At 39.3% G+C, this 72,089-nt stretch overlaps 1 pseudogene; it reads left to right on the forward strand.

The window, feature by feature from the left end:
* The first annotated feature begins 21,472 nt into the window (after positions 1 to 21,472).
* Positions 21,473 to 35,338, forward strand: LOC119055789 (deoxyuridine 5'-triphosphate nucleotidohydrolase-like; annotated as a pseudogene).
* The last annotated feature ends 36,751 nt before the right edge of the window (positions 35,339 to 72,089 follow it).

A 72,089-nucleotide genomic window follows, 5' to 3' on the forward strand; every position in this document is an offset into this window, starting at 1 on the left:
TCTGTAGTTTAGTTGTAACTCTGATGTGGTTATGGAGCATTTGAGTGTAGGGTTTACCTTTTCTGTAATCTTGATCACAACCCCTAGGTTTTCTTATTTTGAGACGTGTATATGATATCTGACAGCAATTACTATTTTTTCCTACCTCTGTTTTATTTCTCTTAGCAGAATGTTCTTATAGTTCATGTATGTTGGTACAAAAGGCAACATTTTTATTCTGGTATGGCTGAATAATAAATATTCTATTCTAATTATTTCATATAAAATACTATTTTTCTATTCATCTGTTCTTAAACATTTTGGTTGTTTTGTATATTAGCTTTTGTAAAGAATGCTCTGATGAACATTTGTATTCAGGTTTCTCTTTTAGGAAGTGATTCTGATTTTTGGATACATTTCCCGACTGGAATGTCTTGATCTAATGGTTTATGTGTCTAAAGTAATCTGTGGGATCTTTACACTGATTCGGTAGTGGATTCACCAATTTATGTCCCCACCAATGGTGTGCTAGGATTTCATTTTCCATCATCTCACTGACATTTGTCTCTGCTGTATTTTGAGGACACTAGTTGTAAGCATTGTAAGGTAGTATCTTAATGTTGCTTGGATCTGAATTTTCTTCAGTAGAAGAGCTGTGAATTCAGACTATATTAGGAAAAGCATTTTGTTTTGAAAGTATCTTCCTGACTTTTTCATGTACTCAATGCTATGTTTATTTTCATAGTTTTAAACTGCCCTTCCTTTAGGTTATTTTTTGGGGAATCCTGTTTTGGATTATACACCACAGTAATATATGGCCTATTGTTTAACATTTATTCATGTTTAGATTGCATGTAATAAATATGTGAATCATATTCTTTCTCAATGTTAAGATTTACAGAATGGCTACTGTAAATTGGTATGTAATTGTGGGTTATTGTGGAAAAACTCATTTCTGGAAAATGAAGGTAATTGTGTACAATATCAGTATATTTATTGTAGGGTGTTTGTATCTAGCTACTCTAAAATTCAATTGAACTACATAAGACCAGCATGACATTACTAAAGAATTTTACTTCTTTAGTATTTCTGGAAAATGGAAGACGATCATTTGGGAATTTCTCAACTGTTTTCAGCATACTTTTACTTTTGTTGTAATTTTATTTTTCAACATAAACAATTTATTTGGAAACTTAATTAATAGAAAACCTAGTGGTGTTTACATCTGGTCAATAAATCTGTTTTCCACATGTTATCACGACATGAAAAGCAATAAATGCCAGTAATACAATAGAAATCTATGAAACTGTGGAAATTTTGTGAAAATGTAAAAAACCACAAAGAAAGTACAAGTTAAACTATGTGAAAACTCAGCAAATATTGTATATCAGAGGAGCAAGAATGTATTCAAATTGTTCATTATCTTTAGGTTTTATACCAGTTGTCTGATATTTTACAATGACTATACTACTATTCGTGAATTGTAACAAAAAGATCAATATCTAGTTATGATAGGAATGCCTTAAAGGCCACCCATGATGCTCTCTGGGAAGCAGTCAATATGAATAAAGCTCTCACTTCATTAGGTAGGATTCCTTCCTATTCATTGCTACTGGAAGACACCAGCACTCAATATGAAATTCCTAATGTTGTATTGTGGAGGCGACTACTTTCACGAGGTCTCCCCGGTGCCACGGATGAGAATGAATATGACAAAGATACTATGTGATCTGCTTGGGGAGGAAGGAGGGCCGATTTCTCTGGGGAGAAAAAGGCCTCGAGAGCCTTTCTCCATAGCCTTTTATTGGGTTGTAATACACAGGAATACAGGGCGGCAAGGATCAAACAGTAGATAACATTACAAAGAAATCTGAGGGCTTACTATGGGTCAGTGTCTGCCAGGAAGAGAGTTGCAGAAACTTTGGGAGACATACTCATTTCCTCTCAGACCCTTATCATATGAATGAAAGTACTCTTAGAAGAGCAGATTTCACAGGTTTATCAGCAAGTCTTTGTGGTGCCAGATTTTTCCCCAGGGCATGCTCTGGCCAGGCAAGGAACTGCACCTCTCCTCATCAGGTATTCAGGCTTAAGGGGAGAGGCAGGAAGCACTTCTCCCAGAGTACATGAGGACTCAGGCTTTGACAAAGCTGGGGGGGGGGCGAGAGTCCATTGCTCTCTGTTGCAGCCCCCTGAGTCCTTCCATGAAGGCCTCCCAGGGGATCGAGTCTGGCTTAGGTTGCCCCCCCGCTGTGAGGGGTCTTACCCCTCATTGACTTCCGACCAAGCTCTGGGGGCAGGGAGAGAAACTGAGGCAGCCTTTGCTACCAGAGACAGGCTTTGTCTCCTGAGGCAGGCATTCCAAAGGACGTCTCTTGCCCTTAGCCACAAGGGGTAGAGATACAATTTCTAAAATCAGGCGGAGAGGTCTACTACATTGTATATAAGCATCAGAGAATGCAGGGAATTATATAAAACTGTAAGTTCGTACTTATTAGGTTTAGGATGCCCATCCCTAGAAACACCACTTCAGGTTTCCAGAAACCATGAGAGGAAGCACTGGGCTTTTTGTGGGTAGAGAGTGATGATTTCCTGTTGAGAGGTTATATGGTAGATACAACACAGAAGAAATGGTGCTTTTCTTAAGTAAATGGAAATAGCTTGTATTTTCAAGATTGGTCCGTAACCGTCTTATTCTTAGAACTTCTCAATATAGCAGTTGCCAGGCAGAATGATAGGAAAAGCTGAAATAGTATTTGTAAGTGTATGATTCACACTGAAGTTCTGTCCTAATTTTTCTACTTTTTATTGGAAATTTTACATTTTTCTGTTTTAATGTTAAAATTTAGCCATGACTTATAACCCTGCATAGATAATTTATTGATTGATTGATTTGTATGGATATAGAAAGGGACTGAGATAAAAAGGGAAACATTATTTGTTGTACCACTAATTCTTATTTTTACTAAGTATTTTATTCTATTACACTTTTTTAGTATTTCCCTCATTGCTGTATACCACTGGCCCCCTCACTTACTCCCACGTACAATCCCCACCCTATTTCCATGTCCTTGAATCTCTCATACATGTTCCTTCACTAACTAGTAAAGCAACTGCTTTCCCCTTCTTCTTACCCTCATCCCTCTCCGTCTCCTGAGGTTGCCCTCAGTCTTTTCCTTGTTCCCATGCCTCTGGTTCAATTTTGCTTGATGTTTTGTTCATTAGGTTCCTGTTATAGATGAGATAATATCATATTTGTTTTTCACTGTCTGGCTTATTTTCACTTAGCAAAATAGAAATAATAATATGTTTGTTTCAAGCTTGGAGCACTCAGGAAAATCATTCTGGTTACCAGTACACAATGGGAACCTATATTTTGTTTGATAAACTAGAAATTTCATACATTCACACCCCAAAATTTTAGTATTAATTTGCACTTGCAGTCACCATAGTGGAAGGAGTGGAAAATCATGCAGTGTTTTGTTTGTATATGGAAACTGATAAGTCATACACTAAAGTGTTAAAAGACTCCCTGTAACATAAAAAGCTTTCTAGGAAGAAAAGGATGGACATCGACAGGTGGTCAAATACAAGGCTTCAGAGAATAAGGAATGGTGAGAGTTTTGAGGTGTTGGAGTATGTCTAGGGTGGGCCTGGGCAGCAGTGACCTGCTGAAGGTATGAACTGTCAGCTGGTATCAAACTGAGAAGCTGCCGAACTGCATTTCCAGTTTTTCCATCTTACAGGAGGGGGAGAAGATGGAGCAAGAGTTTAAAGATATGAACGGTCAAGCATTTACAAATGGATTCAGACTTTTACATAACACTCTGAATGTTTACTCTTGAAACTGCTGATTTCTTGGTTAGGAAAAACCCTGATTTTCATCTTCCAGACACTTTATTAGAATGTCTGTTTTGTGGGGCATGCCCATATGGGGTCTATTGTAGACCATAGTTGTTGAAAATGCTTATAAACTTTCTTTGTAGACATTGCATAAGGTAATATTACATGTTTAAAAATTAATGATTTGTCATGTGTATTAGATAAGAATCATCATGGAACAACTTGACCGAATGAGAAAATTTTCATAGATTGTCAAAATGCTGATATCAAATAGATAGGCCCTGGCTAGTGTAGTCCAGTAGATTCAGTGCTGTCCTGAGAACCAAAGATTCCCCAGTTTGATTCTGAATCAGGGACGTGTGTGCATTCTGTTGATGGAAACACTGATATTTCTATCCCTCCTTTCTTCCTCACTGCCCATCTGATAATAAATAAATAAAATCTTTTAAAAAATTACATTAAACAAAATTTGGATACGAAGCAGTATGCATCATGGTTCACGTGGAACTCTGTTAATTTTTTATTTAATCCATTTTTCATAGCATTTTGTCTTTTGAAATGAAAATGTACATTTAAGAAAGAGACAAAGTAAGTGCTCTGTAAGTGTGAAGAAAAAGTGTTGCTTTTGGCCTTCATTGAATGAACCAGAGTGACACACGGGTCTTGAAGAGAAGTCTGTGGGTGTGTGACTTGATTGCAGGCAGGTACTTGAGAATCAAGTGTGTGGAGATCAAGCAGCTCACACTAAGCTAAAAGTAAATAGAGTGATGAAGAGAATAAATCCCGAGAGTGCAGGTGTGTTTCTAAACAAGGAGACTATCTCCATCACCCAATGTCTGAAGGCTATTAAGCCATTTCTTCTTGACTGGTATTAATATTCAGAGCCAGCTCATTTAACAGTGAAAGTGAGGTTTGCAATGATGTTACCATGGCAACTGACACCCAATGTCCTACACTCACAACTTGTTCCCATCACAAAAAACTAATGTTATTTTATAGTTAATTTTAATTTTTGCACTGATTAAAAACCATATTTTAATAATCCTGGCTTCAAAAATGAAAGAACTGATTTGCAGACAGGATTTCAAGAGTGTAATTGTGCCTCATCCCTGAGTCCTAAACTGAACATCAGGAATTAATTTGAGGGTCTATTTGAACTTAAAACTGAAAACACTAGCACACTCTAAGTGAAGGACATGGCTCTGAGTCCCTTTGAATTAAGAGTCCAGTAAACTTGAATGGCTCCGGTGAAATTCTGATCACTAAAACAATGTATCAGTGATCAGAAAGTAAATAATACTGAAACAATGTATTAGTGATCAGAAACTAGTTCTTCCAGGGATGAGTGAGAAGTTCAAGGACCCTGTAATAAACCTAAAAAGCCAGAGAGATATGGCTTAAAATTGTGGGTGTGGGTCATAAAAAACAGAGTGCTCTTGTTCCACACAAAATGCTATTTTGAAACATATGTACTGTGTGTTGTTTACAGCTGCACAAAGTTGTATCATAAAATTCACTGTTACTGCATAAACTTACAATGACCATTAAAACTATAAATATTTAGTAGAAGGCAGAAGCTGGGGAAAGCTGCTTTTCTTGGCAGGAAGGCAGAGTTTCTAGGAGAGGTGAGCAGGTACAATAAGGGACAAGGAAGCAGAAGGAGTAGGTATGTATTCTCAGGACAACTGGAGTCAAGAAAAGGATCATTCCTCCCTCTGGCTCCTAGAAATAGGTCCCTGAACTACATTCTACCCAGAAAAACTGCACATTTGTTGTGGACCAGAGTCCTATGGCTAGTAACTTTTTCTGTTGAGTGGGGAAAATATTGATGTGTTATTGTTGTGTTTTCCCCAGAATGTGTTATGTGACCAGGACCCTACAAAGTGTTTTGAACCAGAAGAGTCTCATCAGAGCTTCATATTCATTTGTGAGTTCAGTCATGCATAGGAAGGACTTTTTTTAAAAAAAAAGCTTTTTGTATTGCTGGAATTTGTATAAAATTTATTAAGAATTGCTTGGGCACCCAGAAAATGCTTTGTCTTTCTATAGTCCTGTGTGAATATTTAAAGAATGTGTGCTGTTCCTTTGATAGGCAGAATGTTCTTATGAAGAAAAACCCACTTTTCCTTCTGATATGTAGGGAAGCATTTCTAGTGTGTTTTCTCTCCTCTATGACCCATTTAGACACACAAATATTACCACACTCACCATCACAGTAAAATCTAACACTCCTGGTCACCAAATTGTGTTTTCCACTATGCTGATCAATCCTCTAAGACACCAGCTGGGTATTAATGGATTTGGTAATATTGAATTGAAAGTCATACAGTACTATACAAACAGTAATTATAAATATAAGAGAAAAACTACAAATAAAAAGCGTGAAAGGATCATCTAAAATTTCATTATAGGACCATCATAATCTTAAACTTTGATGAACATCTCACAAATTTTCTAATTGTGTTGAAGCTGTATAAAATGGTTCCTAAGTTCAATGGGGTGGTCAAGTAAAGGATATAACCAAGGAGAATTTTAGCCAAGATGGAGGTGTAAGTAGACACACTGGGCCACTTCTTACAACCTAAAGAAAGACAATAAAAATTAAAAAACAAAAAACCACCATAAATGACAGAAAATCAAACTGTATGCAAGTCTGACAACCAAGGAATTAGAGAAGAAACCTTCATCCAGACTGGTAGGAAGGTTGGAGATGGGCAGTTAAGCAAAGAGTGCTCTAGGCAAGGCGGTTGCTGGAGGATCCAGGGATGCAACAGCTGGTGGAGCAGGCAGATCCACATTCTAGTGCAGATAAACTGGGAAGAATAACTGGGGAGTGAGACAGACTGAGCAACCCAGGGTTCCAGTGCAGGGAAATAAAGCCTCAAACCTGTGATTGAAAACACTGGTGGGAATTTAGGTGACAGCAGGAGAAACTTTCAGCCTCACAGGAGAGTTCATTGGAGAGGCCCACAGCATCCTAGAATGTACACAAGGGAACCCATTCAGGAATCAGCACCAGAAGTTCCCAATTTGATTGTGGGTAATGGGGGAAGTGACTGAAAACAGGCAGAGGGTGGATCAAGTGCCATTCCTCCCTCTCAGACCCCTCCCCCACATAGAGCGTCACAATGCATTGATGTGGGTTGCCCTGTTCTGGTGAACAATTAAATAACTGCCATTTACTATGCAACAAGCACACTGAGACCAAATATTGGCCAAAACCAAAGAAAGACCAAAGCTTCAGAAAAAATACAACTAAGCAAAGAAGACATAGCCTACCTATCAGATGCACAGTTTAAAACACTGGCAATCAGGATACTCACAGAATTGGTTGAATATGGTCACAAACTAGTTGAAACAGTGAAGGCTATGCTACGTGAAATAAAGGAAAATGTACAGGGAACCAATAGTGAAAGGATGGAAACTTGAACTCAAATCAACAGTGTGGACCAGAAGGAAGAAATATTCAACCTGAAAAGAATGAAGAAACAAGAATTCAAAACAATGAGGAGAGGCTTAGGAATCTCTAGGACATCTGTAAACATTCCAACATCAGAATCATAGAGGTAGCAGGGGGATAAGAGGAAGAGCAAGTAACTGAAATCTTATTTGAAAAAATAATGAAGGAGAAAGTCTCCAATCTGCCGAGGAAATAGGCTTCCAGGAAGTCGAAGAAGCTCAGAGAGTCCCAAAGAACTTGGACCCAAGGAGGAACACAGCAAGGCACATCATAATTACATTAGGCAACATTAAAGATAAGAAGATAATCTTAAAAGCAGCAAGAGGAAAGGAGACAGTTACCTCAAAGGAGTTGCCATAAGACTGTCAGTTGATTTCTCAAAAGAGACCTTGCAGGCAAGAAGGGGTTGGAAATAAGTATTCCAAGTCATATAAGGGAAGAACCTACATCCAAGATTACTCCCTGAAGCAAAGCTGTCATTTAGAATGAAAGGACAAATCAACTGCTTCCCAAACAAGGTCAAGTTAACAAAGTTGGCCATCACCAAGCCCTTATTATGTGAAATGTTCAAGGGATTCAAGGGGTCTAAAAAAAAAGAAGATAAAAAATATGAACAGTAAAATGAAAACAAACTCATAGTCATAGTCCGCCTGCTTCTAGGAATTATATCCCGATTTTGTGTGGCTAAGGGCCAGCGATGACCTTTGGAATGGGAGCCACAGGAGACATAGCTTGTCTCTGGTAGCAAATGCTGCCTCAGTTTTTTTTTTTTTCCTTGCCCCCAAAGCTTGGTTAGAAGTCCATTATGAGTAAGACCCCTCACAGCATGGGGCAACCTAAGCCAGACTCAGTCACTTGGGAGGCCTTCATGGAAGGACTCAGGGGGCTGCAACAAAGAGCAATGGACTCTCGCCCCACCCCAGCTTTGACATAGCCCCAGTCCCCATGTTTTCTGGGAGAAGCGCTTCCTGGCTCTAATCCTCTTAAGGCTCAGTACCTGATGGGAAAGGGGGCAGCTTCTTGCCTGGCTAGAAAGTGTCCTGGGGAAAAATCTGGCATCACAAAGACTTCCTGATAAACCTGTGAAATCTGCTCTGCTAAGAGTGCTTTTATTTATATGTTAAGGTTCCAGGAGGAAAGCCTAAAACTGTTCCTGACAAACTCTGACTCGTAGTAATCTCTCAGATTTCTTTGAAATGTTATCTACTATTTGATCCTTGCTGCCCTGTATTCCTGCATATTACAACCCAATAAAAGCCTTTGGAGGAAGGGGCTCAACACCTTTTTCCCCTGAGAAACTGGCCATTGCTCACAGCCTTTATCCTCTGGAAAAATGGCCATCTCTCCTCCCCAAGCAGATTACATCATACCTCTGTCATGTTTATTCTCATCCATGGCACATGGGGAGACTTGCAAGGAAAGTCACCCCCACAGTAACTAAGAACCACAACTAAAACAAACACAAAACAAACCAAGCAAACTACTAGACAGGAACAGAATCACAAAAATGGAGATCACATGGAGGGTTATCAGCAGGGGATTGGAGGGTGGGAGAGGGAGAAAATGTCCATAGAATAAGTAGCATAAGTGGTAGGTAGAAAATACAGAGGGAGAGGGTAAGATTAGTATGTGAAATGTAGATGCCAAAGACCTTATATGTGTGACCCATGGACATGAACTAAAGGAGGGAGATGTGGGTGGGAGGGTGTGTGCAGGTGGAGGGGAGAAAAAAGGGGGGGGATAGGACAATTGTAATAGCATAATCGATAAAATATATTAAAAATAATAAAACTATATATGTTGCTACCAAAAAAAGTAATATAACCAAGGAGAAATATGTGGATAGGGATCTGGGCCTCAACTCGGGAACCTCTTAACAGCTGTAACAAAAATGTCTCTGCCATCACCAGGCCTGCATTCAGATGCCTCTTATCTGAAGTACTCTGTGGAGAGGCCCACCCCTGTATGTTTTGATAAAGTGCACATATGCCCTTATGAGACTTTGGGAAGTATTTATAGAAACCAGAACATCATACAAATCTTCACTGGTTTGGAGTTCCCAGTTCCACATAGATCCTTTGAGTTCATATCCCTATGCACATGAAGCCTAGGGGTCGCTCCCGTGGATGAAATATTTGCTGCCACACCTGCAACTGTGAGTCCAGAATACAGGTGAGATGCGCCCCACACCTGACCTATTAACTGTTGGGTAGAGGGGTCATTTTCCTAGAATGAGGCCATCTCAGCCAAGGTCTCTCCACCTTTCTTTTGTGGGTTTGCTGCTGAGAGACCTGGCCTGTGCAGCCGCCCACCATTCAACTTATAAAATCACAAGTCGGGTACAGCAAACAATCTGTGTGCCTCACTGTTCATGACCTATGGAGCCCAAATTGCTCCCGTGGGTGGAGATGTTCCCAAGCCCACTTTGATAGCCTCCCTGTTTAATAAGATACACTTTGGACAGAGAGAGTGGTTGGAATGAGACGAGTTGTGAAAGTGAGTGCAAGGGCAGCAAAGCAGATTATGGATACCAAGTGGGACCTTGATCCCAAAAAACTCTTCACACATTTTCCAGGTAAACTGTACCCCTTCATGTTGTTATTAGATCACCTGTGGAGATCCAAGAAGTGACATCACCTGTGTGCTCCCCCACAGAGTTAGAAACTTGTCCTGTGAGGGATCATTGTTCTTTTCTTTCAACTTTTTAAAAAAAATATTTTTCAACTACAGTAGTCTGTCTTTTACTCCCATCCCAGCCCACCCCGCCTTGCCCCCACTTCCCTCCCCTTCCCACCCCTTTTAGTTGTTGTTCATGTGTCCTTTATACTAGTTCCTGCAAATCCTTCCCCCTTTTCCCCTGAAATTTCCTCCCCTCTCCCCTCTTGTCGCTGTCCCCCTGTTCTTGATTGCAGAGTCATTGTTTTTATTTTGCTTGTTTGTTTGTTTTGTTGTTTAGCTTCCTGTTAACTGTGAGATCATATGGTATTTGTCTTTCACCGCCTGGCCTATTTCACTCAGCATCATGCTTTCCAGTTCCACCCATGTTGTTGCAAAGGGTAGTAGTTCCTTCTTTCTCTCTGCTGCATAGAATTCCAGTGTGTATATGTACCACAATTTTTTGATCAGTTCATTTACTGACAGGCACCTAGGTTGCTTCCAGTTCTTGGTTATTGTAAATTGTGTTGCTATGAACATTGGGGTGCATAGGTTCTTTGGGATTGGTGTTTTAGGGTTCTTTTATTTTTTCTCAGAAGAATTTATTTTATTTTATTTTTTATTAATTAATTTTATTTAGTTATTTTTCAAGTACAGTTTTTTGTCTATTTTTCCCATCCCAGCCTCCCCCGCCCCTTGCTCCCCACCTCCCTCCCATTTCCCCCCCCCTTAGTTCTCGTCCCTGTGTCCTTCCTATTTGTTCCTCAAAATCCCTCCCCCTCTTTCCCCTTAACTTCCCTTCCTTCTCCCCTCTGGTCACTATCCCCTTGTTCTCTATTTCAGTGTCTTTGTTTTTTTTTTTCTGCTTGCTCGTTTGTTTTGTTGTTTAGCTTCCTATTAAAGGTGAGATCATATGGTATTTGTCTTTCAGCACCTGGCCTATTTCACTCAGCATAATGCTTTCCAGTTCCATCCATGTTGTTACAAAAGGTAGTAGCTCCTTCTTTCTCTCTGCTGCATAGAATTCCATTGTGTATATGCACCACAATTTTTGGATCCATTATTTACTGATGGGCACTTAGGTTGCTTCCAACTCTTGGCTATTGTAAATTGTGCTGCTATGAACATTGTTGTGCATAGGTTCTTTGACATTGATATTTTAGGATTCTTAGGATATAATCCCAGCAGTGGAATTGCTGGGTCAAAAGGCAGGTCAATTTTTATTTTTCTGAGAAAATTCCATAATGTTTTCCATAATGGTTGTACCAGTCTGCAATCCCACCAACAGTGAACTAAGGACCCCTTTTCCCCACAACCTCTTCAACATTTGTTGTTTGTTGCTTTGTTTATTATAGCCATTTTGACTGCTGTAAAGTGGTATCTCATTATGGTTTTAATTTGCATCTCTCTGATAGCTAGCGATATTGAGCATTTCTTCATGTATCTCTGGATCTTCTGGATGTCCTCCTTGGGGAAGTGTCTGTTTAAGTCCTTTTCCCATTTTTTAAGTGGGTTAGTTGTCTTCTTAGAGTGGAGTCGTGTAAGTTCTTTGTCTATTTTGGAGATTAAACCTTTGTCTGAGGTATCATTGGCAAATATCATGCAGTGGATTGTCTTCTTAATTTAATACTGTTTTCTTTATCCACGCACAACCTTTTTATTTTGATGAGATCCCATTTCTTTATTCTTTCCTTTATATTCCTTGATCTAGGAGATATATCAGTAAAAATGTTGCTGCGTATCTGATAATTTTCCTGCCAATGTTCTCCTCTAGGACTTTAATTGTGTCAAGGCTTATATTTAAGTCTTTTATCCACCTTGAATTTATTTTGGTGTATGGTGTAAGTTGGTGCTCAAGTCTCATTTTTTTGCACGTAGCTGTCCAGTTCTCCCAACACCATTTGTTGAAGAGGCTATCTTTACTCCATTTTATGTTATTGCCCCCTTTGTTGAGTATTAATTGACTGTAGAGAGTTGGATTTATTTCTGGGCTCTTCGTTCTGTTCCATTAATCTATGGGCCTGTTTTTATGCTAGTACCGTGCTGGTTTGATTACAGTGGCCTTGTAATACAGTTTTATATCAGGTATTCTGATTCCTCCTACTTTGTTCTTCTTTCTCAAAATTGCAGCTGCTATTCAGGGTCATTTATGGTTCCATATAAATTTTGGAAGTGTTTGTTCTATGTCTGTGAAATATGCCATTGGTACTTTAATAGGTATTGCATTGAATCTGTAAATTGCTTTGGGTAGTATGGACATTTTGATGATGTTAATTCTTCCAATCCATGAACACGGTATATGTTTTCATTTGTTTGTGTCTTCCTTGATTTCTTTCTTCGGGGCTGTGTAGTTGTCTGCATACAGCTCTTTTCCCTCCTTAGTTAGGTTTATTCCCAGATATTTCATTTTTGTTTTTGCTATATCGAATGGGATTTTTTTCTTGATTTCTGCTTCTGCTGATTCATTGTTGGTATACAAAAATGCCTTTGATTTCTGGATATTGACTTTGTAACCCGCTGTTCTGCCAAATTCATTAATTAGTTTGAGCATTTTTTTGGTAGAGTCTATAGGATTTTCCATGTACACTGTATAGGATTTATCATGTTATCTGCAAACAGTGACAGTTTTGTTTCCTCCTTTTCTATTTGGATGCCTTTATTTCCTTTTCTTGCCTGATACCTGTGGCTAAAACTTCCAATACTATATTGAATAGAAGTGGTGAAAGTGGACATCCTTGTCTTGTTCTCAATCTTAGTGGCAAAACTTTTAGTTTTTGCCCATTGAGTAGGATGTTGGCTGTAGGTCTCTCATATATGGCCTTAATATATTGAGGAATGCTCCCTTTATTCCCACTTTGCTAAAGTGTTTTTATCATAAATGGGTGTTGTACCTTATCAAAAGTTTTTTCCATGTCTATTGATATTATCATGTGTTTTTGACAATAGAGAAGCTCTGGGAAAAAAGTCCAAAGAGTGTTAATATAACATAACAAGAATGGTCTGCACCTCATAGATGTATCCTGGCAGCCAAGGAGAGTGGGCTGGAATGTGCATGTGTGAACAATGATGACTTCACTGTACTACCAGTGGGGGCAGTAGACCCTAATGAGTCAGCATGTGTACTGTGGTGCTTTCACCCTCAAAATGACTGGGAGAGTAGAGCAATGAATCTGCATCAAATATTCTGTTAAGTCTCAACATTTCTCCATAGAATCTATTTACATGATTCAGAAGGCTGCCACTATGGGCAACTGGTGAATAGCAGCTTCAGTGCAAGAGTGCACTGTTCACACACCATATCTCATGCAGAGTGTTTTGGTGAAACCTTAAATCACCCAGGTCACTCAGCTCCCCTACAGCCCAGATTTGGTGCCATGAAACTTCTAGTTTTCTGAAAACTAAAATCACCTTTGAAAGGAAAGACATTGCACCCTGTTGATGACATTGAAGGGAACATATGATGGAGCAGGTGATGGCAACTGGGAAAACTGTGTGAGGTCCCAAGGTGCCTACTTTGAAAGGCACTGAGGTATCATTGTCCTGGGTACGGTGATTTGTATGTCCTTCAGTAAATGTGCTTACTTTTCATATTACACGTCTTGATAGTTTCTGAACAGGACTGGTTTAATGTTAAAAAACTATATCTCAACACATCTCCTTCAAGTCATGACTAATGATGTATTTATTGAAAAAATAAAAAAAGGATGGCAAATATATCTTCCATGTTATTGATCAATCAGAAAACTTTAATGTATACACTGTTTACTTTTTTAAAAATTGTATTTATATTTAAATAGGGGAAGAGATAGAGAGAGGGAAAGAAATATCAATGTGTGGTTTCCTGTTGCGAACCCAATAATGGAGTCCTGGTGAGCAACTTAGGTATGCGTCCTAGCCTGGGAATCAAACTGTCAAACCTTTGGTTCACAGGCTGGTGGTAAATGCACTGAGGTACACCCACTAGGGCCATTGCATATTTTTCAAGGCAAATTGTTAACTATCTTTGTCTCTCAACTCATAGTATTAACATTTAAACCCCATATATCAAATCAAAGCAGAAGCTAAAAGAGCAAAGTGAGAAGCAAGCATCCACATGAGGAAAAAGGAGAACCCATGAGCTGAGAAAAAATATTTGTAAGCCCTGACTGCTGTGGCTCAGTGGACTGAGCATCTGCGTTTGAACCAAAAGGTCAGACATTCTAATCTCAGTAACAACACATGCCTGGGTCGTGTGCCAGTTCCCCATTTGGTGGTGTGTGAGAGGCAATTGATCAATGTGCTTCTCATGCACTGATGTTTCTCTCCATTTTCCCCTACTCCTCTCTAAAGAAAGAGAAATAAACAAATTTAAAAATACATACATAAGAAGTTGGTGTCTAAAACACCCTTTACATCTCAAGTCTTTTAGGAAATGGACACTAGAATGAAAATTAAAGAAAATGCACATCCAAGCAACATGAAACCCCCATTGGAAAGGTCAGGATCCAGACATTGAGAAGAAATTCTGCTGTGCATGTGGAGCAAACAGAACTCTCATTCCTTGTTGGTGAAAATATAAAGTGCTATAGCCACTTGGGAAGAGTTTGGAAGTCCTCACACAACTAAACATGCACTTATTATATAACCCACAAAGTATGCTCCATAGTATTGAACCAAAGAGCTAAAACTTTTATCAGTACAAAAGCCTACAAGGGACTGTTTTTAGAAGCTACATTCATAAATTCTCAAAATTCAAAATGAAAAAGATATTTCTCAACAGCTGAATAGAAAAATAAACTGAAATATATACAATGATATTTTGCACTAAAGAAATAATATATCAATGCATGAAAGAAACCTAAATTCATTAAATTAAGAGAATTTAATCTGTCTGAACCTGTGCTCAGTTGGCTAGGGAGTCTTCTAGATACAAGAATTTAGTTCATGGGTTACATACTCCCCCCCCAAATATTCAATTGAGGATGTGCAAGAGACACTAATATACATGTGTCAATTGTAGCATTATTCACAAAAGCCTGGCAGGTGGAAACAACCCCCAGGTCTATGGATAAATATATTTTAAAATGTAGTATATAAAGTGCTGGCAGCTGAGGCTCAGTGGATCGAGCGCCGAACTGTGAACAAAAGAGTTCCTGGTTCAATTGCAAGTCAGGGGTCATGCCTGTGTTGTGGGCCAGGTACCCTGTAGCGGGCATGTGAGTGGCAAATACACATTGGTGTTTCCTTTTCTATCTTCCACCCTTCCCCTCTCTCTAAAAATAAATGAATAAAATTTTTTAAAAGTTAGAAAAATGTAGTACATAGATACAATGGAATACTGCTCTGCCAGGAAATAGAAAATATGTTCTCACCTGATACCACAAAGTCAAACTAGAACATGTACTAAGTGAAGCACATGAGTCGCTAAGACACATGCTATACAGGCTTCCACTTAGGTGAGTTCTAATGGAATCCAACTCAGAGAAAAAAAAAGGTAGTTACCTGGGCCTTGGTTTTACAGAAAATGAGGAACTGGTTGTTTAATGGATATTACCACATTTCTGCCAGATGGAAGTTTCCAAAATTCAGATGCAAAATTTAACAAGTATATTTAATATGACTTAACTGTACTGTTACAGATAGTTAAGAAGGTAGATTTTTATTTACATGGATTCTTATCAAAATTTAAAATAAAATATATCTAAAAGAGCTATAAATCTTTTCTAACTTTAACTTTTTATTATCTTTTAGATAACTTTATGTTAGAATCTGTAAAAAATTCAAACCTATTTAATAAAAGGCTTTACGTATCATTAATTTTTCCCATTTTTCAACTTACTTTATCTATTTATTGTTCAAGTACAGTTTTTTCTCTGCTATGCTCATCAGTCATAAAGCAAAGTGAAAAATAAGCTGCTCGAGAGGCAGCATTTAGTAAATTAAATAATAGACTTCTGGGGGGAATTGGTAAGTGATATACATTTGACTGAAAAAATAATCTGTGTTAGATTACCATGCAAATTAATACAACCATCAAATGTGGAAAAACACAAACATGTACCCCTTCCTTGGTCATGGGGAACTAAGTATTTTTGGAAGCTAAAGCTTGTTTAAGCACTAAATCACTAAACAAAAGCTTCTTATTTTTAAGACAAAAGTATGTTTTCTCATTTTCTGTTCTCAGCATACATTTCACTTCTTTCCAGTGAATCCAAAGCCTCCAGAATCCTGTTCCGTGTCTTCCAAACCATCAGTTTCTTCTATTTCTGAATAATAAATCCATTCACAAATGAAGTGTGCAAGGCAGTCAAGTTTTTCAATTTAAAACTTTTCTTTGCCAAAATTGAGCAGTACAACACCAATATTTCCTCCATAATCTTGATCTATGGCACCAGCTGCTACATCTATGAGGTGTTTTGCAGCCAAGCCAGAAAGAATGTGGAGCTACCCTTTCATAGCACCCAGCAGGCAGAGTGACCTGAATGTTAGCTTTCACAGGGGCTTTTGACATAGGTGGCAATGTGTAATCATTGGCACTTTACAGGTCATAGCCAGCCACCTGTGTAGACCCCTTGGTCACCTTGGTGGAGTGCCCCTGGAAAATGAGTAAGGAACGTTGTGCATCACCCTCCTCTGAAGGTGAGGACCATTTGCTGGAGAAGATGATGCGCATCTCTTCAGAGCACAGCATGAAAGAGGAGAATCCAGGCACAGCTTGCTATGAACAAGAAGGCATAAATCAGATCTTTTCAAAAATTATATTCAATTCATAAAAGCTGCTTTTTAAGATTTTATTTATTTTTAAAAAGGAGAGGAGGGTGAGAAATATCAATTTGTGGTTGCCTTACACATGCCCCCTGGTGAGAACATGGCTCATAACCCAGGCATGTGCCCCAGCTGGGAATCAATCCAGGAACCTTTGTTTCACAAGCTGGCACTCAAGCCAGTGACCCACACCATGTGGGGCCAATATAGAAAAGATTATATCCAAAATACAGAGAATATAAATCCAGCCATGGACAGATATAAAATGAAGACTATTTCTGTAACTCAAAGGACAAAACAGCCATCCACCATTTAAAAAGCACAGAAAGAAACAATGAACAGAGTAAGGAGGGCTCTGGAATGCATCTGTGACAGGGTGGAGCAGGCTTTGTTCAAGGGAGATAACAAAATGTTCTGTTGGGTTTGGGTTTCAGAAGAGCAGCACAGGTTCTTATTGCTGTAGCAGTTTGTGGACCTCTGTGGGAGGAGAGAGCACATGAAGACAGAAAAGCAAACTCAGTGTGGTCTCCCTGTTGCAGCTTATTGTCCTGCCTCCTGGTGACAAAGGAGATAAGAGGGTGGGCCTCTCAGCATTTCCAGGTCTTTCTGCCAGTGATTGTGGTGGGATTAGATAAAATGCTTGTGCCCTTCAAGACAATTCTCAAAATGCTAACTTGACTCCTCAGCATATGGTCTTCCGAGAACAGAACCAGAAGAGGAGGAGGAGCAGGACCAGGAAGAGATGGCAGCTTCTCAGGTAAAAAAAGATGTGTCCTTGGTCAAAGGCTGTGCTTCTTTTTCCTCCTAATATGATTGGATCAAGAATTAGCAACCTTTATTTCTTTTCTTGATGGTCTTTGATAGTGAGATTGTTTTTCTTTCTACTTCTTCATTTTCAATTTATGATTGTCAAGGGCAGTAGTCTCTGCTCAATACTTTTCTCCTTTGTCCCAGGTCCTTCTGTGCATTTTCTTTATCTAGTCTCCCCAGGTCAAGAATTCCTGCCTTTAATTAATAATCATCAAACATAGAACACATCTTCTCTTTGACAGATCAACCTGGGAAGGCAGCCATGTGCAATATATTTGCTGGGATGAGCTCAGAGGCTCAGCTATTGGTAGACCTGCGGATATATTTGTTTAAGTTCATGTGGCTGAAGAAAATGCAGCTTTTCCAGTGAGAACCACTGTTGTGAAAAAAAAAAAGGGTCAGTAGAATAAACTTTGTCACTGAATTGGTAAGAAACTCTTGCTATTTAAATACACAATTTGTGTACTGAACATTAGAGGTACATGTGGATTGACATTGGAAAAAATGAGTGTTTACTTTTGATTATTTTCACATAATTACTTTCTTATTTATGAACTTTGGCAGTAGTGTCACACCAATAAGGACATTTTCTTCTGTGTGCCTGAGTCACTGAATACGGATTGATCCAATCCGCCTGTTAGTCACTTAACTGAGATGCTCTATTCAGTGTAGAGTTAATCGTTTTCCTTTATCATTAAAAAGAGTCTAACAGGGAATTATTGAGAGATGTGAAAAAACTATCACATTTCATATGAACACTTTTGTTGTCTTTTAAACTTCTGTGTACTTTGGGAAATGAAAGCTGTACATTTATTTCATAGAGATCATTGGCACTTGACAGGGTGGATTTAATCAGTGAGGCCTTGTTCGTGTAAATTTTTATTATATTGCACATTCATGTCACACATGTGCTCTACATTATCACCTTTCATATTTTCAGGTAATTTTACAAGAATCATGTTACAAACGTATGTTTAATTTAGATAAATTGGTAAGATTTAGTTCACCACTCATGATACAAAGACATTTTCAAAGAAATAAAACACTAAGAAACCATAGCTCTAACTCCTTTTCTATCATTATGTGTGTATTTGTCTTTATTGTGTTTATAAGACACAAAGGGTATCTTTCACAAAGAGATTCACCATATTTACAGAATCACAAAATAACTTTGATTTATATTGATATAGAAAGTGTTTGTTCTGTTTCTTTTTAAAAAATTTTTTAAATTAATTATTGTTCAAGTACAGTTATCTGTCTTTTACTCCCCTCCCAGGCAACTAGTTTCCATATGTACAAGTATGTCTGACTGTGTGCATAAAATGTTAATTATTGAATTACTTTGTTTACTCTGTTATGATGTTTACTCTTTTCATTCTTCTCAGTTACAAACAGAGCAGTGAACATCCATGAGGTCTCTATGTGTATTTGGCTATAATTTTTTGAAAATAGTATCTTCAGTTTTCAGAAAAACTAAAGGTCCATCTTTTACTGTATGTTTCAAAAATATCTAAATATCAAGAGTCATGTTGTTCTCAAAGTAACTGTATTAAATTTTCAAATAAAATTTTACACCAGTCAGAATAGCCATCATAAACAAAGCAACAAATAACAAGTATTGGAGAGGTTGTAGGGAAAAGGAGACCCTGGTTCACTGCTGCTGGGATTACAGACTGGTGCAATCACTATGGAAAACAGTATGGAATTTTCTCAGAAAACTAAAAATGGATATGCCTTTTGACCCAGCAATTCCACTGCTAGGATTATATCCTAAGAACCCTAAAACATCAATCCAAAAGAACCTGTCCATCCCAATATTCATAGTAGCGCAGTTTACAATAGCCAAGTGCTGGAAGCAACCTAGGTGCCCATCAGTAAATGAATGGATCCAAAAACGATGGTACATTTACACAATGGAATTCTATGCAGCAGAAAGAAAGAAGGAGCTCCTACCTTCTGCAACAGCATGAATGGAACTGGAAAGCATTTTGCTGAGTGAATAAGCCAGGCGGCGAAAGACAAATACCATGTGATCTCAGCTTTAACAGGAACCTAAACAACAAAACAAACAAGCAAGCAGGATATAACAAAAGACACTCAAATAGAGAACAGGTTGACAGTGACCAGAGGGAGAGGGAGGGAATTCCAGGGTGAAAGGGTAAGGATTTACAAAAACTAGTATGAGGGACAGTAGGACAAAACCAGGTTGGGTGGAAATGGAAGGAAAGTGGGGAGCATGGGGGGTGGGCTGAGATGGGAGTGAAAAACAGAAAACTGTAGTTGAACAACAACTGAATAAATAAATTGTTAAAATTGTGGATGCTATGTACTTACTTCTTAAGAAATGTAAATTTTATAAAATTTGTTCAATTCCAAAGCATGTGTGACTTCCTTTCTGTTCCTTTCTTCTGGTGCTATTGAGAAGTATGGCAGGTGGATCATAGATGGTGGTTTCATTAGTAAAAAGTGAGCTTGTCACTGCCGGCCATGATGAAGACATAGGTAGACATGCTTTGCTTCCTTGCACAAACAAAGGAAGGATAAAAACTAATTTAAAACAACAACCCACCACAAGTGCCAGGGATTGAACTATATGGAAGTCTGACAACCAAGGAATTAAAGAAGAAACATTCATCCAAACTGATAGGAATGTCAGAGATACTATGTCAGGGTGGAGATGATGCACAGCAAGGAGGCAGCTAGGATACGAGGTGTGTGAGTCAGTGGCTGGTGGACTGGCATGCTGAGACGGCATTTGGTGGACCAAGTGGTATTACATTCACGTGCACATAAACCAGAAGAATAACAGGGAAACAACACAGACAGTGCAATCCAGGGTTCCAGGATGTGAAACTGAAGACACAGACCCTCTGGCTATAAAAAACCTGTGGAGGTGCAGCCACAGTAGGAACACCTAGGATCACAGAAGAGTCTGTTGCAGGGTGCCATGGGATCCTAGGAGGTACACAAGCCCACTCACCACAGTATCATGACCAAAAAGGGAAATTTGCTGGATGGTAGCAGGAAGAGTTGACTGAAAGCTGGGTGAGAGATGAGCAAGCAGGATTATTCCCTCTCTGACCACTACCCCACAAATAGCACTGCAACACAGCAAGATGGGTTGCCCTGCACTGACAAATACCTATGTCTCCATGCATTGAAACATAAGAGGTATAGTTAGACAAAGAATAATAGCCCAAATGAAACAGCAGAGCAACGTTCCAGCAAAAGATGCCTGTAGGCTGTGCAGCAGTGGATGAAGTGCCACCCTGTGAACCAAAAAGTTGACATTTCAAAACCTACTGATGGCACATGCCTTGGTTTCCAGCCAGGTTCACAGTATGGGCCACACTGGAGGCAACCAGACATTGGTGTTTCTCTTACTCCCTCCCTCCCTACCCACTCTCTAAAATAAAACTTAAAAAAAATCTAATAAGCGTGAAAGAAATAGGCAACCAATCAGATGCAGAATTCAAAACACTGGTAATCAGGATGCTCACAGACATGGTTGAGTAGAGGTACAAAAGGAAGAAGTGCAGGCTATAGAAGGTGACATACAGAGACATATACAGAGGACCAAGAATGAAATGAAAGGAACTAGGACTCCAATCAATAATTTGGACCAGAAGGAAAAAATAAACATTCATCTGGAATAGAATGAAGAAACAAGAATTGGATAAAATGAGGAGAGGCTGAGTAAGCTTTGGAACAAGTTTAAAACCTCCAACATTTTAATGTTAGGGATGCCAGAAGGAGAAGAGGAAGAGCACAAAATGGAAAACTGATTGGAAAAATAATGAAGGTTCCAAGATGGCAACGGAGTAAGATGGATTCCATTTCCTTTTACACATGGGACAAAATCCTGGCTGGTCTAAAGAGGAACAGCACAAACAGCCAACAGTTCCCCAGCATATATGAAAATAAGGGACCAGAAATCATGATGGTCCCTGAAAATCCAGATGGTAGAGAGAGGGTTGTAGTATGGTAGTGTCTCAGGGACCAGAGCAAAGACAGGAGCAGCAGGGGCTTTTGCTGGTGCACAGCCCAGAGCCCAGTACCCGGAGTGCCTCGGCAGGTGCCCAGTGCTTAGGCCCAGCTCCCGGTGAGTCTCCCATAGACTCTTTGGGAGCCCTGGGCCTGCCGATGAGTCCTTGGGAGAGAGCTGGTTTATTAGCTTTCTCCCTCCCTGGCCACGCAAGGTTGAGCACCAGGAGACTTGTTTGCTGGAGTTTGCAGAGAGGATACTAAGGACAAAGGGCCGAGATCAACCACGGACTTTGTGGTCACCAGCCCAGGAAAATTGAGAGGAGCAGTGTGGGGCTCTGACTGCAAGAGTCACCGGTCTGGCTGGGGGATTAAGCTGTCCTGAGAGGCAGGTTTTCTAAAGGAGAAAGATTTTGGAATGTAAACTGAAAGTTTCTTCTGCGGCAGCCATCTGTTCTGCTCCCCACCCAGCCTGGCAGCAAACCAGAGGTTGGGCAGAGGGCCTGGAGCTCCCCCACAGATCTGGGATGTGTCTGAGCCTGAACCTGCAGGAATCAGGCAGCCTGGCATGCCTTGCATCCCAGCGCACAGTGATAACTTCTGGGATAAGAGTGCTATGAGGAAGTCATAGATCCCCTTCGTGGGTCACTGGGAAGAAGTGCCAGTTTGGCTCTTGGGAGAGCACTCCCAGAAAGACCACTCCAATCACCACTCAGCCTTCTGCAGCCAGAAAAAACAGTTTGTCCAGTTTGAAACAAACAAGAGATTTTTTTTTAGTAATCTTTTATCTTTTTTATTTTATCTTTCTTTTATCTTTCAATACTTTTTTACCTCTCTTTTCTTTTTTGTTTTATTCCGTCCTCATTTCTTTCCAAACTTATCACTTTTTCCTCCCTTCTCCTGCCTTTTTTTTCTTTTACCCACAAGCCACACAAACAACTTGGAACTGTGAAAAGATCAGAGTAGGACCCAAAGAAGAGGCATCCCAACAGTAGAGACAGAGAGACAAATTTCTTTTTGCTATAGCAGAGAATCCATAAGTTGCTGCATATTTGTATTATCATTATTTTTTCATTATTCTCACTTCTTTTATATTTTAGTAGTAGCTTTGTATTCCTCCTCTTTCTGTATAGGCTCCATTGCCTTGGCTGGTTATATTGTATCATTTGACAGGTTTCCCCTGTTCACTCCTCTACATTGTATTGCTGGTTTTCTACACTTCACGCCACTTGATTTTGTTTAGCACACTACCCGATGTTCTATACCCCCTATTCATATTATCCAGTTCACATAGAGTCTGTCATATAATTGTTGCTCTAATATTACTGTAAACAATAGCTATTCTATACAACTGTAAATACTTCACAACACATCTCCCGGATGTTAGTCCACTTCACAGTTTCCTGAATTCTATTACTGGAGTAATTAACTCTATTTGCTCACACACTACACCTATTTACTACCCTTTACTCTCACCTTACATCAGAATATGACCACCTGAAACTTCACTGCTTTCTAGATCCAACTCACAATCCTTCCCTCTCCATCAAGAGACTTATCTTGTGTCCATCCTCTCTTAAAAGTGGCGAGTTGGGTTGAAGATTACAGTTAACACTCTATATAGCCTAAAGATCTTCTGTCTCTTCTCTACTGGCTATGTCTGTAAATACCATAAAGTACTCTCCCACTGTCATAAACCATTTTGCCTCCCCCGCCAACTGATCACACACACAAGGAGTATGTGGAAGTGGAGAACACCAGGATAACCAAAGGAGACTGCACCACTGAATTTCACAGGCATTCCACCAGAAAAGTTCACACCATAAACCCAGGGAGTCAGAACACATCAATTTAAAAAGCTGAGGCTAACAAAAAGGGTCTCACAAAGAATTGAAAGACAAAGAAACAATGCCCAGGTGAAAAGAAAGGAGGAAGCCTCAGAAAGAATGTTAGATGAAGAAGAGGTAAGTCAACTATCAGATATTAAATTCAAGGCACTGAATTCAAGGTTATCAGATAGTTTAAAGAGCTCACAATGACCTACCAGAAGCTACAGGGGAGCTACAAGGAACTCACTGCAAACTATATCAACATGAAAAAGAAAACAGAAAATATCAGCAATGGAAAAGAGGAAATGAAGAATACAATTTCTGAACTGAAGAACACAGTAGAAGGAATCCAATGTGGGATTGATAAAGCAGAAGATAAGATCAGCCAGCTTGAGGACAAAGTAGAAAAAAAACTCCCAAAAAGAGCAAGAAAAGGAAAAGAGGCTCATAAAGAAGGAAGAGGGACTAAGAGAAATGGAAGACAATGTGAAACGTAATAATATCTGAATAACAGGGACACCAGAAGGAGAAGAAGAAAAAGGAATAGAAAACCTATTTGAAAAATTAATGAGGGAAAACTTACCTAATTTAATGAGAGAAAAAGTTACACAAATCCAGGAATCACAGAGAGTTCCAATAAAGAGGAACCCAAAGAGGCCCACTTCAAGACATATCATCATTAAAATGGCAAAATTCCAAGAGAGAATCTTACAAGCAGCAGAATAAAGAGAGAATCTTACAAGCAACAAGGGAGAAAAAAGAAGTAACATACAAAGGAGCCCCAATAAGGTTAGATACTGACTTCTCAATGGAAATGCTCCAAGCAAGAAGAGAATGGCAAGGCACATTCCAAGTAATGAGAACCATAGGCCTACAACCCAGCAAGGCTACTTTACCCAGCAAGGCTCTCAATCAAGATAGAAGGACAAATAAAGAGCTTCTAAGACAAAAGAAGTCTAAAAGAATACGCCTCCACCAAACCAGCTCTGCAAGAGATGCTGAAAGGATTGCTTTAAGGAAGGTAAAGAGAAAGACAGACAGGAAAACAGGTACAAAAATGGTAATGAATAAGTACCTATCAATAATAACATTGAATGTAACAAGATTAAATGTTCCAATCAAAAGACATAGATTAGCTGAATGGATAAGAAAATATGACCCACACATATTCTGTCTACAAGAGAGCCACTCAGGACAAAAGACCTACACAGACTGAAAGTAAAGAGCTGGAAACAAATTTTCCAAGTGAAGTGGACAAGAAAAAAAAAGCCAGGGTAGTAATACTGATATCAGACAAAATAGACTTCAAAAAAGGGGCCATAAAGGGAGACCCAGAAGGTCACTTCATAATACTCAAAGGGAAGAATCCACCAAGAAGGGATTAACATCATAAATATATATGCACCCAACACAGAAGCACCCAAATATATAAAGAAAATCTTAGAGGACTTCAAGAATGATATTGACAGTAACACAATTATAGTAGGGGATTTTAATACCCCACTGACAAAAATGGACATATCACCAAACAAAATATCAGTAAAGATATTGCACAATTAAACAATACCCTAGATGAAATGGACTTAGCTGATTATATTTATATATATATATATATATATATATATATATATATATATATATATATATATATCTTCATCCCAAAGAGGGGATGAAGGAAACTTCATGCCTTCATACACATTCTTTTCAAATACACATGGAACATTTTCAAAGATAGACCACATGATAGGACACAAAACGAGCCTCAAGCAATTCAAGAAAATTGAAATTATACCAAGATTTTTCTATTTTTCTCTGACTACAAGGGACTAAAACTGGAAACCAACCCCAAAGGAAAAAACCCCAAACACTCAAAATCATGGTGATTGAATGGCATCCTATTAAACAACGAATGGGTCAGGAATGAAATTAGGGAAAAAATCAAAATGTTTCTGGAAACAATTTAAATGAACTCACAACAGCCCAAAACTTATGGGACACAGTGAAGGCAGTCCTGAGAGGGAAGTTCATAGCAATATAGGCTTACCTAGAGAATATAGAAGCCTTTCAAACAAACAGCCTTAACCCTATGCCTGCAAGAGCTTGAGGAACAACAACAGAGACAGCCCAGAGCCAGTAGAAGGGAGGAAATAACAAAGATCAGACCAGAATTAAATGACATAGAGACTAAAAGCACAATTCTAAGAATCAGTGAATCCAGGAGCTGGTTTTTTGAAAAGATAAACAAAATAGACAAGCCTTTAAGTAGGCTCATCAAGAAAAGAGAAAGGACACATGTTGGGGGCTGGGATAAGCCTGAAACAGGCTGATACAATCCGACCTGAAGGTTGCACCTGAATAACAGGATGCTGCGGTTAGGAGCCATAGAACTCCCCCTCCTGGACATGCGGGTGGCACACCAATCAGTGCCTTGATCACCCGCCCGCCATGCACCCCCCGGCCAATCGCAGGCTAGAGCACGCTTTGAAGCCACCTATCCACTGCACTTCCTCCACTGCCCTCCTCTATATAACTCCCTCCATTTTGAAATAAAATTTGCAACTTGATCAGAATCCTTTGTCTTGCTGCCATTCTTCGCGCCTCCTGTCCCATCCCCCTTCATCCGTTGCAGGTATATCGGCGGACCCCGTTGACTGCCTCGCGGGCTGAGGCAGACACAAGTAAACACAATCAGAGATGAAAGAGGGGAGATTACAACTGATACACAGAAATAGAAGGGATTATAAGAAATTGCTATGCCGAACTGTATGCTGAGAAATTTGAAAACCTAGGTAAAATGGTAAATTTTCTAGAAAAATATAATCTTCCAAAACTCAATGAAAAAGAAGCAGAAAATCTGAGCAGACCAATAACAGCAGATGAAATTGAAGCAGTAATCAAAAGACTCCCATCACACAAAAGCCCAAGACCAAATGGTTTCACAGGAGAATTCTACAAAGTATTTAAGGAAGAGCTAACCCCTATACTCCACAGACTATTCCAACAAATCCAAAATGATGGAGAACTCCCAAACTCTTTGTATGAGGCCAGCATCATCCTAAATCGAGAACCAGATAGAGACACAAGAAAGAAAGAAAACTTTAGGCCAATATCGCTCATGAACATAGACACTAAAATCCTCAACATAATATTGGCAAAATGCATCCAACAATACATTAAAAAGATCATGCAGCATGACCAAGTGGGACTTTTCCCCGGGATGCAAGGATGGTTCAATATTCACAAATCAGTAGAAGTAATACATCACATAATCAAAAGCAAAGACAAAAATTTCATGATCCCATAAATAGACACAGAAAAGTTTTTGATAAGTTACAGCACCCATTTATGATAAAAAACATTCAGCAAGGTGGGAATAGAGGGAGCATTCCTCAATATAATAAAGGCCATATATGAGAGACCTACAGCCAACATCATACTCAATGGGCAAAAACAATAAACTTTTCCACTAAGATCAGGAAGAAAGGTTGTCCACTTTCACCACTTCTATTCAATACAGTATTGGAAGTTTTAGCTACAGCAATCAGACAATAAAAGAAAAGAAAAGGTATTCAAATTGGAAAGGAGGAAACAACACAGGACATGATAGTGTTCCATGTACACTATCATGTCATTGTTTGCAGATGACATGAGAGTGTACATGGAAAATCCTATAGACTACCCCAAAACTGCTCGACCTAATGAATGATTTTGGCAAAACAGCATGTTACAAAGTCAATATCCAGGAACCAAAGGCATTTTTATATTCTAACAATGAATCAGCAGAAGCAGAAATCAAGGAAAAATCCCATACGATATAGCAAAAAAATAAAATAAAATATCTAGAAATAAACCTAACCAAGGAGGTAAAGACATGAATGCAGAAAACTGCACAACACTGAAGAAAGAAATCAAGGAAGACATAAACAAGTGGAAATATATACTGTTTTCATAGATTGGAAGAAATAACATCATCCAAATGTGCATACTATCGAAAGCAATTTACAGATTCAATGCAATACCTATTAAAGTACCAACGGCATATTTGACAGACATAGAACAAACACTTCAAAAATTTGTATGGAACCATAATTGACCCTGAATAGCAGCTGCAATTTTGGGAAAGAAGAACAAAGTAGGAGGGATCACAATTCCTGATATCAAACTGTATTTCAAGGCCATTGTAATCAAAACAGCCTGGTCCTGGCATAAAAACAAGCACATAGACCAATGGAAGGGAACAGAGGGCCCAGAAATCAACCCAACTCTCTACAGTCAATTAATATTTGACAAAGGGGGCAGTTACATAAAATGGAGTAAAAATAGCCTCTTCAACAGATGGTGTTGGGAGAACTGGACAGCTACATGCAAAAAAATGAAACGAGCACCATTTTATACCATACACCAAAATAAATTCTACATGGATAAAGGCTTAAATATAAGTGGTGACAACATTAAAGTCCTAGAGGAGAACATTGCAGGAAAATCTCATATATTTCAAGCAGCCACATTTTTACTGATGTGTACCCTATAGCAAGGGACATAAAGAAAAGAATAAACAAACAGGATCTCATCAAAATAAAAAGCTTCTGCATGGCTAAAGAAAACAGTATTAAAATAAAAAGACAATGAACTTTATGGGAAAACATATTTGCCAATGATACCTCAGACAAGGGTTTAATCTTCAAAATATAGAAAGAACTTACGTGACAATGCTCTAAAAAGACAACCAACCTAATTTAAAAAAGGGCAAAGGACTTGAACAAACACTTCTCCAAGGAGGACATACAAATGAGATACCACTTTACACCAGTCAGGATGGCTATCATAAACAAAGCAACAAACAAAAAATTTTGAAGAGGTTGTGGGTAAATGGGGACCCTAGTTCAATGTTTGTGGGATTGCGTACTGGTACAACCATTATGGAAAACAGTATGGAATTTTCTAAGAAAACTTAAAATAAATATGCCTTTTGACCCAGCAATTCCACTGCTGGGATTATAGCCTAAGAACCTTGAAACACCAATTCAAAAGAACCTATGCACCCCAATGTTTATAGCAGCACAATTTACAATAGCCAAGAGTTGGAAGCAACCTAGGTGCCCATCAATAAATTAACAGATTTAGAGACTATGGTACATTTACAGAATGGAATTTTATACAGCAGAAAGAAAGAAGGACCTCCTACCCTTTGCAACAGCATGGATGGAACTGGAAAGCATTATGCTGAGTGAAATAACCCAGGCAGTGAAAGAAAAATACCATATGATTTCATCTTTAACAGGAACCTAAACATCAAAACAAACAAGCGAGGAAAATATAACCAAAGACACTGAAATAGAGAACAGGCAGACAGGGGCCAGAGGGGAGAGGGGAGGGAATTTCAGGGGAAAAGGGGAAGGATTCAAGGAACAAGTATAAAGGACACATGGACAAAAACTAAAGGGAGTGGAAATGGGAGGGAGGCGGGCGGCACTGGGGGGTGGGATGGGATGAGAGTAAAAGAAAGAAAACAGTACTTGAACAGCAATTAAATAAAAATATTTTTAAAAAGAAAAATAATGAAGGAAAACTTACCAGTGTGGTGAATACAATAGAAATGTAAGTGAGCGAACCTCACAGAGTCAAAGAAGTTGCACTCAAGGAGGAACACACCAATACACATCACAGTTTCATTACCCAAGACAAAAGGTAAGGAGAGAATCTTAAAGGAAGGAAGACAAAAGGAGACTTAGCTACGAAGGGGTTCCCATAATGCTATCAGCTGATTTCTAAAAAGAAACTTTGCAGACAACAAGGGGCTGGAAAGAATTATTCAAAGTCATGTAAGGCAGGGACCTACATTCAAGTTTAATCTAAGCAGGAAAGCTATCATTTAGAATGGAAGGACAAGTCAAGTGCTTCCCAGATAAGGTTAGTTTAAAGGAGTTCATCACCACCAAGCCCTTAGAGAAAATGTTCAAGGCACTTAATCTAAGAAAAAGGAGATGATCAAAATTATGAACAATGAAATGACAACAAATTCACAACTTTTAACAAGTGAACCTGTAAATACAAAATCAAAAGAAAAAATAAGGAAACAACCAGAACAGGAACACAATGACTGAAATGGAGATCATATGGAGGGTAATGAACTGGGTGGGGTTAATGGGAGAATTGGTATCAAGGTACAGGGAATAAGAAGCATAGATGATGGGTATAACATAGGGGGAATTTAAAATAGTATAGGATATAGAAAAGTCATAGACGTTTTTTGAATAATTCATGGACATGAACTTAGTGGGGGGAGTTATGAAGAGAGGCAGGTTGCAGGGCAAAAGGATAAAGGGGAGAAAAAATGGGATAATTATAAGAGTATAATCAATAAAACATACCTAAACAAGTGAGGCTCATAAACATGTGGAAATGTAGGCCCCACCCACAACTCCTGAATCAGAATCTGCATTTTTACAAAAATACATTTTTTGTTGCCTGAATGACACCTAAAGAAGTTTTTTATCCTTACAACTCATCACGCTTTTTGTAGCTGAGAAGTATACACAGCTGATTCTGAATGATAGAAATACAACACTCAGCAATACGTATGCCTGTGTCTGTTCTTACATTTTAAAATTTGTAATGCCTGAAAAGTAATGCCTTCCCAGTGGATTTGTGCGCATGTATTATCCTCACTTGGTATTATGAAATACTCTGGAGAGTGTTAGAGGATCAAAGTGGCCTTACTGAATGATGCAGGATATATCCTAGGTCAAAACCACTTCTAACAGTTTTCATGTTAGACGACAGTGAGGTCTCTCCTATGCATTGTTGAAAAATGCACCTCTCTCTTTTTTTTTTTTATCATCAGCCATCCTTGACCTTCGAGGATGTGTCAGTAGATTTCTCAGGAGAGGAGTGGGAATGTCTAAACCCAAGTCAGTGGAAATTTTACTGGGATGTAATGTTGTAGAACTACAGCAACCTGGTTTTCCTGGGTGAGAATGATTACCTTCAGAGCTCCTACTCCACCCCAGCATTTTATTTCACATCTTTTGGGGACTCTACTTTGTATGGTAGACTTTCAGATTCATGCTCATATAGGGAGAACTTCGAGGTTATCTCCTGTAGAAAATAAAGGCTTTGAGAACTGTAGTCCTTAGCAGCTCATTATCTGAAAATTTTACATATTGTTAGAATGAGTAAGGTGCTATCAGGAAACAGGATTTTGGAAAATGATCTTCCAGAATATTTTGTAATTTATTTAATTATTGTTCAAGTACAGTTTTCTGTTTTTTACTCCCATCCCACCCACCCCCAGTGCTCCCCACCTCCCTCCCATTTCCACCCCCATTAGTTGTTGTCTATGTATCCTTTATACTAGTTCCTGTAAATCCTCTCCCTTTTTCCCCTGAAATTCCATCCCCTCTCCCCTCTGGTCACTGTTTCCTTGTTCTCTGTTTCAGTGTGTGTGTTTTTATTTTGCTTGCTTGTTTGTTTTGTTGTTTAGCTTCCTGTTAAAGGTGAGATCATATGTTATTTATCTTTCAACATCTGATCTTCTAGAATATTTTAACTTTCCCACAGCCTTCTTACCTTAGCTAAAAGTGGATTGGAAATGGAGACACTCTTAAAAATAATTATTATTATTTTGTACACAGGTCTTGTTGTTTCTAAGTCAGTCCTGGTCACATTTTTGGAACAAATGAAGGACCTCTGGGTTGTTTGAAGAAAAAAGTCAATACCTGTGCCCCCAAGTAGGTGGAAATGGTTATGTAGACATCACAGGTGAGAAACTCAATGGTCACAGAGAAATCCAGACTTTCAGGCCTGGTTGGAGAAGCTGTGCTTCAGGCGAAAGGATTGTAAATGAAAAGGCCAGGTTTATTTGTGTTGCTGTCAGAGAGGGCCAGCTGATCTCCAAGTGTGTCATGCTATTAGATGCTTTCAGAATTCTGTTTTTACTCCAGTGACCTCTGTTATTCTATTAGCAGCTTCAACCAAAGCCCTTTCTCTCTAAAAATAAATAAATGCAATCTTAAAAAAGTGTTCAGTGCATACAATTAAGTTATTTTTGGACTGTAAGGGCTGCCGTGGTCCTCTGTCATTGCTTTGGGGATCTGGAAAATTCTGCGCATGTTGGCAAGAAATTGTACATTAAGCCTTTTCCTTTTTTTTTGTTTTGTTTTTTTTTTTTCTGGCAAGAATGGAGTTCATGAAGGAAGTGGTTGATATCCTGAAATTTGATGCAGATATCTCAGGGACCTTGTGGCCAGGTTTCATGTTTTCTGATTTATACATTTTAACCCTGCAAACAAATCTTTACGGAGTTTAGACTCAGTGATTTTCTTGTAGTTCAATGTACCTCCCTAATGTGAAACAATCTACTTTTCAGTTTCACTTGAAAATGTCCTTGTGCTTGTGCAAATGCACAATAACTTCTTGATCCATTCATTTCCTCATGGGCACTTAGGTTGCTTCCAGCATTTGGCTATTGTAAATTGTTCTGTTATTAATATTGGGGTTCATAGGTCCTATTCAGTTGGTGTGTCAGTGTGCGTAATGTAGAAGGAGCTGTTAACTTTTGGGACAGCATGGATGGATCTCGAGAGCATTATGGTAATGAAATGAGCCAGGTGGTGAAATGCAAATAGCATATGATCTCAAGCATAAGAGGATACAAATCATCAAAACCAACAAGCAAACAAAATATAAACAGAAACATTGAAATAAAGAACAAACTGACAGAAGGGAGATGGAGGGGACAATGAGAAGAAAGAGGGCAAGAGTTTTCAGGAACATGTATAAAGGAGACATGGACAATAACTATGGAGCAGTGTAAATGGCGGGGATGGAGGAGCAGTGGGGTGGCCTGTGATGGGAGTAAAAGACAGAAAAGTGTACTTGAACAATTTAATTAAAAGGACACAAGGAAAAAAGTGAAGGTGGTAGTGTTACGGGAAATGAAGCGACCAGACACCGAGGGATTCTGGAGTACGAGGTTTATTGTTTAACGTGCACAGGCCCAGAGGAGTCATTTCCAAATTCTGAGCCCCAACAAAGGATTCTTGGGGAATATATAGATTAGGGGTCTTCCTATCTACGTGGCAAAGCAGGATACAGAAGCAGAATGTGGTAATTAGTTCTATCTTCGGGGAAAAAGCAGAGTTCAAAGGCTAAATGTGAAAATTGGTTCTATCTGCGGGGGTGCTAGCCCTAGTCCTACTGACTATCCGGCTATCTGCTTTATCTGCTCTTCCTAGATGGCCTTATTGTTCTCCTATGGCGCCTGGGGTCTTGGGTGAGCAAAGGTTTCCTGGGACCTCTCCCTTCATCTTCAGTCCTCACTATCCGGCCACCCGCCCTCCCAGACTGCCCCATCATTCTCTCTAGAGTGCCTGTGGCCTGGGCAAATAAAGGTTAAACAAAGGTTTTTCAAAGTTTCCCATATCAGTAGGATCAATGGAGGGAAGAGGGGATGGTTGTGTTGTGTGAGAGGGTTGTGGGAAAGAGGAGACAACTGAATTTGAACAATAAAAAAATGTAGAAAGAAAATGTTCTTTTGCATTGCCTGGGCCACCGAGTCAGAAGTATAGAGCATGCAGAGGGCAGATCCAGCCTGTTGGAAAGATTTAGGAGAGTCTGTACCATGAAGCAAGAGGGGCCATTTGTATGGAACAGCCTCTGGGTATGGCTTGGGTGAATTCTAAAGTGCTGTGGGTCAAGGCCTCAGGGAATCACTAGGACAGGGCCGTAGCATTAGCCAGGTAGGTGGGGACTCAGATATAGCACCTTCTAGATCTATTGTGAGGAGGGTGCTTCAGGGAAGGATTGCCTCGGATGATTTCTGTGTAGAAGACTGCCCCTCCAGGCTTAGCCCTGAAGCCAGAGAGTTGAGTTCCTCTCTGAATGTCCCTAGCACTTTTCAGTCTGCTGTCTCAAGGCTGAAGGTCAGAGCTTGTGAGTTCTTGTAAGTCTGTATCAGACCCTTTAAGAGAAAGACTTGGTCTTCAGCATCTCTCAGTCTCAGTCAGTTATTATCACTGCTGGTTTTCCAGGGTGATTGCTTTTATGTGATAAATTCTCCAAACTTTGTTAATTGACTTTTTAGAATTTATTTAATATTAGGAAAATAAATGATAGTTTTAAGATCAGTACTTAATCACTGTGGGACTGGATTCAAATATGAATCAGCCATACCTCAATTGCCATTAAATTTAAACACTTATTTTTTTATGTTTTTCTTTACTCTTTTCATTGTTTTGTTACATCCCGTCCTTGCGAGCAAGAAGGGTAAGAGACTGCTGGGTAGTCAGGTGTTTTATTGGCCAAAGTTTCAAAGTTTTACCTGTGCAGGGGCGAACTCTCGGGGTGCCTCTGGAGACACACGAGTGCCAAAATGGCTGCAAATGAGAGTCGCGCCTGGCGCTTACAGCCTGGGGTTTTTATTGGGGTGAGCAAGCAAGCAAGCAAGCAAGCAAGCAGCAAATACAGAAGCAGACGTAGCTGTTAGCAATTGGCTATTTTGAGAGGACACACACATATCTCTGCTTACTACAATGGATACTTTTCTGCAAAGACAAGGCCATGACTTGAGGTAAAAATTTTCCCCTAACGGGTGTCCGAGAGATTACTTCAAGGCTGAGAGATTACTTCAAGGCCTTGGCTAAACTCCCTGGGACATCTGCCCACGGCCAGGTGTGGTTTTCTGCCTAAGTCTAAAAATAAACATCTAGTTTAAGCAAACATCTCAGCTCTCCTCCTCACCCCCTAACAGTTTCTTTCTGTGCTTTTTAAATGGTAAGTGGCATTTTGGTCCTTTGAATTACAAAAATAGTCTTAATTTTATATCTGTCCATGGCTGAATGTATATTCTTTGTATGTTGGATATAAACTTTTCTATATTGGCCCCACCTGCTGTGGGTCACTTGCTTGCTTGAGTGCCAGCTTTTGAACTAAAGGTTCCTGATTTGATTCCCAGTTGGGGCACATGCCTGGGATGTGAGCCATGTTCCCACCAGGGGGCACATGTGAGGCAACTGCACATTGATATTTCTCAGGCTCCTCTCTCTTCTGTCTAAAAATAAATAAAATCTTAAAAGGCAGCTTTTCTTTTTTTATTATTCTTTTGAATTTATGTAATTGTTGTTCAAGTACAGTTTTCTGTCTTTTAATCCCATCCTAGCCCACCCCCCAAGTACACCCTAAATCTGTCCCATTTTCACCCTTCTTAGATTTTGTCCATGTGTTCTTTATACTAGTTCCTGTATATCCTTCCCCTTTTCCCCTGAAATTCCCTCTCCTGTCCTCTCTGGTCCCTGTCAGCCTGTTCTCTATATCAGTGTCTCTGGTTATATTTTGCTTGCTTGTTTGTTTTGCTGTTTAGCTTCCTGTTAAGGGTGAGATCATACAGTATTTGTCTTTCACTGACTGGCTTATTTCACACAGCATAATGCTATCCAGTTCCACCCAGGGAAAGGTGGCTTTTCTGAATTGAATGTAATTTTTGAAGAGATCTGATTCACGCCTTCCTGTTCCTTTGTGGCTAGCTGTGCCTGTGTTCTCCTCTTCCAGGGTGTGCTCTGAAGAAATGAGCACCATCTCCCCCAGCAAGTGGTCCCCACCTGCAGAGGAGGGTGGTGCACACTTTCATTAGTAATGCTCTGAGGATGTCCCACCACCCGGAACAAGGGGTCTGCACAGGTGGCTGGCTATGACCTGTAAAGTGCCAATGATTACACACTACAACCTATGTAGAAAGCCCTTGTGAAAGCTCACATTCAGATCACTCTGCCTGCTGGGTGCTATAGAAGGGTAGCTGCACATTCTGGCTTCGCTGTAAAACACCTCATAGATGTAGCAGCTGGTGTCATAGATAAAGATTATAGAGGAAATATTGGTGTTGTACTGCTCAATTTTGGCAAAGTTTGAAGTTAAAAAACGTCATGGAATTGCACAGGTCATTTGTGAATGGATTTATTATCCAGAAATAGAGGAAGTTGAAGTTATAGATGACATGGAATGGGGTTCTGGGGGCTTAGGTTGCACTGGAAAGAATTGAAATGTATGCCGAGAATAGAAAATGAGAAAACATACTTTTGTCTTAAAAATAAGCAGCTTTTGTTTAGTGATTTGGTGCTTAATCAAGCTTTACATTCCAAAATACTTAGTTGATGTAATTGTTGAGTTTCATTGCTCTAAACAACTAGGCTTTATAAACTTGATTTCTCCAGGATAAGAGAAAAAGAGACAACATTCACCCCTAGTTTAAACTCTAATTTTTGTAAACACAGTGGTATGTGTTTGTTTTTGAGTGTTTCTGGGTTGCAAGTGTTATGTAATGTCTGTTTCTTTTTCAAAGCCCATGATGTCTTTTTATTATTGATATTGGTCTTCAGTCCACTGGTCTGTGTTATTTCAACTATTAGTCTTTCTTTTCACTGTGCACTGTAATATGTTCACCATGTGCTGTTACGGCCTGAGCACTGTGTGTCCTGCAAAACAGAAACACGTATTTTGAACATGCAGGAAAACAGTAAGATCATTGAATACACTGGACTCTCCATGTGTCTAGAAACAGTGAGAATGTGGAGTTCATTTATCCTATTTCTGTTGTTTGCCAAGGGAGATGAGCACAGAGCTTTAGGAGTGTAAGGAAACATTGTTCCCCTTTTGTGTGACTTTTTCTCATTATAGCACATTTTGTCCTCCTGCAAGTATTTAAGTGTTTTGTAGTAGTCAACAGTGTGATTTGTTTAAAAATTCTTTGTAAGGTACATGTACAGTCACCTGTGTGTCATACCTATGAACCTTTCTTTTGTGTCTATCAGCTGTGTCATCTACTGACAACCAGTACTTCTTGGAAAGGTCAGGAATAGAAGATCTATATTTTGAAGAAACACTGGTAAGCTATGAGAGCTGTGCCTTTGATACTGATAAGGAAGTTTATGACAAGAAAGAAATGATGATTGAATGGAGAAAACTAACTTTAAAAATTATCCAGAGACACAGGAAAAGATGCTCAATATCGCTAGCTATCTATCAGAGAGATGCAAATTAAAACTACAATGAGATACCACTTACACCAGTCAGAATGGTTATCATAAACAAAGCAACAAACAACAAATTTTGGAGAGGTTGTGGGGAAAAGGGGTCCCTTGTTCACTGTTGGTGGGAATGCAGGCTGGTGCAACCATTATGGAAAACAGTATGGAATTTTCTCAGAAAACTAAAAATGAACCTGCCTTATGACCCAGCAATTCCATTGCTGGGACTATATCCTAAGAACCCTAAAACACCAATCCAAAAGAACCTATGCACCCCAATGTTCATAGCAGCACAATTAACAGTAGCCAAGAGCTGGAAGCAACCTAGGTGCCCGTCAGTAAATGAATGGATCAAAAAATTATGGTATATATACACAATGGAATTCTATGCAGCAGAAAGAAAGAAGGAACTCCTACCCTTTGCAACAGCGTGAATGGAACTGGAAAGCATTATGCTGAGTGAAATAAGCCAGGCGGTGAAAGACAAATACCATATGATCTCACCTTTAACAGGAAGCTAAGCAACAAAACAAACAAGCAAGCAGAAAAAAAAAACAAAGACACTGAAATAGAGAACAAGGGGACAGTGACCAGAGGGGAGAGGGAAGGGAATTTAAGGGGGGAAAAGGGGAGGGATTTGGAGGAACAAATAGGAACGACACAGGGATGAGAACTAAGGGGGGTGGAAAAGGGAGGGAGGTGGGGAGCATGGGGCGGGGGAGGCTGGGTTGGGAGAAATAGACAAAAAACTGTACTTGAAAAATAACTAAAGAAAATTAAAAACAAAAAAAAACATTACTCAGGTTTACAGATAACAATGTGTTATTTGGCAATGTAGTGCAAATACGGCATTAGCAGTTTCTTTCCATGGTGTCCTTAGACATTAAATAAAGTGAAAAATTTCCTATTATTGATATATCCTTTTATACCTAATGGGCCATTCTAATAATTACAATGGGCAATATGTGTTTTTGAAGAGTTCAGCAAAGCTGCTTTATAATATTGCTGTGGTGGCATTTATTTTCCTGTAACTAGGAGCCTTGAACTGCCACAACCTTCTCCTGCAATCTCACAGTAGACAGCATCTCACAGAGTCACAGTTAAATGTCCCTTCTTAACCTGATTACTGACAGCTGCTCTGAGCAACAGTCTTCCTTCCACCTGAGGCCATTCACCATGCATAACCATTAGATAAGATCTCTACACACTTTACCAAGATTTTGGTTTTTTGGTTCATTTTGAACAATTGAATCTTAGCTCAAGAACCCCAAAGTCTTCTGCACATGAACCCTAATGAAATCACATGTCCTGGGATCTCCTACAGTCTCCCAGCATCTTGCTTCATCCTCACATCTAGCTGCTACAGGCCTGCTGAGTATGTCTCCCAAGGTCTGTGTGGAATAAAATTGTCTGTTATAGTTTGTTATGTGGTTTTTTATGTAAGTGCTACTCACTATCCAGAACCAGGGTGAACTGCTTAACAAATGCTAATCTGTCAAAAATTATTAATTAATTAATTTATTTATCTATTAATGAATTTATTTATAGAGGGAAAGGAATGGAGGGAGTAAGAGAAGAAAAGAAACATCAATGTGTGGTTGTTCCACATATGGTGCCACTGGGGATCTGGCCCACAGCCCAGGAATGTGATGTGACCAGCAGTCGAACTGGCCACTCTTTGGTTTGCAGCCCACACTACACCCACAGAGCTACACTGGCTGGGAAAATGCTAATTTCTAAAAGTGGAGACAACTGTTCTTCAACAACACTAAAATAATTATTTGAAAAGTGCCAACAAGGGTAATTTCAGGGTTCTCATTAATATTTTATTTGCTTCAATAAAGTTTATTTTTTATAGATTCACATTAACAAGCAAAATATCTTTACTGCTCTATACTGTTATCATTTGACAGGTGACAGGAACCAAAGGTGTTAGATCTGGATTTAATCTAAGAATCTTGGTGCATAGTAATGACATCTATTTGCTTACTGAGTATTCATGATCTCCTTTCTTTACTGAAAAATGAAAGCGTTCATTCTTTATTCTTTTTTATTTCTGACATAATTGTGTTCAAGTACTGTTGTATTCATTTATCTCCACCTCCCTCCACTGATTCTACCCTCCTTCCCTTTTGTCCATGTGTCCTTTCTGGTTGTTACTGAAAACCCTCCTATGTTTCCTCCTCATTATCCCCTCCCAAGTCCCCTCTGGTTATTGTCAGATTGTTCTTAATTTCAGTGTCTCTCAGTTCTCTTCTTTCATTTAGGGCCAGATTTCTCATCTTGATTGTGACAACCTCCCTGTGTTCGTTTCTATGTATAGGGTAGAGCTGCTGTGTTGCTTGGCCCTTGTAGAGTGGACTCATGTAGTGAGTGTCGTATAGAATCCACTGGCGCAGGTTCCCTATTCCCCTGAGCTGGGGGCTCCACTTGTGCCCTCCTTTCCATTGTGAGCAGTGTACACACTGCCATTGTAATTTGGCCTTGATTTCTTTTGTACTTTAATGAGATGGATTTACATCTGGGCCAGTCTACTATGAAGAGCAGCCACAAGAACCAAACTACAACCCCGACTACTGTGACACATGAGCTGTACAGGAACTGATATCTTAGTGTTGGACTACTTCAGTGTGACTCTGGTTACCAGTGAGGCTGCTTCTTTAGTTTGTTACTTGTAGAGGTTGTTGGGTGGTGCTTTGACATGAAATGAAGCTGTGTCAGATATCCCAGCTTTGGGACATCCATGTGTGCTGCCACTTCTGCCCTACTAGGTGACTTTCTCTGAGATACAAAAGGATCTTCAGGTGGCTGCTACTTTAGATTGTCTCAGAGGTGCCTAGGAGAAGCCAAGCTTTGAAAAATTGCCTGCTGCCATTGGCATCAGGCCAAAGGTCACATTGCAGGTGTTACAGACTATGGAGAAGTCAGGTAGCCTGTTTGATAGATATTAGAAAAGTCCGAAGCAGGATCAGGACAGGCCAGATATATAAAAAAGCTAATGGAAAAAGCTTGTGTGGGCCTGCCATTTTGGTGGGGCAAGATATCAGGGAATCAGCAGAGCAGAGCTATGAGATGGAGCCAGGTAGTAGGAAACTCAGGTATGGTGACTGCCCTACTGAGTCTTGTGGTGGTGTTGGATGTTCTTGTGGAAAAGGAACAATTACCTCTGACAGCAAATCTGTCTGGGAGAAAGTTGCCCCTCCAGCTCTCACCAGGATGCCAGAGCATTCATTTTCTCTCTGCATGTCTGGCTGCTGCCATGATACTGAAACTGAGAGTGACTGAGTCCTTTTAGTTTCATTCTCATGCCATTTTAGGGGAACCCAGGGGACTCCAGGTACCCGCCATGTCCCTCCAGCAAGCCCTCACTGGTTTCTACTGCCAGAAGTTATGAAGACTTGTCTTCCCACCATGGCATGGGGGGTAGGGGGTTCAGGTGTCGTGCTTGGAACCATCATCTTCAGCAGGAACTCCTGCAGCCAAGATATTTCTCCCAGTTTTTAAGCACCACACAAAATTCGGGATGTGGGAATTACAATTTTTGTATCTTTTCCCTTTCTACCCATTTCTTTGTGCCTTTGTCTATGCTTATTGTGGGACTTCTCTTCAGCCAAATCAGGTGGTTTCTAAATGATGGTGGTTCTGTGGTTTAGTTGTAATACTGATTTGCTCATGGAGCATTTGAGTATAGGGTTTACCTTTTCTGTAATCTTGATCACAACCCCTAGGCTTTGTTAATTAAATTATATGTATATGACATCTCACAGTGATTATTCATTTTTTCCTATCTCTGCTTCTTTTCACTTACCAGAATGTTCTCCTACTTCATGTATGTAGGAACAAAAGGCAACAAACGGTTTTTAGTTTGGAATCACTGAGTAATAAATGTTCCATTCTGATTTGCTTTGTATAAAATGTTATTTTCTATTCATCTGTTGTTAGACATTTTGGTTCTTTTTGTATGTTGGCTTTTGCAAAGAATACTCCAAAGAACTTTGGGATTCAGTTTTCTTTTTTAGATAGCAATTCTACATTTTTGGTTATATTTTGTGACTGGGATGTCTTGATGAAATGGTTTTTCTTTCTAAAGTAATATGTGGGATCTTTCAACTGATTTTGTAGTGGATCCACCCATTTACATTCCCACCAATGGTGTGCTAGGATTCCCTTTTCCATCATCTCACCAACACTTGTCTCTGCTGTTTTTGAGGACACTAGTTGTAAGAATTGTAAGGTAACATCTTCATGTGGTTGAAATTTGAGTTTTCTGCAAGAGAAGACCTGGGAATTAGGACCATGTGAGGAAAAGCATTTTGTTTTGAGAATATTTTCTTAACTTTTTCATGTCCTCAATGCAATATTGTGTTTTACAGTTTTCGGCTCCACTTTCTTTAGAATATTTTTAGGGGCTCCTGTTTTGGACTAGTTACCAGAGAAATAAATGGCCTGTTCTTTAGCATTAATTCATGCTCATATTCAAAGTTCATGTTCAGATATTCATGTTCAAATATGAAAAATATGTGTATCATTTTCTTTCTCAATGTTAAGATGAGCAGAATGGTTACTGTAAGTTGGTGTGTATTTGGGGGTTATGGTGGTTAAACGCCCATTTCTGGAAAACTAAGGTAACTGAAAATCATGAGTGTTTTTACTATAGGGTTTTTGTAACTAGCTACTCTGAAATTAAATTGAACTGTATGTGACCAGCATTTCATTACTAAGCAATTATCTTTCTTTAGTATTTGTGGAAATTGGAAGGCCTTCATTTGGAAATTTCTCAATTGTCTTCAACATACCTTTAGATTTGTTGGAATTTTAGGTTTTAACAGAAACTATTCATTTTGAAACTTAATTAATAGAAAATTTAGGTATCTTTACATCTGGCCAATAATCTGTTTCCCACATGTTATGAAGACATGAAAACTAATAAAAGCCAGTAATACAAGAGAAATATACCAAACTGTTGAAATATTGTGAAACTGAAAAAACACAGAGAAAGTATAAGTCACACTATGTCAAAAGTCAGCTAAGGTTGTGTATCTCAGGAAAAAGAATGTATTCAAATTGTTCATTTTCTTTAGTGTTTATACCAGTAATCTGATATTTTAGATCGACTACATTACTATTTTTTAAATTTTAACCAAAACATGAACATCTAGTGCTCTCTGGGAATCAATCAATATGAATAAAGCTCTCACTTCATTAGGTAGGGTTCCTTCCTATCCATTGCTACTGGAAAACCTGGACACTCAATATGAAATTTCTAGTGGTGTACCTAAGCATCAGAGAAGACAGGGAAATATATAAAACTGTAAGTTCATACTTAGATCAGGGTGCCCATCTCTAGAAACACCACTTCAGGTTTCCAGAAAGTATGCTCTGCTAACAGACCATGAAAGGCAGCACTGGGCTTTTAGTGGGAGGACAGGGATAAGTTCCTATTGAGAGATCATATGGTAGAGACAACACAAAAGAAATGGTGCTTTGCTTTTTTTTTTTTTTTATTTATCTTTAGATGAGAAGGGATAGAGAGAGGGAGAGAAACATCATTGTAAGGTTGCCTTTTGTGCATCCCCTGCTGGGAACCGGCCTGCAGGGAACCAGCCTGCAACCCAGGCATGTGCCCTGACTGGGAATCGAACCGCGATTGTCTGGTTCGCAGGCCCGCACTCAATCCACTGAGCTACACCAGCCAGGGCCAGAAATGGTGCTTTTCTTAAGTAAATGGAAATAGTAAATGGTGCCTTTCGTAGGTAAATAGAAATCTTGTATTTTCAAGACACAGATCAATGTGTCTTAGAAATTCTCAATATAGCAGTTGCCAGTCAGAATGATGGGGAGAACTGCAATAGTATTTGTAAGTGTATGATTCACACTGATGTTCTTTCCTAATTTTTCCACTTTTTATTTGTAATATAGCTTACACTTCCTGATTTAGTGTTAAAATTGAACCATAACTTATAATCCTGCATAGATAATGTTTATTTTACCAAGATATGTTTAACTTTATTTGTATTAATATTTATTGATTCTTTGCTTTTCATAGAAATAGGAAGGGACAGAGATAGAAAGGGAAACATTATTTGTTGTTCCACATTATTTTTGTTTACTAAACATTTATTGTTGTTCTATTACACTTGTCCAGTATTCCCCTCATTGATTTTCTCCACCAGCCCCCTCCCGACTCCAACACTCAATCCCCACCCTGTTTCCATGTCCTTGAATCTCTCATACATGTTCTTTCACTAGCTGCTTTCCCCTTTTCACCCATATCCCCTTCCCTGTCTCCTTGGGTTGCTGTCAGTCTTTTCCTTGTTCCCATGCCTCTGGTTCAGTTTTGTTTGTTTGTTTGTTTGTTTGTTTGTTTGTTTTGTTCATTAAATTCCTCCTGTAGATGAAATCATATGATATCTGTCTTTCACTGCCTGGCTTATTTTCACTTAGCAAAATAGAAAAAAATAAAATATTTGTTTCGAGCTTCGAGCACTCATGAAAATTATTCTGGTTGCCACTACACAATGGGAACCTATATTTTGTTTACTAAACTTGAAATTTCATACATTCACACCCAAACCATTTTAGTGTTAATTTTCACCTGGGGTCACCATAGTGGAAGAAGTGGAAAAACATCCAGTGAATTCACTCAATTCATCTATCCTTGATTCACTCAATGAATTGGAATGTCACAGGTTGTCACCAGAAGTCTATTCATGTGTGACTTGACTGTGGTGAGGTGTTTGGGAATCAAGTTTGTGGGGATCAAGCAGCACACAGTAAAGTAAAAGTAAATAGAGTGATGAAGAGAACAAATCCAAAAATTCCTGGTGGGTTTTTAAACAAAGAGAAAAAGCTCCATTGTCAAATGTCTGCAGGCTATGGGGCCATTTCTTCCTGACTGGTATTCATATTCAGAGCCAGCCCATTTAACAGAGAAAGTGAGGTTTGCAGTGCTGTTACCATGACAACTGACACCCAGTGTCCTCCAGGTGTAACTTGTTCCCATCACACACAAAAGCTCTTTCTTTTATATGTTATTTTAATTTTTCCACTGCATTAACACCATATTTCAACAGTCCCAACTTCAAAAATGAAGGAACTCATTTGCAGGCAGGACTTCAAGAGTGTAACCGTGCCTCATCCCTCAGTCCTAAACTGAACATTAGGAAATAATTTGAGGGTGCAATTGAAGTTAAAAGTGAAAACCCTGGCACACTCTAAATGAAGGACTTGGCCCTCAGGCCCTTTGAAGAAACAGTCTAGTTAACTTAAATGAGTCCGATGAAATTCCTTATTATACACACAATGTACTAGGGATGGGAAACTATACTTCTTTTTCTAGGGACGACTGAGAAGCACTAGGACCCTATTAAATAAACCTCAAAAGCCAGACATGTATTGTTAGAAATGGTGGGTATAGGTAGTTAAAAAGGGAGTGCTCATGTTTCACACAAAGTGCTATTTTGAAATATATACTGTTGTATTGTTTATACTTGCAGAAAGTTGTATCATAAAACTCACTGTAACCTGATTAAATAAACATTATTAGAAAAAGGAAGGTGGGGGAAACTTTATTTCAGAAGGAAGGTATACTTTCTACTAGAGGTGAGCAGGTACAATAAGGGACAGGGAATAGAAGGGCTAGATATTTACTCTCAGGACAACTGGAGTCAAGGAAAGGATCATTCCTCCCTCTGGCTTCCAGAAATAGATCCTTGAACTATATTCTGCCCAGAAAAATTGTGCACTTGTTGTGGGCCAGAGTCCTGTGATTACCAACTTTTTCTACTTCATGGGAAAAATATTGAGGTGTTATTGCTGTGTTTCCTCAGAACATGTTATATGAGGAGGACTCTACAAAGTGCTCTGAATCAGAGGAGTCTCATGGGAAGTTTATATTCATTTGTTACTGGAATCAGGAGTAGGTAGGACTATTTAAAAAACTTTCTGTACCATAGAATTCATACACAATTGATCCAGAATTGCTGGGGTGGGGGCCACAAATTATTTTTGTCTTGCTGTACTAAGATGTGCCTATTGAAAGCATGTGTGTTGTTCTTTTGATAGCCAGAGTGTTCTTATGAAGAGACAATGCAGTTTTCCTCTGCTGTTGGAGGGAAGGTTTTCTATTGTGTTTTCCATCCTCTTTGACCCCTTTAGTCAGACTAATATGACCCCACTCACCATCACACTATAATCTGACACTCCTAGTCACCAAATTGTGGGATTTTCCACCACATCCAGCAATATTCTGGGACACCAGCTGGGCTTTAATGGCTTTGGTAATGTACATTGAATTGAGAGCCAGACAGTACTAAAATATAGTAAATATAAATGTAAGAGAAAGATGAAAGATATAGTGTGTCAAAGAATCATCTGGAGTTTATGGGAGTATCATAATCTTCATTTTTGACGGAAATCTCACAAATTTTCTAATTACGGAGAAGTGGTACAAAATGGTCTCAAAGTAAACTGGAGTGGTCACAGAAAGAATATAATCAAGGAGAAATATGGAGAGGGGAGCCGTGGACCCCACCCCGTGACCTCTTCCCAGCTCTGCCACGCTGGTCTCCACAATCACCAGGCCCGTATTCACATACCGCCCATCACTGGAAGTCCTGTCCTCAGACTCCCACCCCTGTTTTTTTTTTTTTTTAAAGATTTTTATTTATTTATTTTTAGAGGGTAAGGGAAGGATAGAGGGGGAGAAACATCAATGTATGGGCCCCTCTTAAGCGTCCCCTGCTGGGAACCGGCCTGTAACCCAGGGATGTGCCCTGCCTGGGAATCCAACCCCTATGCTTTGGTTCTGGCCCCGCACTCAAACCGCAGAGCTCCTCCAGCCAGGGCCCTGTGAGCATTGATAAAGTTCGCATGCGCACTCTCTGAGACTCCCAGAAGAAGTAATAAAGCCGAGGACGTCGTATAAATTTTTATCTGTCTGGTGTTTCCGCTTATTACTGACCCTCTGAGTCCACATTCCTGCTCACTGGAAGCCCGAGGGTCGCTACTTTGGTGAAATACTGGCTGCCGCGCCTCCAGCAAAGGTGTCTGGAATACAGGTGAGACGCCACCACACCCTGAGTGATTCGCTGCGGGGGGGGGGGCAGTTTTGGAGGGAACTCTGAGGCCCTTCCACCCGCGGTTTCTCCCCCGTTCTATTGTGAAATTTCTGCCGAGAGACATTGCCTGGGCAGCCGGCCTACCCCTCAGCATTTGAAGTCGCAAGTCAAGTAGAGCTACCAATCTGTGCACTTCTCAGTTCCCGGGCCATGGAGCCTGAATTGTTCCCCAGGGTGCAGGTGTGCTGAAGTCCCCGTAGATATTCTCGGAATGTAATAAGATGCACTTGAGATAGAGTGGTTTGGAGGAGTTGTGAAAGCCAGTGCAGTGGCAGCAGGGCAGAATATGGATGCGAAGTGGGGCTTTGATCACAAAGGGTTCTGCATGCTTTTTTACAGGTAAATTGTACCCTTTCGGGTTGTTATTAGATCACCTGAGGAGATCTAAGAAGTGGGCTCAGCTGAGCTCCTTCTCAGAATTACTAAACTTCTCTGGGTGGGTAATCCTTGTTAAATGAGTAGCCCCAGGAGATGCTCAGGTGAACAACCCATTGATTGGCGGGAGGACTCTGGAATGTATCTGTGAGGGTGGAGAGCAGGGTTTGTTCAGGGGAGATAACAGACTGCTCTGCTGGGTGTGATGTTTAGGAGAGTAACACACATTCTTATTGCTGTAGGAGTTTGTGGACCTCTGTTGGGGGAGAGAGTACATGAACACAGAAAAACAAACTTAGTTTGGTCTCCGTGTAGCAGCTCAAGATGAGAGGGTGTATCTTTCAAGTTTCCCAGCTCCTTCTGCCAGTGATTGTGGTGGGATTCGATAAAAGGGCTGTGCCTTTGAAGACACATTCTCGCAATGCTAACTTGACTCCTCAGCATATGGTCTCCTGAGAAAAGAACCCAGAGGAGGAGGAGGAACAGGACCAAGAGGATATGGCAGCTTCTCAGGTAAAAGATGTGCCCTGCCCCTGCATCTGAGACTGTGCTTGCTTTTCCTCTTAATATGATTGGATTAAGAACCAGCAACCTTTATTTCTTTTCTTTCATGTTGTTGGATAGTGAGGTTGTGTTTTTGTACTTGTATCATTTTCTATTTATGTTTGTCAAGGACAGTAGTTTGTGTACAGTACTAAAGGTTTTGTCCCAGGGCCCTCTGTCTATTATCATTATATATCTGCCCAAGGTTAAGAATTCCTTCCTTTAATTAGTAACCATCAAACATGGAACACATCTTCTCTGTGAAAGATCAAACTTGGAAGGCAGCCCTGTTCAATATATTTGCTGGGATGGGCTCAGAGGCTCAGGTATTGGTGGAGCAGTGATATAGGTTTAAGTTCATGTGGCTGCAGCATCACCTCTGTACATCGGAGGTAAGCAAATGCAGATTTTCCAGTGAGAATCACTGTTGTGAAAGGCAAGAGTCAGTAGAATAGACTTTGTCGCTGAATTGGTAAGAAAGTATTTATATTTAAGTATACAATTAGCGTAATGAACAGGAGAAGTACATGTGGATTGACATTGGAAGAAATGAATGTTTACTTATGAATATTTTCACATAATATCTTTCTTATGTGTTTCAGCAGTAGTGTCACAGCAATGAGGACCTGTTTTTCTGTGTGCCTCAGTCACTGAATATCGATTGATCTAATCCGCCTGATAGTCACTTAACTGAGATGCTCTGTTCAACATAGAGTTAACAGTTTTTCCTTTATCATTAACAATAGTCTGACAGGGAATTATTGAGGGGTGTGAAAAAACTATCACACTTCATCTGAACATTTTTGTTGTCTTTTTAACTTCTGTTTACTTTGGCAAATGAAGGCGCTATATTAATTTCATAGAGGTCATAGGCAACTTGACAGGGAGGATTTAATCAGTGAGGCCTTGTTCATATAAATTTTTGTTATATTGCACACTCATGTCACACTTGTACTCTACATTATCACCTTTCATATTTTTGGGTAATTATGCAGGAATCATGTTATAAATATATGTTTAATTTAGAGAAATTGTTAAGATTTAGTTTACCACTCATGATACAAAGACATTTTCAGAGAAATAAAACAGTCACATGTGAACTAAGAAACCATAGCTCTAACTCCTTTTCTATCATTATGTGTGTATTTGCTTTTATTGTGTTTATAAAATAAAAAGGGTATCTTTTACAGGGAGATTCTCCAGAGTTACAGAATCACAAAATAACCTTTACTTATATTGATATAGAAATTGTATGTTCTATTTCTTTTCATTTCTACCTAGTTTCTATATGTACACATATGTCTGACTGTGTGAATAAAATGTTAATTATTGAGTTATTTTTTTACTCTTTTAAGAGGTCTACTCTTTTCATTCTTTTCAGTTACAAACAGAGCAGTGAACATCCATGAGGTCTCTGTGTGTATTTGGCTATGATTTTTTGAAAATCATAGCTTAAGTTTTGAATAACACTAAGGGTCTATCTTTTACTGTATGTTTCAGAAAATATTTGAATATCAAGAATAATTTTGTTCTCAAAGTAACTATATAAAATTTTCTAATGAAATTCTGTCCACTATATTCTTACTTCTTGAGAAATGAAAATTTTATAAAATTTGTTCAATTCCAAAGCATGTGTGATTTTTTTTCAGTGTTTTTCTTTCTGTGCTATTGAGAAGCAAGGCAGGTGGATCATAGATGGTGGTTTCATTAGTAAAAAGTGAGTTTGTCACTGCCAGCCAAGATGAAGACATAGGTAGACATGCTTTGCTTCCTTGCACAAACAAAGGAAGGATAAAAACTAATTTAAAAAAACAACCCATCACAAATGCTAGGGATTGAACTGTATGGAAGTCTGACAACCAAGGAATTAAAGAAGAAACTTTCATCCAAACTGATAGGAATGTCAGAGATACTATGTCAGGGTGGAGATGATGTACAGCAAGGAGGCAGCTAGGATATGAGGTGTGTGAGTCAGTGGCTGGTGGACTGGCACGCTGAGACGGCATTTGGTGGTCCAAGTGGTATTACATTCACGTGTACATAAACCAGAAGAATAACAGGGAAACAACACAGACAGTGCAATCCAGGGTTCCAGGATGTGAAACTGAAGACACAGACCCTCTGGCTATAAAAACCTGTGGAGGTGCAGCCACAGTAGGAACACCCAGTATCACAGAAGAGTCTGTTGCAGGGTGCCATGGGATCCTAGGAGGTACACAAGCCCACTCACCACAGTATCATGACCAAAAAGGGAAATTTGCTGGATGGTAGCAGGAAGAGTTGACTGAAAGCTGGGTGAGAGATGAGCAAGCAGGATTATTCCCTCTCTGACCACTACCCCACAAATAGCACCGCAACACAGCAAGGTGGGTTGCCCTGCACTGACAAATACCTATGTCTCCATGCATTGGAACATAAGAGGAGCAGTTAGAAAAGGAATAATAGCCCAAATGAAACAGCAGAGCAACATTCTGGCAAAAGAAGACTAGCTGCTGTGCATCAGTGGATGAAGTGCCACCCTGTGAACCAAAGAGTTCACAATCCAGAATCTACTGAGGGCACATGCCTTGGTTTCCAGCCAGGTTCCCAGTATGGGCCACACTAGAGGCAACCAGACATTGGTGTTTTTCTTACTTCTTACTTTCTTTCTCCCTCTGTACCCACTCTCTAAAAATAAATTTATTTTTTAAATATGAACTAAGCACCAGAGTTATAGCCAACCAATCAGATGCAGAATTCAAAACATTGGTAATCAGGATGCTCAGAGACATGAGTTGAGTAGAGGTACAAAAGGAAGAAGTGCAGGCTATACACAGTGACATACAAAAACACATACAGAGGACCAACAGTGAAATGAAAGAAACTAGGACTCCAATCAATAATTTGGACCAGAAGGAAGAAATAAACATTCATTTGAAATAGAATGAAGAAACAATTGAATAAAATGAGGAGAGGCTGAGTAAGCTTTGGAATAACTTTAAAACCCCCAACATTCTAATGTTAGGGGTGCCAGAAGGAGAAGAGGAAGAGCACAAAATGGAAAAGTGGTTAGAAAAAATAACAAAAGAAACAAGCAAGCAAAATAAAAACAACGACACTGAAATCGAGAACGGGGACAGAGACTGGAAGGGAGAGCGGAGGGAATTTCATGGGGGGAAAAGGAAGGATTTACAGGAGCTAGCATGAAGGACACATGGACAACTACTAAGGGGGGTGGAAAGGGGAGGGAGGTGGGGGGTACGGGGGGTGGGCTGGGAAGGGAGTAAAAGAAAGAATACTGTAGTTGAAAAATAATTTTAAAATTTTAAAAAATCATGAAGGAAAACTTATCAGTGTGGTGAATAAAATAGAAATGCAAGTGAGGAAACATCACAGAGTCAAAGAAGTTGCACCCAAGGAGGAACACACCAAGACACATCACAATTCTATTACCCAAGATAAAAGGTAAGGAGAGTATCTTAAAGGAAGTATAACAAAAGGAGAGTTAGCTACAAAGGGGTTACAATAATATCGTCGGGTGATTTCTAAAAGGAAACTTTTCAGACAACAAGGGGCTGGAAAGAATTATTCAAAGTTATGTAAGGCAGGGACCTACATCCAAGGTTAGTCTAAGCATGAAAGCTATAATTTAGGGTGGAAGGACAATTCAAGTGCTTCCCAGGTAAGGTCAAGTTAAAGGAGTTCATTATCACCAAGCCCGTATATGAAATGTTCAAGAAACTTAATCTATGAAAAAGAAAATGATCAAAATTATAAACAGTGAAATGACAACAAACTTATAACTTTTAACAACTGAACCTGTAAATACAAAACCAAAAGCAAAAATAAGGGAACAACCAGAACAGCAACATAATAACCGAAATGGACATTATATGGCAGTGTCGAATTGGGCAGGGTCAATGAGAGAATTGGGATGAAGGTACAGGGAATAAGAAGCATAAATGATAAGTATAATATAGATAGGGGGAATTTAAGATAGTATAAGATTTGGAAAAGTTATAGAACAATTTCGAATGATCCATGGACTTGGAATTAGTGGGGGAGTTATGGAGGAAGGTGAATTGCAGGGCAAAAGGGGATAAAGGGGAGAAAAAATGGGATAATTATAAGAGTAAAATCAATAAAACATACTTAAACAAGTGAACTTCTGAAAAATGTGCAAACACAGTCCCCACCCACAACTCCTGAATCAGAATCTGCATTTTCACAAAAGTACATTTTTTGTTGCCTGAATGACACCTAAAGAAGTTTCTTATACTTATAACTCATCATGCTTTTTGTAGCTGAGAAGTATACAGAGTTGATTCTGAATGATAGAAACACAACACTCAGCAATCCGTATGCCTGTGTCTGTTCTTATATTTTAAAATTTGTAATCCCTGAAAAGTAATGCCTTCACAGTGGACTTGTGCACATGTATTATCCTCACTTGGTATTATGAAATACTCTGGAGAGTGTTAGAGGGTCAAAGTGGCCTTACTGAATGATGCAGGATATATCCTAGGTCAAAACCACTTCTAACAGTTTTCATGTTAGACGACAGTGAGATCTCTCCTATGCATTGTTGAAATATGCACCTCTCTTTCTTTTTATCATCAGCCATCCTTGACCTTCGAGGATGTGTCAGTAGATTTCTCTCGAGAGGTGTGGGAATGTCTAGACCCAGGTCATTGGAAATTGTATTCAGATGTGATGTTGTAGAACTACAGCAACCTGGTTTCCCTGGGTGAGAATGATTTCCTTCAGAGGTCCTACTCCACCCCAGGATTCTGTTTTAGTTCACATCTTTTGGGGACTCTTCTTTGTATGGTAGTCTTTCAGATTCATGCTCATAAGTGAGAAATTTGAGATTATCTCCTGTAGAAAATAAAGGCTTTCAGAACTGTAGTCCTTAGCAGCTCATTATCTGAAAAATTTACATGTTGTTAGAATGATTAAGGTGCTATCAGGAAACAGGATTTTGGAAAATGATCTTCTAGAATATTTTAAATTTCCCACAGCCTTTTTACCTGAGCTCAAAGTGGATTGGAAATGGAGACATTATTAAAAATCATAATTATTATTCTGTACATAGGTCTTCTTGTTCATAAGCCAGTCCTGGTCACAGTTTTGGAGAAAATGAAAAACCTCTGGGATATTTGCAGAAAAAGTCAGTATCCACCCCCCCAGGTAGGTGGAAATGGAGATGCACATGTCACAGGTGAGAAGAAACTCAGTGGTCACAGAGGAAGCCACACTTTCAAGCATGCTTTGAGAAGCTGTGCTTCAGGAGAAAGGATTTTGAAAAGCCCTGGTTTATTTGTGTTGCTGTCTGAGAGGACTAGCTGGTCTCCAACAGTGTGTCATGCTCCTACATGTTTTCAGAATTCTGTTTTTACTCCAGTGACCTCTGTTATTCTATTAGCAGTTTCAACCAAAGCCCTTTCTCTCTAAAAAATAAATAAATACAATATTTTAAAAGTGTGCAGTGTATCCAACTAAGTTATTTTTGGATTCTAAGGGCCTCCATAGTCTGGCTCCTCTGTCATTGCTTTGGGGACCTGGGAAAATCTGCACATGTTGCTGAGAAATTGTACATTAAGCCTTTTTCATCTTTTGTTTTGTTTTTGTGGCAAGAACGGAGTTCATGAAGAAAATGGTTGAGATCCTGGAATTTGATGCAGATATCTCAGGAACCTGTAGCCAGGTGTCATGTTTTCTGACTTATAATTTTTAACCCTCTGGGGGTTGCAAAGAAATCTCTATGAAGTTTAGAGTTGGTGATTTTCTCCTAGTGCAATGCACCTTCCCAACATGAGACAACCTACTTTTCTGCTTCACTTCAAAATGTCCTTGTGCTTGTGCAAATGTACCATAATTTCTTGATTCATTCATTTTCTAATGGACACTTGGGTTGCTTCTAGCATTTGGCTATTATAAATTGTGGTGTTATTAACATTAGGGTTCATAGGTTCTTTTCAGTTGGTGTTTTAGGGTTCTTAGTGTAGGAGCTCCTAACTTTTGGGACAGCATGGATGGATCTGGAGAGCATTATGGTAATGAAATAAGCCAGGTGGTGAAAGACAAATACCATATGATATCACCTATAAGAGGAAATGAATCATCAAAACACACAAGCAAGCAAAATATAGACAGAAACATTGAAATAAACAACAAACTGACAGTAACCAGAAGGAATTGGGAGGGGATAATGAGAAGAAAGAGGGCAAGAGTTTTCAGACACATGTATAAAGGTCACATGGACAAAAACTATAGAGGGGTGGAAATGGAAGGTATGGGGATGGGCTGTGATGGGAGAAAAAAAAACAGAAAACTGTACTCAAACAAGAATTAAATAAAAAGAGGACAGATGGAACAAAGTGAAGTTGGTAGGATCAGTGGAGGTAAGTGGGGATGGATGTGTTGTGTGGGATAGTTGGGGGGAAAATGGAGACTACTGCATTTGCACACCAATAAAAAAAAATGTAGGAAAAAAATGTTCTTTAGCTTTGCCTGGGCTACCGAGTCAGAAGTATAGAGCATGCAGAGTACAGATCCAGCCTGTTTGAGAGATTTAGGTGAGTCTGTACCATAAGGCAAGAGGGATCATTTGTATGGAAAAGCCACTGAATACCACTTTGGTGATTTCTCATGTGGAGTGTGGCAAGTTCTCAGGGAATCACTTGGACAGGGCCATAGCATTAGCCAGGTAGGTGGGGACTCAGATATAGCATCTTCTACCTCTCTTATAGGGAGAGCTCTGCAAGGGAAGCAGGGCCACAGATGACATCTGTATAGGAGAAGGCCGCCCATCCAGCCTTAGCCCTGAAGCCAGAGAGTTGAGTCCCTCCATGAATGTCCCTAGCACCTTTCAGTCTGCTGTCCCAAGGCTTAAGGTCAGAGCTTGTGAGTACCTGCAAGTCTGTGTCAGGCCTTTTAAGAGAAAGACTTGGACCCTAGCATCTCTCAGTCTCAGTCAGGCATTACTGCTGCTGGTTTTCCAGGGTGATTTCTTTTATATCATAAATTCTTCAAACTTTGTTGATCGACATTTTAGAATTTATTTACATATTAGGAAAATAAATGATAGTTTTAAGATAAGTACTTAATTATTGTGGGACTTGATTCAAATATGAATCGGCCATACATCAATTGCCATTAAATTTAAGTTCACATTCCTTTATGTTTTTCTTTATTCTTTTCATTGCTTCTTTCTGTGTTTTTCTAATGGTCAATGGCTGTTTGGTCCTTTGAGTTACAGAAATAGTTTTCATTTTATATCTGCCCATGGGTGAATTTCTATTCTCTGTATGTGGGATATAAACTTTTCTATATTGGCCCCAGCTGGTGTGGGTCACTGACTTGAGTGCCAGCTCTTGAACCAAAGTTTCCTGGTTTGATTCCCAGTTGGGGCACATGCCTGGGTTGTGAGCCATGTTCCCACCAGGGGGCACATGTGAGGCAACTGCACATTGATGTTTCTCAGGCTCCTCTCTCTTCTGTCTAAAAATAAATAAAATCTTAAAAAGCAGCTTTTCTGAATCGAATGTAATTTTTGGAAAGACCTGATTATTGCCTTCCTGTTCCTTTTGTGGCAAGCTGTGCCTGCATTCTCCTCTTCAGTGCTGTGCTCTGAAGAGATTTGCACCATCTCCCCCGGCAAATGGTCCTGACCTGCAGAGAAGGGCAGTGCAGTATCTCAATATCGCTAGCTATAAGAGAGATGCAAATTAAAATCACAATGATATACCAGTTTACAACAGTCAGAATGGCCATCATAAACAAAGCATTAAACAACTTGTGTTGGAGAGGTTGTGCAGAAAAGGGTACCCCAATTCACTATTGGTGTGAGTGAAGACTGGTCCAACCACAATGTTAAATAGTATGGAATTTTCTAAGAAAACTAGAAATTGATCTGCCTTTTGACCCAGCAATTCCACTGCTAGGAATATATTCTAAGAATCCTGAAATACCTATCCAAAAGAAGCTATGCACTCCAATGTTCACAGCAGCACAATTTACAATAGCCAAGAGTTGGAAGATACCTTGGTGCCCATCAGTAAATGAATGGATCAAAAACTATGATAAATTTATACAATAGAATTCTATGCAGCGGAAAGAAAGAAGAAGTGCTTACCCTTTGCAACTGATGGAATTAGAAAGCATTATGCTGACTGAAATGAGGCAGGCGCTGAAAGACAAATACCATATGATCTCACTTTTAACAGGAACCTAGATGGCAAAACAAACAAGCAAGAAAAATATAACCAAAGACACTGAAATAGAGAACAAGGGGATAGTGACCAGAGGGGAGAAGGAAGGGAAGTTAAGGGGAAAAAGGGGGAGGGATTTGGAGGAACAAATAGGAAGGACACAGGGACGAGAACTAAGGGGGGTGGAAATGGGAGGGAGGTGGGGAGCAAGGGGCGGGGGAGGCTGGGATGGGAAAAATAGACAAAAAACTGTACTTGAAAAATAACTAAATAAAATTAATTAAAATAAATAAATAAATAAAAGAAAACAAAAATTATGCCTTTGATTTCTGAATAGTGACCTTTTATCCTGCTGTTTTTCCAAATTTATTCATTAGGTCGAGCAGTTTTTTTGGTGGATTCTATAGGATTTTCTACGTACACTATCAGTCATCTGCAAACCGTGACAGTTTTTTTCCCTCATTTCCAATTTGGATGCTATTTATTTCCTTTTTCTGTCTGATCACTGTGGCTAAAACTTCTCATACTATTATTGAATAGAAGTGGTGAAAGTGGACAACCTTGTCTTCTTCCTGATCTTAGGAGAAAAGCTTTTAGTTTTTGCCCACTGAGTATGATGTTGGCTGTAGGTCTCTCATATATGGCCTTTATTACATTGAGGAATGCTCCCTCTATTCCCACTTTGCTTAGTGTTTTTTATCATAAATGGGTGTTGTACCTTATCAAATGCTTTTCCCACATCTATTGATATTATCATGTGATTTTTGTCTATGCTTTTGTTTATATGATGTGTTACATTTACCAATTTGTGAATATTGAACCATCCTTGCATCCCTGGGATGAATCCCACTTGGTCATGGTGTATGTTCTTTTAAATGTATTGTCGGATGTGGTTTGCCAATATTTTTGGAGAATTTTAGTATCTATGTTCTTCAGCGATATTGGCCTGAAGGTTTCTTTCTTTGTTGTGTCTTTATCTGGTTAGGGGATTAGAAGGATGTTGGCTTCATAAAAAGAATTTGGGAGTCTATTATACTTTTTGATTTCTTGGAATAGTCTGTGAAGAATAGGTGTTAGCTCTTTCTTAAATGCTTTGTAGAATTTATCTGTGAAACCATATGGTCCAGGGCTTTAGTGTTTGAGGAGTTTTTTGCTTACTGCTTTAATTTCATCTGCTGTTATTGGCCTGTTTAAGCTTTCTGCTTCATCATGGAGTTTTGGAAGATTATATTTTTCTAGAAATTTTTCCATTTCACCTGGGTTTTCAAAGTTCTTGACATATTGTTCTTCATAGTAGTTTCTTACAATGCTGTGTACTTCTCTGTTGTCAGTTGTAATCTCTCCTCTTTCATTTCTGATTGTGTTTATTTGAGTCCTCTCATTTTCTCTTGATGAGCCTGCTTAAAGGCTTGTCGATTTTGTTTATCTTTTAAAAAACCACCCCCTGGATTTATTGATCTTCAGAATTGTGCTTTTAGTCTCTATGTCATTTAATTATTCTCTGATCTTGGTTATTTTCTTCATTGTACCTGCTCTGGGCTGTCTTTGTTGTTGTTTCTTGAGTTCTTATAGTGGTGGGTTAGGTTATTTGTTTGAAATGTTTTTATCTTTTTTAGGTAGGCCTTTATAGCTATGAACTTCCCTCTTAAGATTGCCTTCACTGTGTTCAATAAGTTTGGGTTGTTTTCAGTTTATTTCTATTTGTTTCCACAAACTGATTTCTTTCCTAATTTCTTTCTTGGCTCATTCATTGTGTATTAGCATGCTATTCAATCTCCATAGTTTTGAATGTTTTTTTTTTCCTTTGGGGTTGTTTCTGGTTTCAATCCCTTGTGCTTGGTATGATTTCAATTTTCTTAAATTTTTTGAGGCTTGTTTTGTGTCCTATCATGTGCTCTGTCTTTGAAAATGTTCCATGCACATTTGAAAAGAATGTGTATTTAGCTTCTTTGGGATGAAGGGTTCTATGTATATCAGTTAAGTCCATGTCATCCAGGGCTTTGTTCAATGCCACAATATCTTTTTTGATAGTTTTTTGAAAGATCTGTAGATTTTTGACAGTGCGGTGTTAAAATTTCCTACTATACAGAAAACTACACAGCACTGATGAAAGAAATCAAGAAAGACACAAACAAATGGAAACATATACCTTGTTCATGGATTGGAAGAATTAACATCATCAAAATGTCCATATTACCCAAAGCAATTTACAGATTCAAAGCAATTTACAGATTCAATGCAATACCTATTAAAGTACCAATGGCATATTTCACAGACATAGAACAAACACTTCAAAAATTTATATGGAACCATAAATGACCCCGAATAGCAGCTGCAATTTTGAGAAAGAAGAACAAAGTAGGAAGGATAACAATACCTGATATCAAACTGTATTACAAGGCCACTGTCCTCAAAACAAGCCTGGTACTGGCATAAAAACAGGCACATAGACCAATGGAACAGAACAGAGAGCCCAGAAATCAACCCAACTCTCTACAGTCAATTAATATTCGACAAAGGGGGCAGTAACATAAAATGGAGTAAAGATAGCCTCTTCAACAAATGGTGTTGGGAGAACTGGACAGCTATGTGCAAAAAAAAAAAAATGAAACTTGAGCACCAACTTAAACCATATACCAAAATAAATTCAAGATGTATAAAAGACTTAAATATAAGCCGTGACACCATTAAAGTCCTAGAGGAGAACATTGGCAAGAACATCTCAGATATTTCACACAGCAACATTTTTACTGATATGTCCCCTAGAGCAAGAAATATAAAGGAAAGAATAAACAAATGGGATCTCACCAAAATAAAAAGCTTCTGCATGGCTAAAGAAAACAGTATTAAATTAGCAAGACAACCAACTGTATGGGAAAACATATTTGCCAACGATACCACAGACAAAGGTTTAATCTCCAAAATAGACAAAGAACTTACACGACTCCACTCTAAGAAGACATCTAACCCAATTAAAAAATGGGAAAAGGACTTGAACAGACACTTCTCCAAGGAGGACATACAGAACAGCCAGAGACACATGAAGAGATGCTCAATATCACTAGCCATCAGAGAGATGCAAATTAAAACCACAATGAGATACCACTTTACACCAGTCAGGATGGCTATCATAAATAAAGCAACAAACAACAAATGTTGAAGAGGTTGTGGGGAAAAGGGGTCCTTAGTTCACTGTTGGTGGGATTGCAGACTGGTACAGCCATTATGGAAAACAGTATTTTCTCAGAAAAATAAAAATCTACCTGCCTTTTGACCCAGCAATTCCACGGCTAGGATTGTATCCTAAGAATCCTAAAACATCAATTTCAAAGAACCTATGCACCACATTGTTCATAGCAGCACCATTTACAATAGCCAAGAGTTGGAAGCAACCGAGGTGTCATCAGTAAATGAATGGATCAAAAAATTGTGCTACGTATACACAATGGAATTCTATGCAGCAGAGAGAAAGAAGGAGCTCCTACCCTTTGCAACAACATGGATGGAACTGGAAAGCATTATGCTGAGTGAAATAGGCCAGGTGTTGAAAGACAAATACCATATGATCTCACCTTTAACAGGAAGCTAAACAACAAAACAAACAAGCAAGCAGAATAAAAACAAAGACACTGAAATGGAGAACAAGGGGACAGTGACCAGAGGGAAGAGGGAATGGAATTTAAGGGGAAAAAAGGGGATTGATTTTGAGAAGCAAATATGAAGGACACAGGGATGAGAACTGGGGGGGAGGGTGGAAATGGGAGGGAGGTGGGGATCACTGGGTGAGCGGGGCTGGGATGGGAGAAACAGGCAAAAAAACTGTACTTGAAAAATAACTAAATAAAATTATTGAGAAAAAAAAGAAAAAAGTTCCTACTATAATTGTGTTGCTGTCAATATCTTTCTTGAAGTCGTCTAAGATTTTCTTTATGTATTTGGGTGCACCTATGATGGGTGCAAATACTTACAATGTTTATGTTCTCTTAATGGATTCTTCTCTTGAGTATTATAAAGTGACCTTCTGGGTATCTCTTTATGGCCTCTTTTTTGAAGTTCATTTTGTGTGGTATGAGTATTGCTACCCTGGCTTTTTTTTTCTGTCCGTTTGCTTAGAAAATTTGTTTCCATCCCTTTACTTTCAGTCTGTGTAGCTCTTTTGTCCTGAAGTGGATCTCTCGCAGGCATCATATGTGTGGGTCATGCTTTCTTCTTCATTCAGCTACTCTATGTCTTTTGATTGGAGCATTTAATTCATTTACATTTAAGTTATCATTGTTAAGTACTTATTCATTGCCATTTTTGTACCTGTGTTCCTCTCTGTCTCTCTTTTTCATTCTTTCCTTAGAGCAGTCCCTTTAGCATCTTTTGCATAGCTGGTTTTGTGAAGGTGCATTTTTTTAGATTTTTTTTGTCTTGGAACCTCTTTATTTGTCCTTTTATCTTGATTGAGAGTCTTGTTGGGTATAGTAGCCTTGGTTGCAGGCCTCTTGTTCTCATTACTTGGACTATGTCTTGCCATTCTCTTCTTGTCTTGAGTGTTTCCATTGAAAAGTCAGCAGCTGACCTAATTGGGGCTTCCTTGTATGTCACTTCCCGTTTGTCCCTTGATGCCTTTAGATTCTCTCTTTGTCTTGGAATTTTGCCATTTTAATGGGCCTCCTTGGGTTCCTCTGGATTGGGACTTTCTGTGTTTCCTGGATTTATGTGACATTTTCTCTCATCAAATTAGGGAAGTTTTCCATCATTACTTTTTCAAATAGTTTTTGTATCTCTTGCTCCTCTTCTTCTCCCCCTGGTATCCCTATTATTCAGATATTATTACATTTCATATTGTCTTGCATTTCTCTTAATCTCTCTTCATTCTTTCTGAGCCTCTCTTCCTTTTCTTGCTCTTTCTGAGTCTTTTTTATTTTGTATTTTGTCCTCCAACTCACTGATCCATTCTTCTCTTTCATCGATCCTGCTTTGGATTCCTCCCACTGTGTTCTTCAGTTCAGAAGTTGTATTATTCACTTTCTCTTCGCCTTTGTTGATAGTTTCTATTTCCATTGTCATGTTGATAGAGTTTGCAGTGAGTTCATTGTAGTTCCCCTGTACTTTCTGGTAGCTCAATATGAGCTCATTAAACTTCCTCATAACTAGTGCTTTGAACTCAATATCTTGTAGTTGACTTGACTCTATTTCATTAGTATTTTTTATGATACTTCCATTTTTCCTTTTATTTGAGTATTGTTTCTTTTTCTTCTCACTTTTTGTGATATTCTTCTTGATAGGTTCAGCTTCTTAAATTGGTCTGCTCTGGTTCCCTGAGTTTATGGTGTGAACTTCTATTGTAGAATACCTGTGAGATTCAGTGGTATAATCTCCTTGATCTCCCAAGTTCACTGGTGTGGGGGCAACTTCTTCGCGAGTTTCCTCCGTGCTACAGACACGAGTGAATGAATAATGACTGAGACATGCTGAATCTGCTTAAGGGAGGAGGAGTGGGCTGTGGCCAGTTTCTCAGAGGAGAAAAAGGCCTGAAGGCCTTCCTCCATAGCCTTTTATTGGGTTGTAATACACAGAAATGCAAGGCCGCAAGGATCAACAGTAGATAACATTTCAAAGATATCCGAGGGCTTACTGTGGGTCAATGTCAGTCAGGAAGAGAGGTGCAGAAACTTTGGGAGACATACTCATTTCCTCTCGGACCTTTATCAATGAATGAAAGCACTCTTAGCAGAACAGATTTCACAGGTTTATCAGCAAAGTCTTTCTGATGCCAGATTTTCCCCCAGGACATGCTTTAGCAAGGCAAGGAGCTGCACCTCTCCCCAACAGGTATTTAGGCTTGGTAGATTAGAGCCTGGAAGCCCTTCTCCCAGAGTACATGAGGACTCAGGCTTTGACAAAGCTGGAGGGGGGGGCGAGAGTCCATTGCTCTCTGTTGCAGCCCCCTGAGTCCTTCCATGAAGGCCTTCCAAGTGATCGAGTCTAGTTTAGGTTGCCCCCCGCTGTGAGGGGTCTTACTCATCATTGACTTCCGACCAAGCTTTGGGAGCAGGGAGAGGAACTGAGGCAGTGTTTGATACCAGAGACAGGCTTTATCTCCTGCAGCTGGCATTCCAAAGGTTGTCCCTCACCCTTAGCCACAAGGGTAGAGATACAATTCCTAAAACTAGACAGAGTGGTCTATAACACATTGGTCTTGGCCCATCATTTAAGTTGGCTCTGTGTATGCCTTTGGGTTTTGATTGTTGTTGGGTCTCTCTTTGGTTGGTCCTTCCCACCAGCTGATTAACTGAGGGTTACTCTCTACACTACCTCTTGTAATTTGTTGTGCCGGTGTGGGCAGGTTGTGTTAAAGCTAGTTCTTCCATGTGTACAAGATTTTGAGGATTCTCTTTTACTCCTGTTCAGTTGTTTGTGGTAGGTAGATTTTCTACTATTTAGTTGTAATTCCAGATACATCCTGGATTGAGGTTTGCGTGCTTTCCACTCCCGCCTTCACCATGTTCTGCTGTTATCTCTTTGTGGTTTCTTTGTTGTTGGGTTTCCTCTTCCAGTGGGTATTATTGTATTAACTGCTTCCACCTACTCTTTTTTTGATCAGTTGGAGGGGAAGGCTAAATGGTTTAAGACAGCAAGAGAGTATTCTCTGGTATTTACAGTAGCAGCTGGTAGAGAATAACTAGGAGATCCTTTGGCTATGTATAGTGTACACCACGATCTTCCACTCTACTAGCCACTTTCGAGAAAGGATGGAAAGAAGATAGGGCTCTTGTTGGGGAGGAAAGTATTGTGAGTTTGATCTAGAATGTAGGGAGGTTGTAGGAGGTCAGATTCTGAGGTAAGGTGAGAGTAAAGAATAGTAAGTAGTTGTAGTGTGTGAGAGAATATAGTTAACCACTACAGTAATAGAGTTCTGGAAACTATGAAGTGGGGTACAATCTGCAAGTGGTGTTGTGAAGTGTTTACAATTGTATGAAACAGCTATTATTTGCAATAATATTAGAACAACAATGGTATGACAGAATCTGTATGATCTGGATAACAAAGAGGGGGGGCATAGGACTTTGAGTAGTGTGCTAAAGGAACACACATGATGTGAAGGACAATAAATTAGCAATACTTTGTGAAAGAGATAACAGGAAAACCTATCAAATTATACATTATAACCAGCCGTGCCAAGAAGACTATACAGAAAGAAGAATACAAAAATACTATTAAAATAAAAGATGTGTGAATAATGAAAAATATACTAATGCAAATATGCAGTAGTTTGCCATTTTTCTGCAATAGGAAAGTGAAATTTTCTCACTGTCGAAATTGTCTCAACTGTTGGCATTCCCCCTCTTTGGATCCAACTCTGGTCCTTTCACAGTTCCAGATTTTTTTTTTTTTTTTTTTTTTTGCTTGTGCGTATTTTTTTAAAAAAGCAGCAGAAGGGAGGAAGAAGAGATAAAATTGGAAAGAAAGGAAGAAGGAATAAAAGAAGAGAGAAGGAAACAGAGAGAAAAGATATTGAAAGAGAAAATATAAAAGATTATTAAATAAAAAAAACAAAAAACACTTCTTGTTGGCTTCAAACTGGCCAAACCTGTTTTATTTGTCTTGTTGGCTGCAGCAGGCTGAGGAGCAATTGGTTTGGCTTTTCTTCCTTCCAGATGTGTACTCAGCCAGTTTTGCAGGCACTCTCTCTAGAGATAATCTGGCACCTTTCCTCCAAGTCTTTGGTGTGGGATCCAGAACTTCCTCAGAGGCTCTTTCCTTGTGGTTACCACTGTGAGCTGGGGTGCGTGCATGTGCTCAGCCATGCTGCCTAGGACCCTTCCCAGTACTGTGGGGGTGTACAGTACTTCTGCATGCAACCTTCCTGGCAACCTCAGAATCACTGCCTGGCTGGGAGGTGAGTAGGCCAAGCAGCTGTTACCAGAGAATTTCCCGAACAATTTTTTTTTTTTTCAAGGTCCAGCCACTTGCTGTTCCTCAGCTTCCGTTTTCTTTTCTTTTTCTTTTTTTTTTAAGATTTTATTTATTTATCTTTAGAGGGGAAGAGAAGGAGAGAGGGAGAGAAACATCAATGTATGGTTGCCTCTTGTGTGTGCCTGCTGGGAACTGGCCTGCAACCCAGCCATGTGCTCTGACTGGGAATCAAACCGCGGTTGCTTGTTTCCCAGGCCTGTGCTCAATCCACTGAGCTACACCAGCCAGGGCAACAATTTTATTTTTTGACAAATTTCTTTTACTCAAGAGTGCCCTCCAATACAGCCCAATTCTCCAGCCAGACTGGTGAGTATCAGGGTCAGTGCACGTCACTGTGCAACTCAACACACCCAAGCAGGTGCCCACAAACTCTGGTTGATCACAGCCCCTGTATGTTTGCCTCTTTGACCTTAATCCCCTCTCTGCAACTTCAAGCAACCAAGTCTCTCCTGGTGCTGCTTAAACCTTGTTTGGCTGGGTTGTAAGGGAGCAGTTGACCTGGCTCTCTCCCAAGTATTGTTGGCAGGTCCGCTACTCCCAAGCATTCTGTGGTACATTTATTGCTGGCGCTGGGTGCTGGGCCTGGAGCTACATCCACCCTGGTCCCTGTGCTGGTCCCTGGGATCTTATTGTCCTGAAGAACTCTCCTTACTGTCTGATTTTTTAGTGTTTGCTATAATTTTTGGCCTCTTATTTTCATATATGCTGGAGTACTGTTAGCTGTTTGCTCTTTTCCTTTGTACATTGGCTAGGTTTTTCTCCCATGTGTAGAGGGAAATGAAATCTGCTCCCTCCTACTCTGTCACCAGATTCCTTCTCGTAGACACCAACTATTTATCTATTGTTTTACATCTGTATTTAAATAAATATAGATAAATAAATATAGATTAAACATTTTTTATTTATCTATATTTAGAGAGAGGGAAGGGAGAAAGGGAGAGAAACATCAATGCATAAGATACACATTGATCAGTTGCCTCTCACACACCACCAAATGGGTACCTAAAACACAACCTAGGCATGTGCCCTAACCAAGAATCACACTGCTGACATTTTCATTCAAAGGCAAGATGCTCAGTCCACTTAGCCAGACCAGTTGGGGCATAGAAATATTTTTTTTCTCAGCTCGTGAGTTTTCTTATTTTTCATGATGATGATTGCTTTTCTGTTTGTTTTTCTAACTTACTGTTTGATTTTAGATAATGGGGTTTAAATGTTAATACTATGAATAGAGAGACAAAGTTGGTACACAATTTGCCTTGAAAAGTATGCACTGGCCCTAGCTGGCATGCCTAGGTGCATTGAGAGCATGCTTGCAAGCCAAAGGTTTACCAGATTGATCTCCAGTTTTGGACACAGTCCTGGTTTGCAGACCAGGCCTCAGTAGTGAGTGCGCAAGAGAAAACTACACATTGATGTTTCTCTCCCTCTCTTTGTCCCTTCCACTCTCTAAAATTAAATAAATACATTTTAAAAAGTGTACAGTGTATACAGTTAAGTATTTTTTTAATTGATCAGTAACATGGAAGTCATATATACAATCCTTTTTTCCTTTTTTTCAATGAACACATCATGAGTCATGACTTGAAGAAGATGTATCGAGATATAATTTTCAGACATTAAAAAAGGTCTGTTCAGAGAGTATCCAGACATGATATGAAAACTAAAAATACTTTAGTTTTCATAATATGAAAACTAAGAACATTTACTGAAACACATACACAAAACACTGTACCTAGGATAATGACAACTCAGTCCCTTTCCAAGTAGGCACCTTAGGACCTCACACAGTTTTCCCAGTTGCCATCAGCTGCCCCATCATATTTTCCTGAATGTCATCAACAGTGTGAAATCTCTTCTTTTTCAAAGCTGATTTTAGTTTTGGGAAAACTGGAATTGCATGGCACCAAATCTGAGGTATAGAGAAGCTGAGTGACCTGGGTGATTTCACGTTTCACCAAAACATTCTGCGTGTGACAAGCATGATGCACAAACAGTGTACATTCATGCTGAAGCTGCTATTCACCAGTATCTGATAGTGGCAACCTTCTTAATTATGGGAATAGATTCCATGGAGAGATGTTGATATTTATTGGAATATGTAATGCAGATTCATTGCTCTACTCTCCCAGTCATTTTGAATATGAAAGCCCCACAGTACATATGCTAATTCAGCAGGGTCTATTGCCCCCACTGGTAGTACAGTGAGGTCATCATTATTCACATATGCACATTCCAGTCCACTCCCCTTGGCTGCCAGGATACATCTATGAGGTGCACACTGTTCTTGTTAAGTTACATTCACAATTGTTGGCCTTTTTTCCAGAATATGTCTATCATCACTAAAATAAAATGGTATTCTATTCCATTCTTCATCTTCACTATTGTAAAGGATGCAGCAGTGGATATAAGGGTGAATATACCATTTGAAATGTATATACTCATATTCTTTAGATAACTGCCAGAATTGCAATTTGTGTGTCCTATGGTAGTTGTTTGTAAATAATTGAGGGCTATCCATCTTGTTTTCTGCAGTGGCTACACCAATTTATGTATAATCTCAGCAACAGTGCCCAAGGGTTCTCCTCTCTGCACATCATTGCCAGTAGTCATTGTTTGTTGATGCACTGATAATTGCCATCATTATAGGCATGTCGTGGTATTTGATTGTAGTCTCAATTAGCATTTATCAGGTGATGAATGATATTGAAAATTTTTTCATGTGTCTATTGGCCATCTTTGTGTCCTCTTTACATAAATATCTATTCAGTCCATCTGCCCATTTTTCTTTCTATTCTATATTACCTTTTTTATTTTTTAAATTTTATTTATTTATTTTTAGAGAGGGTAAGGGAAGAAGAAAGAGAAGGAGAGAAACCCCAATGTGTGGTTATCTTTTGCACACTTTCAACTTGGAACCTGGCCCACATCTCAGGCATGTGCCCTACTGGGAATCAAACTAGTGATCCATTGGTTCACAGGTCAGCATTCAATTCATTGAGAGCTCAAGCCAGTGCTCCCCATTTTTCAATGACATTGTGTATTTAGCATTGTGTAAGTTCCTTGTATACTTTGAATATTGAGCATTATTTGTGGATATCTTATCCTTTTCAGTACATTAATTTGTTCATTTTCTTAATGATTTTCTTTGTTATGCAAAACCTTATTTCATTGTAGTGTTATTTTTTTTCTTCTGCCCACTCTACCTACCATGCTATGTCTAAAAGAATATTCTTTAAGAGTCACGACAGAGTTTGGAAGCTGTCTTTCTTTTTTTTAATTTTTTTATTGATTATGCTGTTGCAGTTGTTCTATTCCCCCCTTCATTCCCCTCCACCCTACCCCCCCATCCCCACCATTACCCCCTTTTAGTTTATGACCATGTGTCTCAAGTTCTTTAGATTCTATATTTCCCATGCTATTCTTGCCCCCCCATCTATTTTCTATCTACTATGCTACTTATTTTCTGTACCTTCTACCCCTTCTCCTCCTCCCACTCCCCTGTTGCTAACCCTCCTTGAGATCTTCATTTCTATGTTTCCACTCCTGATCTAGCTGTCCTTTTAGTTTGCTTTTGTTTTAAGTGTGGTTGTTAATAACTGTGACTTTGCTGTCCTTTCACTGTTCATGTTTTTTTTAACTTCTTTTTCTTAGGTAAGTCCCTTTAACATTTCATATAATAAGGGCTTGGTGATGATGAACTCCTTGAATTTGATCTTATCTGAGAAGCACTTTATCTGTCCTTCCATTCTAAATGAAAGTTTCACTGGATAGAGCAATATTGGTTGTAGGTCTTTGAATTTCATGAGTTGGAATACCTCTTTCCAGCCCCTTGTTGCCTGTAAGGTCTCTTTTGAGAAATCTGCTGACAGTCTGATGGGGACTCCTTTGTAGGTGACTGTCCTCTTAGCTCTTGCTGCTTCTAGAATTCTCTCCTTCATTTTAATTTTGGCTAATGTAATGATGATGTGCCTTGGTGTGTTCCTTCTTGGGTCCAACTTCTTTGGTACTCTCTGAGCTTCCTGGATTTCCTGGAAGCCTATTTCCTTTGCCAGATTGGGGAAATTCTCCTTTATTATTTGTTCAAATAAGTTTTCCACTGGTGGCTGTGCCTTTCCCCCTTCTGGTACCCCTATAATTCAGATATTAGAGCATTTAAAGATCTCCTGGAGGTTCCTAAGACTCTCCTCATTTCTTTGAGTTCTTGCTTCTTCATTCTTTTCTGTTTGGCCATTATTTGCTTTCTTCTGGTCCACTTCATTGATTTGAGTCCCAGTTTCCTTTTCATTGCTATTGGTGTCCTGTGCAATTCCATTCATTTCAATTAGTTTCACTTTCATATATTTGTCTAATTTGTGGCTATAATCAACCAATTCTGTGAGGATCCTGATCACCAGTGTTTTAAACTGTGTGTCTGAGAGTTTTGCTATTTCTTCATTGCTTAGAATTATAGGCTCTGGGGCTTTGAGATCTTCTTGAGCTATTTTTGGTCTGTTTGCACCCTTTAAGTGTGAGGAACGGAGCCTTGGACTCCCAGGTTGCTGGGTTGTGACGCTGTATGTGGGGGCGTGGTCAGAGCGGGGAAATGGCGGCACCCTCTGCTGTTTTGCACCACTGGATGAGGAGCAGAGCCTTAGGTGGTTCACCAGGGCCAGGCCACTCAGAGTCGCTGGGTTATGATGTGGTCAGACTGAAGAATTTGTTGTTAACAGACTTCCGAAAAGTTCAATTTTCTGTGTTCTGGCTGTGTTTTCTGTTGCTAATATTTAGTTGTCTCTAAACTTGGTTGTGTGAGAAATCACGGATATCCACCTATGCTTCCATCTTGGCGGAAGTCGGAAGCTCTCTTTCTTTTATTGTTTTCATAGTCTCAGGTCTTACATTTTAGGTTTTAATCCATTTTTAGTTAATTATGGTACATCTCATGAGAAAGTGGTCTACTTATAATGTTTTATGTTTATTGTGTTTATTGGTTCAGTTTCTCTCAGTCCATTTATGAAAGAATCTATCTCATCCCATCGTGTACTACTGATTTTTTCCTTATAAATTAGTTAATAACATATATATACATACATATATATATGAAACTGGATTACTTGTTTATGATGTTTTGTATAGGTCATTCATATAACCTGGATATTAACTACTTATCAGTTATAATTTACAGAAGTATTCTTCCTTCTATGGCATTTTAACTTACTGGTTGTTTACTTTAATGTGCAGCTGTTTTTATATTTGGTGCAGTGGCATTGAATTATTTTTTCTTCTTTATATTTCCTTTGGATGTTAAAAAAAACTGAGTGTCATGTAATCACTTTGTTTAGTGAATTAAGAGCTATTAGAGTGGCTCGGTTTGTTAAGCATCATCCCTCAAAGCCAAGATCACAAGTTTACTTCTGAGAAAAGGAACATAACTGGATTGTGGGCCTGGGACTTGGTTGTAGACATAAGCAGGCAACCACTTGATGTTTCTTTATTTTAATGTATTTTTAAATTTGAGTATTGTATTTTTTACCTTCCCATTCTCTGTTTGGCTTATTTTTACATTTTCTCTCTTTTTATTTTTATTTTAGTCGTTCACAGATTTGCTGCTGTTAAATAGATGTCATATTGTCCTATGTTTCTATTTTCAGGTGGGTATTTTCAGTTCTTTATCCAATAATTAAAATATTTCAATACAGGTAGTGTCAGTTCTAGTAGATGCACATTTTTAAAATATATTTGATTAATTATGCCATTACAGTTGTTCTATTTTCCTCCTTCATTCCCCTCCACTCTGTACACCCCTCCCCCACCATTCCCCCCTTTAATTTATGACCACATGTCTCAAGTTCTTTAGATTCTATATTTCCCATAATATTCTTGCCCTTCCCCTATCTATTTTCTACCTACCGTCTATGCTACTTATTTTCTGTACCTTCTTCCCCCTTCTCCTCCTCCCACTCCCCTGTTGCTAACCCTCCTTGAGATCTTCATTTCTATGTTTCCACTCCTGATCTAGCTGTCCTTTTAGTTTGCTTTTGTTTTAAGTGTGGTTGTTAATAACTGTGACTTTGCTGTCCTTTCACTGTTCATGTTTTTTTTTAACTTCTTTTTCTTAGGTAAGTCCCTTTAACATTTCATATAATAAGGGCTTGGTGATGATGAACTCCTTGAATTTGATCTTATCTGAGAAGCACTTTATCTGTCCTTCCATTCTAAATGAAAGCTTTGCTGGATAGAGCAATCTTGGTTGTAGGTCTTTGGTTTTCATGAGTTGGAATACCTCTTTCCAGCCCCTTGTTGCCTGTAAGGTCTCTTTTGAGAAATCCACTGACAGTCTGATGGGAACTCCTTTGTAGGTGAATGTCCCCTTATCTCTTGCTGCTTCTAGGATTCTCTCCTTCATTTTAATTTTGGCTAATGTAATGATGATGTGTCTTGGTGTGTTTCTTCTTGGGTCCAACTTCTTTGGTACTCTCTGAGCTTCCTGGATTTCCTGGAAGCCTATTTCCTTTGCCAGATTGGGGAAATTCTCCTTTATTATTTGTTCAAATAAGTTTTCCACTGGTGGCTGTGCCTTTCCCCCTTCTGGTACCCCTATAATTTGGATATTGGAGCATTTAAAGATCTCCTGGAGGTTCCTAAGACTCTCCTCATTTTTTTGAATCCTTGCTTCTTCACTCTTTCTTGTTTGGTCATTATTTGCTTTCTTCTGGTCCACTTCATTGATTTGAGTCCCAGTTTCCTTTTCATTGCTATTGGTTTCCTGTGCAATTCCATTCATTTCAATTAGTTTCTCCTTCATATGTTTGTGTAATTTGTGGCTATAATCAACCAGTTCTGTGAGGATCCTGATCACCAGTGTTTTAAACTGTGTGTCGGAGAGTTTTGTATTTCTTAATTGCTTAGATTTATAGGCTCTGGGGCTTTGAGATCTTCTTGAGCCATTTTTGGTCTGTTCGCGCCTGTAAAGTGTGAGGAGTGAGCCTTGGACTCCCAGTTCGCTGGGTTGTGACGCTATATGTGGGGGCGTGGTCAGAGCGGGCAAATGGCGGCCCCCTCTGCTGTTTCGGGCTGCTGGGTGAGGAGCAGATCCTTAGGTCATTCACCAGGGCTGGGCCACTCAGAGTTGCTGGGTTATGACGCTGTATGTGGAGGTGGGGTCAGAGTGGGGAAATGGTGGGGCCCTCCTCTGCCGCTTGCCGTGGGGACCCACTGGGTCCTGGTCCAATCGCCCACTCCCTCGCTTGTCTATCCACACACGAATGCGCAACTACAGTCAACCACATCCCTGCTCCCTTGCTGTTTCCCCGCAGTCGCTGGGTCTCTCACGAGGTCCAACCCTGCGCCTGCATTCCTCTCGCCTGAGTCTGTCTACCGAGTTTTCTTGTGCTACCCGGGTCCGCCAGCTGCTGGTTTCGCCCCTTACCGGTCAGGCTGAAGAATTTGTTGTTAACAGACTTCCAAAAAGTTCAATTTTCTGTGTTCTGGCTGTGTTTTCTATTGCTAATATTTAGTTTTCTCTAAACTTGATTGTGTGAGAATGCACGCATCTCCACCTATGCCTCCATGTTGGCGGAAGTCCCTACTTTTATTAATGAAGGTGAATATACTGGAACATGTTTACATAATTAACATTGCTCAGGTTTACAGATAACAATGTGTTATTTGGTAATGTAGTGCAAATAAGGCATTAGCAGTTTCTTTCCATGCTGTCCTTAGACAGTAATATAGTGAAAAATTTCCTATTATTGATATATTCTATTATACCTAATGGATCATTCTAATAATTACCATAGGTAATATATGTTTTTTGAAGAGCTCAGCAAAGCTGCTTTATAATATTGCTGTGGTGGCATTTATTTTCTGTAACTAGGAGCCTTGAACTGCCACAACCTTCCCCTGCAATTTTACACAGTAGACAGCATTTCACAGAGTCACAGTTAAATGTCCCTTCTTGATCTGAGTACTGGCAGCTGCTCTGAGCAACAACAGTCTTTCTTCCACCTGAGGGCATTCACCATGCATAACCATTAGATAAGATCTCTGCACACTTTACCAAAATTTTGGTTCTTTGGTTCCTTTTGAACAATCTAAACTTAGCTAAAAAAAAAACCAAAGTCTTCTGCACATGAAATCTAATAAAATCACATGTCCTGGGGTCTCCTGCAGTTTCCCAGCATCTTGCTTCATCCTCACATCTAGCTGCTGCAGGCTTGCTGAGTAAGTCAGGTCTGTGTGGAATAAAATTGTCTGTTTCAATTTGTTTTGTGGTCTTTTACATAAGTGCTGCTCACTATCCAGAATCAGGATGAACTGCTTAACAAATGCTAATTTTTAAAATTTATTTATTTATTTATTTATGTTTGTTTATTAATTTATTTATTTAGAGAAAGGAATAGAGTGAGTAAAAGAAGGAGAGAAACATCAATGTGTGGTTGCCCAACACATGGTGCCACTGGGGATCTGGCCCACAGCCCAGGAATGTGATGTGACCAGGAGTCGAACTAGCCACCCTTTGGTTTGCAGCCCACGCTACACCCACAGAGCTACACCAGCAGGGCAAATGCTAATTTTTAAAAGTGGAGACAACTGTTCTTCAACAACACTAAAATAATTATTTTTAAAGTGCCAAGAATGGTAATTTCAGGATTCTCAATATTTTAATTGCTTCAATAAAGTGTATTTTTTATAGATTCACATTAACAAGCAATATTACTTTATTATTCTATACTGTTATCATTTGACAGGAATCAAAGGTGTTAGATCTGTATTTAATTTTAGAATCTAAGTGTGCAGTAGTGACATATACTTGCTTACTGAGTATTCATGATCTCCTTTCTTTACTGAAAAATGAAAGTGTTCATTCTTTATTCTTTTTTAATTTTGACTTAATTGTGTTCAAGTACAGTTGTATTCATTTATCTCCACCTCCCTCAACTGATTCCATCCTCCTTCCCTTTTGTCCATGTGTCCTTTCTGGTTGTTACTGAAAACCCTTCTATCTTTCCTCCTCATTAAACCCTCCCAAGTCCCCTCTGGTTACTGTCAGATTGTTCTTAATTTCAATGTCTCTCTCAGTTCTCTTCTTTCAGTTAGGACAAAGTTTTTCATCTTGATTTTGACCACCTCCCTGTATTCATTTCTATATACAGGGTAGAGCTGCTATGTTGCTTGACCCTTGTAGAGTGGACTCATGTACTGAGTGTTCTATAGAATCCACAGGCTCCCTGTTCCCCTGAGCTGGGAGTTCCACTTGTGCCCTCCTTTCCATTGTGAGAAGCATACACACTGCCATTATAATTTGGCCTTGATTTCTTTTGTACTTTAATGGGATGGATTTACATCTGGGCCAGTCTACTATGAGGAGTATCCACAACAACCGACCTCCAACCCTGAATACTGTGGCACATCAGCTGTACAGTAGTTGATCTCTCAAAGTTGGACTTAGTTCAGTGTGACTCTGGTTATCAGTGAGGCTGCTTCTTCAGTTGTTACTTGTGGAGGTTGCTGGGTGGTGCTTTGACGTGAAATGAAGCTGTCTGCCAGATGAGCTAACTTTGGGACATTCACCTGTGCTGTCACTTCTG

Source organism: Artibeus jamaicensis, unplaced genomic scaffold, assembly GCF_021234435.1.
Source record: "Artibeus jamaicensis isolate MK-2021 breed Jamaican fruit bat unplaced genomic scaffold, CSHL_Jam_final contig_386, whole genome shotgun sequence".
NCBI lineage: Eukaryota > Metazoa > Chordata > Mammalia > Chiroptera > Phyllostomidae > Artibeus > Artibeus jamaicensis.